Source organism: Vidua chalybeata, chromosome 4 (assembly GCF_026979565.1).
Source record: "Vidua chalybeata isolate OUT-0048 chromosome 4, bVidCha1 merged haplotype, whole genome shotgun sequence".
NCBI lineage: Eukaryota > Metazoa > Chordata > Aves > Passeriformes > Viduidae > Vidua > Vidua chalybeata.
This window is the reverse complement of record NC_071533.1, coordinates 36,803,031-36,863,978: the sequence shown is the minus strand read 5'-3', so window position 1 is coordinate 36,863,978 and position 60,948 is coordinate 36,803,031. Positions and strand designations below refer to the sequence as shown.

The 60,948-nt window shown below is 37.6% G+C and overlaps 2 protein-coding genes across 5 annotated transcripts in view; both read left to right on the top strand.

Moving 5' to 3' along the window:
• The first annotated feature begins 5,371 nt into the window (after window positions 1-5,371).
• On the top strand, window positions 5,372-24,720 carry FGL1 (fibrinogen like 1). Its single transcript, XM_053940088.1, has 8 exons — window positions 5,372-5,539; window positions 9,764-9,837; window positions 14,975-15,155; window positions 17,593-17,752; window positions 18,454-18,551; window positions 19,490-19,578; window positions 20,136-20,323; window positions 24,177-24,720. Exons 2-8 carry the CDS (start codon window positions 9,772-9,774, stop codon window positions 24,334-24,336), a joined length of 942 nt encoding a protein of 313 aa, XP_053796063.1. The 5' UTR covers window positions 5,372-5,539; window positions 9,764-9,771; the 3' UTR covers window positions 24,337-24,720.
• A 16,538-nt stretch (window positions 24,721-41,258) lies between these two features.
• MTUS1 (microtubule associated scaffold protein 1) overlaps window positions 41,259-60,948 on the top strand; it is a 117,083-nt gene continuing 97,393 nt past the window's right edge. Inside the window, exon 1 of one of the 4 annotated variants that reach the window (XM_053940082.1) lies at window positions 41,259-41,345. The gene's annotated coding sequence lies outside the window, so the exon portion shown is untranslated. Of the gene's footprint in view, window positions 41,346-41,783; window positions 41,901-58,152; window positions 58,230-60,948 lie in introns of those variants that run through there. The other 3 variants (XM_053940084.1, XM_053940081.1, XM_053940083.1) reach the window with 3 other exon arrangements.

Here is a 60,948-nt window from a genome sequence, read left to right as displayed (position 1 = left end):
ATGAAAGAGTGATGTACATTTGAATAACCAGATCAATCTTTGCCTTCTGAACTTGGAGTCATTTTTATTCCCGTCCCTGCCTCAACAGCAACACTGTCCTGGTTCCTTTCCTTTTCTGGTGGCAGAGATTTGGCGCTATGTGGTTCCAATTATACTGTTGATTAGGGCTGGTACAGATGGACAACAGCACTAAATTGATCAATACCAAGGAATAGGGATTAGTTGGTGCACCTTTCCAAAGACATTACATATGTTTCAAAAAGTAGAATATAGGAGAAGAATGTCTTTGAAGAGGGCAAAGGGAAAACTGAGGCCAGCAGGAAGCTTCCTGTGTAAAGAAGGAGGAGAAGGCAGGATATGTAAGCTGTTCTTCTAAATAAGGCAGAAGATTATGGGCCATGTTCTTTTCTTGGCACTCACACTAAGATCTTGAGCAGGTCACTTTGCCAGATACATTTCCTCACAACATAGTTGAGTCGTATTTGTTATTATTTTGAGGGTGATGAATAGAATACAAACACCAGCAATGGAACTTACTGTGATAATTTTTTTTTTAATTACTCTGGGCCTTCTCTGAGTCCACTGTTTTTCTGTATTCTGCAAAGATGTGTACAGACCTAGATGTTTGTTAAGTCTTCAACTCTGTGATGTGTTCCTATGTATCTACGCTAGTTACACTGCCTTTGCTACTGCCTATTGAAAAAGATTGGAGGGACTGTTTATTTTATATTTCTAATAAGAATTGAGGATTTTTTCCCATATTTGGTGTGTGATTAAATAATGTCTAAATATGTTGAATTTACTGGTCTTATTATTGATGATAATGATATGTTGCTGATTTCTGTATTATATATGTGAAATGACAGATTATGAAATTACTAAATTATGCACCTATTTCTTAGAGTACTGTACAAAAATGAGGTAGATTATTTAAAAACTGAGATTTATTTTTATATATTTTATCCATACATCAAAAAATAAGGTACCTTTATTCTGTTTCTTCAGACTGGGTAAGAAGTTCTTTTCTGCTTATCTCTTGGTCTCATTAGGGAATTGCATTTATTAATGTAACATTTAAAATTGATCATGTGATTATGTAACTTTTAGAGATCACATACTTTAGAGAACACATATACAGGTTGCAGTAATAGGCCCTGATCACTATGTGCAATATGCTTGGTGAATATATAAATATGGCAAAATCTTCGTAAGTTTATAGATGGATTGCTATATTTTTGGTGCAACTTATTTCTACCACTGCTTTTTATTAGGATTGTGACAAGCATTTTGAAGACAGCATGCTAAAAATGAAGAAATTTAAAATATTGTGAAGCTCTTTTTTTTTTTTTTTTCCTATTAAAACTATACACTTTTGGAAAGAAGACTGCCTTTAAAAACATTAACCTGCAGAGTTTTTTAGTCATAAAGCTGAGTTTGACTTTTATTTCACCTTTGTTCTGTTTCAGAAACAAAATACTGGTTTTGGAATACCCACATCATTACTATTTCATAATGTGCTGGTTTTGCAGAAAAAAACTCCCAAAATTAAGTTTACTCAGACATCATGATTTTGATAGAGCTGGTCAGGATGGGTTTTGGGGTTGTTTTGTTTGTTTGTTTACTTGCTTTTACCCCTCAGGGAAAAAAAAAAAAAACCAAAAAGCCTAGCATCTAAGTTATGAAACTAAGCATCGTATTCCATTTCACATTTTCAATTTATTATTGTAACAGTTTAGCATATGTGAAAGACCATTTCATGGTGGTGGATGTGCAGTGTTGGATGCACATTTTCAAATACATAATCTCAGCCAATCCTAGAATGGAATGCATTACATATTCTCTGTTTGGTCCTTAGCTTTACACAAATGAAAACAATGCAGTGAGGAGCATAAACAAATTAATTTATAACAGATAGAATAAAAGTACATTTTGACAAACGCAGTTACCATGTTGTGGCTGTACAATCTTTGACCCTTCCATATTTCTACAATGACAGCTGAAGGCGATTTAAAACTTTCCTGAATAAAAATCATACACATAATCTATAAAGGTGTACTTTTTTCTCATTTTTAACACCTGTGTAACAACTCAGAAGGGAAGAACATACAGTTCCTTGTATTATGAAAACTTACTGCATGCTTGCAATTCCTTTTGAGTCTGAATGATAAAGAATCATATTTTGAATGCATTATCTTGCATTTGCTGATTTTACAATCATGGAATCATAAAATGGTTTGACTTGGAAGGGGCCTTAAAGATCATCTAGTTTCAACCTCTCTCCCATAGGCAGGAACACGTTCCACCAGACCAGGTTGCTCAAAGCCACATCCAATCTGGTCTTGAACACTTCTAGGGATGAAGCATCCACAACTTCTTCGGGCAGCCTGCTGCAGTGTCTGACCACCCTTACAGTAATGAATTTCTTTCTAATATCTAATCTAAACCTGTTCTTTATTCAACTTAAAGCCCTTACTCCTCATCCTATTAGTACATGCGCTTGAGAAAAGTTTCTCTCCAACCTTTTTGTAAGCTCCCTTTAGGTACTGGAAGGCTGTAATGAAATCCCCCTGGTACCTCCTTTTCTCCAATCTGAACGACCCCATCTCTCTCATCCTGTCTTTGTAGAAGAGGTGCTCCAGCCCTCTGATCATCTTTGTGGCCTCCTTTGGGCTTGCTCCAACAGAGTCATGTCTTTCCTCTGCTGGGGGCCTATGAGCTGGATGCAGTACTCCAGATGGGGTCTTACTATGAGAGTGGAGTAGAGGGGCAGAATCACCTCCCTTGACCTTCCAGCTGTGTGTTTCTTGATGGGGTTATTAATGATCCTTGCAATGTTTTCCTTCACTTCTGTGCAAATTCTTCAAAGAACAGCAAATCTGAATTATCGGTGTGAACATCCAGTATTTACTGGCCACATTAAGGTCTCTGACATTATAGAGCCTCAGATCTCACTAAGTGAATTTCTTAAAAGGGATGAAGATTCTTTTATGTACCCTGAGTACAAACTTCAGAAAATTAGGGAACTTTGGCAAAAAGTTGAAAACATTCAATCAACATAAAGCATTTCACAAAGCAATAACTTAGCACACTCTAAGTCCATTCAGCCAAGCAAACGCCAACCCACCTGATTTTAAGTTACTCAAACTTTGAGAAGAGGGAGTTAGGCAAAGAACAGAGCAAAGGGGAGAAGAGATACAAATACAGCCACTATTCCTGGTTCCAGCAGTGTTTCAGCTGATCAAAACCCAAGGGAGGTAGAGTCAGACAATATGCGTGCCTTGTGCTCTGGCTTAGGTACATTTTGGCTTTCCTGGGCCCTTCCCCCAGGTGACTTCTGGTCTGGTAGCCAGTCAGGAGCTCGTTTAGGGTTTCCAGGGGCAGGGTGTAGAGCATGGCCTCTGGTGTGTCAGGGATTGGCAGTCCCTGTGGGGGCTGGGATACAGGCCCCAGGGATGGGGTGTGTGGAGCAGAGTGCTGCCTTGCCGGGGCAAGACCTGGTCTGCCCCTTTCCCCACACAGGAGCCTGAAATGTTTCAAGTCAGCCATCTCCTCCAGTCTCTCACAAACATTTGCCAGTTTTCAGTACTGAATGTATTCAACAGGTCTAAAAAGACATTTCTCTCTTCCTTTTGTGTCCTATGACATCCATTTGTATATTCTTTGAAAGTCTTGTATTTAGTGTGTTTATTTTTACAAAACCATTCTGATTATGGGTAGCATATAGATTTCTTGAATAACACAAATCTCTGACTTGACACTGTATATAATTCTTGTTTAACTGAACCATAGTCATGTATTTTAGCCATCTAGTCTTTGTTTAAAGCCCTCAAGTGATGGGTAGTCTACTTATAACCCTCAATAAATTGTTTATTTTATTTTGTTGATTTACTTTAATTTATTTGTTGCTAAAAAATCCAACTGTAAAATGCCATGCCTTTTTTCCACTTTCTAAATTCAGAGCCCACCCACTGAGTAACTCTTGGTTAGGAGTCAGGCTATGAACAGGTATGTCCCTCCTTGAAACAGTCATTAGTCATAGTAAGATTCTCAGTAAAAATTATTTGTTGAATGATTTTGAATTTTTGAATGATTCTTACTATAGCTTCCTCAGGAGTGATTTACTGTCATTAATAAAGATTTGAAATTCAGAATATGAATTTAATTAGTGAATGTAATGTAAGAGAGATACTGCCAGGTAACCAGATTCCAAATAGTGCACCAGAAATTATTCTGAGGAAGTTTGCAACAAGTACTAGTCTTCAATAGGAGGTACATGAAGGGCAATACAAGACCCTGGGATTAGCTCAGTTGGTCTGAATGTGGGTGCTGATAAAGCCATGGTTGCAGGTTTGATCCCTGTGTGGGCCATTCACTTAAGAGCTGGACTCAATGATCCTTGTGGGTCCCTTCCAAGTTAGAACATTCTGTGATTCTGAGAAAAGATAGAGAGAGACCACTTACAAGGGCATGTAGTGAAAGGACGAGGTCAAAGGACTTTAAACTGAGAGAGAGTAGGTTTAGATTAGATATTAAATTCTTTACTGTGAAGGTGGTAGAACAGAGAAATTGTAGATGCCCCATCTGTGCGAGTGTTTGAGGCCAGGCTGGAAGGGGCTTTGAGCAACCTGGTCTAGTGGAGGGTGTCCCTGCCCACAGCAGAGGGTTTTGAACTAGGTAACCTTTAAGGCCCCTTCCAACCCAGGGCATTCTATGATTATATTGTGAAATGTAAAACTCATTTTATTGCTATTCAATATTTCCTTAAGACTATTTTTTCCCCAGCACATTCCTTTAAGCATACTCATTGAACAACTTGGGAAGAGCCAGCACAGAAGAAGGGCAAACAGTAAAAACAGATTGTATTTTAAAACATTCTTTGATGTATTCATCTGGCTCTTAAAAGATTGTTTAGAAAATGAATTTGTCTGACAAAGTCACTGAGACACTGTGCTTCTCACTGCCTTGAATAAAAAACACATCAGACAAGATTTTTTTGGTACTTTTTTATTGTTTCCTTCAGCTTTATCTGTACTATGTTTGTTACTTTGGGTTAGGTTTTATTTAACATTTTTTTTTTTTGTTACACCTCTGACATGTAACTTCTAGTCTGAGTGATTATTGGATTTTTTTCTTAAATCCATTGAGTCTGTTACATTCTCTATGTACCTCTGAAGCCTAAGAGATTTAGTCTGTGACTATGAAAAGAACTGGAGTATAAAGCTGAGTATGATACAGAGAGCAATTTCTTGAACCACAACAGTGAAAGGGAATAGATGATCCTTTGTTGGTTTTGGTTTATTTTTGTTTCAGAAGTGTTGTGTTAGGCACAGAATTACCGTCATCTCCTTCTTATGTTGCAATTTAGTCTTGATAACTGCAGCTTCTCAGCAGCATTCCAGCCCGGTGACTCATAGCAGATGTAAGCCTCAACTCTGCAGCACTTAATAGCAAAAACAATCGCAGCTTGGGAAGGGCTCTGGAATTATTTGCATCAGCTTAAGAAGATTTAACAACTTTGAGTTCTGTCCAGAAGTTAAAGGTAAACATTTAGGGTACCTATGAGGGAAGAAGGAAGACATTTGGCTAATTTCTATAGTTATGGTTTAAAAGTAATTTGTTTTTGAAGGCCATATAACTGGTGCAGTATTGATAAAGATGTATGAATGTTTTACCACAATCTAGCTATTTTCCTGCATTTCTAGGTGGTTAATAAAACCACTATTTGAATCTGCAGTTTCTAAATTTGTATTACTGTACAAACAAGGCTGCTTTTAGAACCAAAAAGTAAGTCAAATCATGAATTATTTTTCAGATGAGGAAAACAGGGCAATTTTTGTAACACCACCAAATTTAAACAAAATCTGTGCATGAGTTTAATAATTTTAATTTTAAGAAAGCAAACAAAAAACTTTCCAATCATTTTCTATCCTTTTGGCAAATTCTCTCTATTATTGTATTTATTACCAATGCAAGTCTTATTGAACTGTGCCAACAGAAAGAAACAGGCATCTGTAATCCATCTAGTTTGCTGTCTCTTAAATTCAAAAAACATAAGAATATTCTAAATTTTCAAAATTTTCATAGCACAAAACTTCTTTAATGTCATCAAATCTATTCAGTAATTTGTTATTTAAAAACTTGGAAAAAACATCAGATTCAGGGGAAATTTGATTATAGGATTGACTGTGTGTGTATCCTTTAAAAAAAGCCTAGGCACAGAGAAGAAAAAAGATGCCTTTCTAGAATTTTGATTCCATAGCTTTGGGAAAAAATTCTGCCTAACTGTACAATGCATATTCCAGATGTAATCTTGGAATAGTAAATGAGTAACCCTGGGGATAAAATTTCAAGGTTTCACAAGACTTGCACTTAAACTTAATTTGTTTAAAACAGAAAGTGATTTTTTTTCAGTTAACCATTAGGGGCTTGTGTTTCAACTTGAAAATATAATACCAAGCTTTTTTCACTCTAGCATATGATGTGTGATAATTAATCTACATGTCTACTGTCTGAGATTAAGATTTTCCTGGAAAGGGATATCCCCTCTACAAATTTATGTTTTTTTTTTCTTTTTTGTTAGATCAACACAGGTATTATAAAACAAGTCTTGGAAGTCTCTCAACAATTGCTAACTCTTTGAGCTCATCTGTGACTGATTAAAATTTGTAATTTTTTGCAGGTTTTTTGAGTTAAAGATTTTATTCAATTGTGTACTGTCAGCAAATAGCAATATAACAAGGGTAATTATTTAAGGGTCTGAATAAATTTGTTTAAGAAACTGACTTTCAAAGGAATCTTCCTAGAGCAAGATGTTGAGCTTCCCTTGAACAGAATTTTAGGTTTTCCTGTTACTGAATACCATGGATGTGCACCTTCAGGGAATTGTTACTAACACAACCTCTACTGAAACTATTTTAGAAATGTGGGTAAAGTGGGTAAAGTAAGTAAAAAGTTACCCACATTAATTCCATGTCTGAACCTGATGATTTAATGTATCCAAGTGCTTTGAACGTGTAAGGGGCTTGACCCTATTTACCACTTTTCTTGTCACTGTAAAGTTGACCACTCAGTGACTCTCATGTCGCTGTGACTGTGAGATAGACAAACTACAGGAGTTTATGCCTGCTGAGAAACTTACTTAAAGGTGTGAGGTCCAGGACCAGCACTGCTGATTGTCCTCTGACCTGTCTGGGTCTACCTGCTGGACAGTGACAGAAGCAGAGAAATGCTTTTAAGTCACCCATTTCCTTTCAGAACTTGAGTTTTCAGGTCTCTTCCTAGACTTTTTTACCTTCTCCCTTTCTTTGGAGGAGAGCAGCATAAAGATTTTGGTTTCCCCTATCCTACTAGAGGTCCCTCTGTGGGTTTTTTTACCCTGTGTCCTCTCTGTTTCAGTCTTCCCTGTTTCTGACTGGTTGATCTGCCAAAGAGAAGCCTCAGTTTCTCCCTCTTTATAAACCTCTTGTCTTTCATTCATAGTGAGATTATATTGTGAGCAGCTGCAGGATCAATACTCCATCTTGAGTTTACTGTCCAGCTTGCTTTCTTAAAAATAAAACTCCAGGATTAAAATATCTTCACCAATTTATTTAAGACTATTATTATATTTTACTATGTCTTTTGAGCACGTTTTAGTTCAGCACTAAAGCTGAAATGCTAAATTGTCTCCCAAGTGCAGTCCTTAGGAAGCTTCCCACAAGAGGAACATTCTATAGAAAGAGGCATCCTTAAATAGAAAGGTGACTTCATCTAAAGATAACAAACTAAACCAACTGCACACACTCTACACTCCTCAGCTATTCATTCTTTTTGTGCAGATTGCTCATAGCAGCTCATACATGCTGTAAAGGACTTACCTGCCTTGATTGTACCTCGTAATGTTCTATATTTTTTTTACTAACATAAATTTCTCTGAACAGTATCCAAGATTTACTTGATAGTCTTTTTTTAAAAAATAAGAATACTGTTGTAAAGTTGTTCAATCCATTTAAGATTGGGGTGTTTTTTTAAGATTGATTGTGGTATTCAGGCATTCACAGTCAGTGAAATCATGATAGAACAGTTCAAATACTAAGAATAATGTGAGGGAAGATACTGTGGTTTCATAATTAAAATTACAGGAATGAAGTAGAGTACATGAAATATGAATCCTCCAGTGAAGAAAATAGTCCCTTCTCTCTTAGAAAACATATTTAACGTATGCAAGGATTTAGAACAGCAGTTAGCAGAGACAGATCATTTGCAGGCTGTCCAGATAGCTAATGTACTCTTTGGTCACTCCTGTCACAGACAGTGTCATCCCAACAGATGGCAACAGCTGCTTTCAAAACAGAAGGGACCGTAATAGCTATAACTACTAATGTAACTTTACTAGCTGTAATTTTACAAAGCATCATAAGTATTTTGTAGGTAAGTGTTGAAATCTGAGATTTGTCTGGGCTGTAATTTCTGGCCTTGCATGAAGTTTTCAGATATTGGTGAAAATACAGTTGGACTTGTCCAATTTTGCACAAACTTAAAAACATACTTTTCATAAGCACCTTGTTTATCTTTGTACTATAAAAAGCACAGTCTGCCAAAAAGTTCCACTCATGTTTTATATTTATTCCTGTAGAAACATGAGTGGAAATTTTCATGAAGTTGGTGTTTCAATAAACACATGCTGGTATTGAATCATTAATCTCTATTATTAAAGTTTTGCACTTTGACTAACCACAAATGCTTTAAACATGTCACCATCCTTGGAAGCATTCAAAAAATGGAGATGTGGTGCTTAGGGACAGGCTTTAGTGGTGGACCTGTCAGTATCAAGTTAATGGTTCAACTCGATGATCATGGAGATATTTTCCTTAATAACTCTAAGGTAGGAAAAGCAGAGTAGACACATATTCTGGTTTAATTAAGTGTTAACATATGCTAAATGAAAATATTCATAGGTAAATGAAAAAAAAATCCTCAGTTGATAGCTTGCAGAAGTTTAAGTAATTAATTCAGAATAGTTAATGTATAATCTTTGTAAATATTTTACTGATTGGAGGCCTGGGTTTCTCCTCTGTGAAAAGCATGTCTGTCTTACAAAACAATTTTGAAGTTCTATCAGCTAACATTTGCAAGGCAGTGAGATACAGTGGTGATTGGTTTGGCCTATAAAATAACTTTCATACAAAAAAATGGGGTTTAAAATGCTGTGGGTCATACAGTACAAAGTATCCATAGCTATCAGTTTAAAGATGCCATTCTTGTCACCATTAGAATAAAAGCTGATAACTATTTTGAATTTTTCCCCCAAATTACTTGATGACAGTAAAATTACCTTGATCCTCTCCTCGTGCACCAATCTTTAGATCAAGGACAACTAGCCCAACTCAGATTTTAATTACTTGTATGACAGGGATCTTTCTCACAAATTTAAAGGACCAACAAGGAATATTTCCCTGTTTTTCAGCTTGTTTAAAATGTTTTTGCTTTTGAAAATAAAATGTGTGCTTTTGAATCTTGGATAGCGGTCCTAAAATGCATGGAGAGCTCTAATACAAAGTGGCCTAAAAGGACAAATTCTCATTTTACTGGCTTTTGGAGTTGTATTTTATCAGACTATTTTAGACATTTGTCATGAATCCTGCATGCACATAATATTTACAATTTGCAAGAAAAGAATTAGAGGTTAAATAGACTCTTTTGAATAAGATTTAAGATATCAAGTGTAAATTTTATTTTTAATGCTTAAGTTAACTAGTGTTTCCATTGTTCCTCTACTTCACAGCTTCCAAAATGAAGATTTTGATAATGATTGATTTTGTCCTTGCAGCTAGCTTGATGGATGTCATTGGCAGCTCTGTAAGTTCTAGTAATTAAAATTTTCTATAGAGTTTCTTCTAAATACTGTATACCTTAACCTCCATAGTGCTCACAATGGACATCCCCTCCATAGTTCTCACACAGGATGGCAGAACTTTTGATGGGAAATACTAGAATTCATTTTAAAAATGAAAGAATGAGGAAATATCTTCAAATGGTGTGTAGTGGGGACAAGTTTCCAATAAGGGAAGAAGAAACAAATGCATAAATTTACAATGAAGATCCATCACTAGGTAATGTCACCGAAGAAAGAAATCCAGTCAGTTTGTGACTGGATCTGATATGAAAGAGGAGACAGTAAATCTTTCCTAAAACAGGTATCATGGTGCATGGAGGCACATTGTACAGAAGGGACATAAGATGGTTATACTACCATTCAGGTGTAATGCTAACTCAGAATAACTCCTGTAGTTTTGAGCAGCATACTTACAGAAAGGCAAAGCACAGGAACTCCTAAAGTAGTGGCTGCAGCAGTGCTGTTTCTGGGCACTGACACCTGGTATGCAGAATGTTTCTGTCCTTTTCCACCTTGTCCACTTGCCCTACAACTTTTTCTCAAACAAGATCCATAACTTCATATTCTTACTTTTTTCCATGTAACTACATTGTAATACACACCCAGAAACAATGATCAAAGCTCCTTCACTTCAAGCTCCCCAAACCCTCTCCTACACATTCTGTTTCTCCAACAAAAACCCTAATAAAATCACACTTACTCCACAGTTTAAAATACTTCTAGCCTCACCAACCCTGCACTGCATATCATGGGTGTCCTTACTAGTTTTATATCTAGGTCCTAAATAGGAGAGACCTAAAGGGATGGAATTCTTGATTCATAATTGCCTAGGTTGAAGTAGTTGCTGAATTTACAGCTATTGTTTGTGGCTTACATTACCTTATGGAAAACTTTTGTTCAGATAAGTAGGTTTATAGAGGCAGAATGGGAAACACCTGACTCTCTGATCACTTCTGCTCAGTGGAGAAAAATATTACTAATTTCTGCAGAGACCTACTGAGAAAAGAGGCATCACAGTTAAATGCATTTACTTACTTTTTAATTATTATTTTTCATTTAGAATATTTTGGACTTAGCTGACCTTCTGAGTAAAAAATGGTAATATTCAGAACTTCATCTCACCTTTTAATCTAATTAAAACACTAATCTCAATATAGAGTTATTTTGGAGCTAATTTATATTCTGCAAAGTATAGGAAATAGCACCACAGGTTAAAACCTTGTATTTTTATAGTTTTCATGAAGTATTCTGAGTCTAATTTGTAGCAATCATTTTAATGGAAGGTCACTGGCTGCTAAATAATTCACACAATAATGAAAGTGAATGCACATTAATTGCAGCAGCTGGTTAAATGTAGGGTTTTGTGCCCAAGAGCAGAGCTGTCAGCAGTTGTTAGATAATTGCTTCTCAATGTGTAGTGTAAACAGTTGCTTCTCTGAAACAGAACAGGTTGTGTTCAGTCTGGTTTCAGTCAGTGGGCACCACTGTCCACTAGAGATAGACACAGTAAAATCCACATTTTCTTGAGTATTTCAACATTGTAATGGTTTAACTTTGGTCCATATCTAACAAATGGAATAGCAGTATGTTAGAACCCTATTTTACATTTTGCTTCTTTATTACTCCAGCTGTGCACTGGTTTAACTTCAATGTTTTTAAAGGATTATCCTGTGAAAAAAGTGTAGCAGCACATTGAAAGGACAGTCTGGTAAATTGAAGATCTAAAAGCCACATTGATCCAATTGAAGTTACACTTAACTTGTGATTGTCTCATGATAAAAATAGACATGGAATTCCAAATATGAGAACTGTGGTTTTGCTGTTCAGCAGCAAAAGTCTAATGGGATTTGTCTGGAGTTGACAGGGAGAGACATCAATGAGAAGGCTGAAGTCAGGGAGAGAAGAGAAAGTCTCAGATACCAGTACTTTTCATACATAGGTTACTTTCAAAACTGTGTCTGCTCAAGCATTTTTTTTCTTATGCTGTAATTATTCAGTACGGCTAGTCATGTCTTGATTGTCACTTCTAATTTACTATCACTTCCTAAGCATTAAGAGCTTAAAACCTTTTAAATAAGGAAATTGTAATGTGTAGTGTAGATATATAAACTCTTCACCCCATCATGAGTGTATTGTCTGTAAACCAGATGAGAATCAGCTCATAGTTAGTTTTTCATTTTTATGAATTAATTCATAAATTTTAAGTACACAATAGCAAAAGATGGTTTTTAAATGCAAGTTTAAGAATAATATTTAGAGACACAGCCTGTTGCAGACTTGTATTTAATTTGGTTCAAAGGAAAGGACCTTTTATTATGGTATATGAAGTAGTGTCATACTGAATTTAGATACCAAGTTTTTCTAAGGTAAGGTAATATTTTTTCAGAAGTTCTATACTTGTACTATATAATTTAATCACAGCAGGAGAATGGCTTTTAGCAGTATGAAAGGGGAACTGATAGAGGCATTTCTTTCACCTGAAAGAAACACAGGTAGCTGCCTGTAGCTGCCTCTCCTTGAATGCCCTGTCCCTTGCTCTTTCCAAAATGGAAGGTAGCTCTTTGTGGCTCACATCTTGCTACGTGTCACAGAGGTTACCCACCTGAAGTCTTGTCTATGAAATTGCAAGGGCCTGGCAATGGGGGTCACCATTTCCAGGTCTCTCCTATTGCATGTTACTATGTTCTCCAAGGTTGTGAGGACTGAGTTAAGACTGATACAGGCTAACTTTCTCAGTAAAACTGGTAACTGTGGCATGGTGGCTTCTTTATCACTCTTGACTTAGTATGATTAGAATAAATATTTGGTCTGACTGGGAACATGGGATTTTTTGGACAGCTTTTATTTTATAGTTAGCATTAGCTCATCAGGGTGGGCCTGGAAATATTTTTTAAATACTTTTAAAATTTATTCACTCTTTCTCAATCGACCTGTGCGTCTCTTTCTCTTTCTCTAAAGCTCCGCAGTCCTCTGTAATTTTCTGTATTCACACAGGACTAGACAGACAATTTGCAGACACCTGTCAAGAAAGCCTCTTCTGAATCTCCCATTGAATTCATTCCCACTGAATAGAAAATTCAGCTTTTGTGAAGGGTTTGTATGAAACTGCAGATACAACTGAGACAACCACCGTGGAAAGGCTGCACAATAAATAGTGCATCTTTTTTTTTGTAATATGCAACATGTCCCACATTAACCAGTGCATACAGTCAAGTAACATCCCTCTAAGCCACTGTAGCAACTTTGTCTCTGTATGTCCATATATTTTAACTATTTTTTTCTCTTGTTTCCTGCTAGAAGAACAGGATGATATGCTAGGCATCTCGCATAGCTATCAACAACAGAACAAAGATTTTCAAGCGAAGGTTCTTAAATAAGATAGACCTTTTGGGCTCTTACAGGGTCGTTGGCCGCTGTGTCCCTCTGAAAGAGGTGTTTGGGAATTGTGCCTCTGGCCCTACAGCGTCCCCTTGTGGGCAAGCACCGCCACGGTGCCCGGGCAGCTCCTGGGCCGGCCAGGGCTCAGCGCTGGGCGCACAGCGGGCCGAGCAGCCCGACGTGGACAGCCCAAACACAGGCTGCTGAACCTTTCCCTCTCGAACAGGTCGCTGACAAATTGCCTAGTTATGCCACATTTGTGTATATATATTTTTTCCCATTCTTTTATTTCACCGTGTGTTTTAGATTGCAGTTAAGTATGAATTAAAGCAAGTCTCTGACACACTTCAGTAATGCTTAAGGCAGAAGTCTGTCTTCAAGATTGTTCTGCACAGTCTTATGATCAAATTTTTCAGTGTAACGAAATATTTCAAATGGAACAATTTGTTGGAAGTGTTCAAGGACAATGGATGAAGCCTGAGCTTGATGCAAACAAAGTATGCAGACACCACTGAGGTGTACCTCTCTATGCACAGCAGTATGCTATTGCAGATATTTCTACAGTTTAGTGTGATAGGGAAAAGTTCTGAGATATCAGTTCTTCCATATGAATGGCAAATATTGCAGGTCTACATGTAAATAATGCTTCCTATGTATAAGGTAGCACCAATTTAGAACTACAGCAAATTTGATCTTACCTGTCAGATTTCCGGAAAGTCACCCTTTGATTTTGCTTTTACAGTGCTAGTTATGCTCTTTTACAAGCTACTAAACTCTGCTTATATAAAATTTCAGTGTTATTGATGCAAAACTTGTGTCATGTTTCCAAAGGCTTTTCTCCCTCACACTGAAACCAAGTTTATTTAACATATATTTTAAACCATACAGACTGTTTTAATTTAAGTTCTCCAGATCAGGTTCTGTTCACTTTGGCTATTTTACCATAGTCTTTAATCTAAAACCAATTACTCATTGCTCAGCATGCATTCAGCATGTCAGAATTTGGAACATCTATTCTTGAGGGTCAAGTGAGTGCTAGGTTCAGAATTACATTTCCCACCCACTCTGCATGGCGAAATTAGGTGCAAAAGTTGCAGCACAACATTAATTTTTGTTTTAAGTTTTATTTTTCGTGTATATTCAGGGCTTCTTAGAGACTATTTTAGCATGCCAAAAATGAGCTTAAACTTTAACAATATTTATGTTGGCAATGTTAGGATTCTTATCATAAGAAGTGTGTAACTTAAAAGCATTCAAAAAATGCACTATGATGTTGAAAACATATCCATGTGGATTGCATTTCTTTAAATCTCTTTAGAACCTTCACAATGTTAGTAGCAGGCTTCTCTGGACAGAAAAAATCTATGCATGGAAGATGATAGAAATAGGGCCTCCTTATGATAGGGCCTGTATTATAGTGTTTTTCTCCAAAGTCCTTGCTGCATGTTTGCAGTTAGAGCTGGTAGCACTAAAGAGAAGGTCTCTTTGCAAAGCATTCATAATATGTGTGTTTTATATATTACATGCAGTAACTTATGAAATAATTTTAAACAAAGCAGCAACAGAGATGGAAGTCAACATAGTGTCTGTGGGATATTGTGACCAAAATATTTTATTCAAGTTTAATTTTATTTATGGTTTGATTGCTTGACTCTTTGTGTCAGATGTTAAATATCACATAAAATTTGTTGATTTTATAATAAGATGTGTTTTCCTCTCTAGGATTTACAGAAATGTTTTCAAGAGCAGATACAACTTCAGGGCCAGGTGAGGCTTCTGGAACATCGTGTGAAACAGCAGCAGTTAAAAATTATACAGCTCTTAAAGAAGAAAGAGATTCAGTACAGTGACAGAGAAGATGAAAACAGTGTCATTGACTTGGGAGGAAAAAGACAGTATTCAGGTTAGAAATGAAGCTATTCTTTTCAGTTCCATTCATTGTAATGATACCCAGAAGCTTTAGCACAATTTGGCCTATTGAGTTATTGTTTTAAAAACTCATTGTAGAATGCTTAAAACACAGTGCTCAGCTTTTACCTGGACCTGTTGTGCAGGGAAAAATTGCTAATGTCAGATGGTAGAAAGCAAATCAGAATTTAAGAAGTTTACTGATTTATTAGTAGTGGATCATTTAAAAACAATCAGGGGACAATAAATGAAGCATAAATATCAGCAATACTGCAGATAAAATCCAATAATAGACATTTACAAAATGTTAATCAGGAGTTACAGATTTCTAAACACCATTCTTTGACTAATGTCAGAAGTTCTAACAATTTCAAAAACAACTAACAGGGTTAGTTCACATTCATACATTCAAATGGTTGCCTGGTTACAAGCAACTGACTGTGTTCCAATCGGTAAAGTCCCTGAGACATCCATATTTACATACATAAGCCTGGCATAATGGCATCTGCATCTCACTTTAATAACATTTTCACTGAGTTGGATTCAGCTCATGACATCACAGCTCTTAAAATCCTGGTTTAAAGTTGTTTTTCTAATTTCACCAGCACTCTGGTGGTGATCCATTCCTTATACAGTGGAAGGCTTATAATAAATACAGTGGAAGTAGAGAATAAAACATCATCCAAACTCTTGATATAATAAAACACCATCCAAAACAATAGTTGGATTGAAAATACAATTTAGGAGACTGACTTCTAGATGGTGTTTGTTTCTAGCTGTCCAGTGCTAGAAAGTCTTAACTACTATTATTTTTAATAGCCTTGTTTGAATATGCTTGTAGTGCTTATGTTGCTGGAAGAAATACCAATATATATATATATATATAACATTTGATCCAAAGGCATCAAATATAATAAAACACCATTAAAATGAAATTAAAAGCAGTTGTAAATCTGACTTAAAAATTTTAGCTGTGTATTTATGTACTGAGCATCCTGGAACACTTTATTTTTATTATTAGGGCTGACTCATTTGTTACTGGAAAAGATTATTAAAGCAACATTTCTCTGAAAGGTATTTGCCTTTCTTAGCATAAGCCTCGAATTATTCTTTTACAATGTTATTCTAAAAAACAGATCTAACTTGTTCCTGTTTCTGCTTTTTTTCCCCCATTATTTTTTCACATTCTTTACAGCTTGGAAAATGCTTTTCCCTGTTCATACTGCATGATTTTCTCAAACTGCTGTAGCATTTTATTATAAACAGATCTGACTAATTTGAGTTAGATAGTGAGGGGGAAACTCCACACTATATACACCTGCTAAAAATTAAGATATGCTTGTGTTTTGCTGACCTACTAAGAAATTAATGGACAAGAAAAGCTATTTTCTCTAAGCCAATCACACATTCTTTATAAAGACAACTTAGCTGTTATTTAAATCATGTTTTCTATTAGAGTTTATTCAAATTCTGGCATAATATAAAGTGTTTATTTTCTATGTCTAATCTTCATTGACACTTTCACTGAAAAAAAATGTAATAGTTCATAAAGTTCCAACCAGACCTGGAAGTTCAGCCAATTCAGAGAATTCATTAAAGCTAATCAGCTCTACCTTAGCCAGGAAAAACAGAAATGCTAAAAATTATATATCTTTTCTGTATGACTGCCTGATGATAGATTACATATAAACAAAGAATTCCTTTCATATCTTAATTCCTAGAGGAAAGTATGTAAGATTATACAATTACATTGCTCTGAATTTTTCAGAGTTCCACAAGCTCTGAATTTTGTTACTGTTGTAAATTATATTCATCAACAGCAATGTAGACCAGATTGTGAATGGTACCAAGCCAAAGTGGTATCATTTTACACATACACTGCACTTTTTGGGCATAGTCTTCTGTATATTTTTGCACCTATTTGGTAGAAGGGACAGGAGAATCAGGCCTTGCAATTGTTTCTGTTTTTAACACTGGAGATTCCATACTTTTGTTTCTGGCACTTCTGCAAACTTTCTGGACATAGACATGTTTGTTTTTAAAGGTTACTGTATGTTACATGTAATTTTAAGGTTGTAACAAGATTCTAATGTGGATGATACCACTGCAAATTAAAAGTGACACCACTTAAAACAGAGGAATTATTTTGCTATTCAAGTAGAAACAAAAATAGTAATATTTCACAGTGTGAAGATATTATTTCAAAGATATATCAAAATAATTACAGCCCAGCAAAGCTTTAAAGCAACACAACTACAAAAAAAATACCCAAAAGTCAAAGAAATGTGTTTGCAGAGACATTTCATTTTATTAGTGTGGTTCATATGTGACTTCTACATAACATGACTTGATTACTGTTACTGACTTGATTTCTGATTTTGCAGTAAGTACAGGACTAAAAATACTGTGTCCAATTAATGTTATGTGAACAGATTGTGCAGAAATCTACAATGAAGGCCATAAGCAAAATGGATTTTATAAAATAAAACCAATCCAGAGTCCTAGAGAATTCTTTGTGTTCTGTGACATGTCTGAAGGAGGTGGTTGGACTGTGTTTCAGAGACGTTCTGATGGCAGCCAGAATTTTGATAGGTAGGTACGAGATTTGGTAATTAAAACTGGAAACAAAGTGAAGAAACATTAAACCAGATGCAGCTAAGTTAAATCTGAACTTTATGAGGTATAGGAGTAAGTTGTTATCCCAGATAAAAGGGAGGAATGGTTATTCTGTGGGACAGCCTCCAGATGAGATACCACTTCTGGTTCTAGCTGTCTTCCGTGAGACATCTGTTCTAGTCTTTTTCTGACAACTTGTGCTTTTGACACAAGGACACTTCAATGTCAAATGCGTTAACAATTGTTGGAGCAAGGACTCTTAATGATAAGGAAAGGATGAGATTGCTTTCTGCAATTAGTAAAAATCCAAAAAAAAAGAAAAATATAAGTGATCTGAGGGCCCTTGGAGTAAAAATGTTCTTTACAAATGTGTCTAGTGGGAGGATGAGAAATTACCTAAGTTGAAACAAGAGAGGTTCAGACTGGATATAAGGAGAAACTTTTTCGCCATGAAAAGAATCAGCAGGTACCCCAAAGAGAATGTGCAGTCTCCATCCTTGGAAGTTTTCAAGATCTGAACGGACAAGCCCTGAACAACCTGGTCTGATCTCATGGCTGATTCTGCCTTAAGATTGAGGTTCCTTCCAGTTTTAGTTATTCTGTGATCTAAAATTGTATTATAAAACATCCAAACAAACTTGCTTTTTTGAGAAATTAGTAATTTATACCCATTTCAGACTCTGGGCTGACTATGAAGAAGGCTTTGGAAATTTTGTTTTGAAAAATGGTGAATTTTGGCTTGGAAACAAAAATCTTCATTATTTGACTAATCAAGGTAAGATTTGTATTGTAACAATAGTCTTATTGTTTCTGTTTCTTTGCTCTTTCCAGGCCATTTTTTTGTTTCCTCTTTTTGTTATCATAAATCCTGAGTTCTGTTGTTAGTCTCCATAGACTTCTCTAAGTTTCAGAAAAAAACACATTTGAATATATGTTTTCTAACAAAAGGTTCAAAACTGTCCTTAGGCCACTGGCATACTGAGAGCCCCTGTGAAACAGGGAACAGGAGACAGGAGTCTACCTTAAAAGAATTGTCTCTATCCATTTTCTATCAGCATCACTAACAGTCCAGAGACGGGTATATACTGTACCAAGACACTTATTCAGGGCTTTCTAGGTGGGTGGGCTATTACATGGAAGTAGTTCTAGTCCAGTCCTGTTGATTAGGACAGTAGTAGAAAGTTATTTCCATCTTTCTAATAGTCATTCAATGTAAGCTAACTTCTGCTCTGTTGTAGAATGCTGCCCACTGGCTTAGCTATCTAAATCATATGGAAATCAGTGCCATCAGGATGTGATCCTAGTATATTTTTTTTATTTTTAGAGTATAAAAATATAATTTTCATAGGTGAACATTTATTGATCAATTTTCACTATGCTTTCATTACCACCTCAAATATCATACTAAAATGTAAAACCTGTAAGGCCATCTTTTTTTACAATTTTTTTCCTACATTTGAAAATTTGTATTAGAATAATTCTAAAATTTTCTAAGCTGAATAGAATTCACTCAGGTGAATAAAGGCAAAGAATAGCAATATATGCTTTAGTATGTATAAAGAAAGAAGATAAATCCCCATATGATATGCTGAGGTGATAGAGATTCATAATAAAGACATTTTCTTTTAATCTTTTAATGTAATGTCCAGTTCTGAAAAGTAGTGAGATAGGCTAGTTTAACTAAAATATTTTGGTTGTTTTTTTTTTTTTAAGGGAATTATACATTAAGAATTGATCTAACTGATTTTGAAGGAGAGCGACGTTTTGCACAGTATGCAAGATTCAGAGTTGCAGGAGAAGAGGTAATAAAATATTAAATGACTAAAGGTTTTAATGAAAATGTGGATTCTGTAGACAAACAATAAACACAAAAAATCCATAAAGATTTGTGTAGAACCTTAATACCATATTTTGTTTCTTACACATGCTTATAATTTTCAAATACCTAATAAAAGTGGTTTACTCTGATATATTAATTTCACACTTTCTGTAAGAGATATGAATAATTTGGTTTAGCAGACATGGATAAAAGCATCTTTTCTATGTTTGTTGATATTACCAACAATAATGGTAGAAGATATGCTGATTTGCTAATGTATACTGCAAACTAGCCCTAATGTTGTTTTTTTTTGTCATTGATACATATAGTTAATGACAAATTTTATCCCTGTTAAGCATCTCTACAGCCTTTCAGTATTAAGTACATCGTGTTTAAGTGGCAGGACATTTCTTAGCATAAAAATAGCAGCAAATAGAACAGGCTAGGTTCTTCTTCGTGGTTTTACTCTCTGACATGCTAAGGGCTAAAGACATACAGGAATGTAATTTTTTTTTTTTATTTCTTCACATATTTTATTAGCATTCTTATGAGATGAATTGTGGTGAATACTCTGGTACAGCTGGTGATTCCCTTACTGGTGGATTTCATCCTGAAGTAAAATGGTGGGCTGATCATCGAGGAATGAAATTCAGTACTAGAGACAGGGATAATGACAACTATGAAGGGAACTGTGCTGAAGAGGAAAAGGCTGGCTGGTGGTTTAACAGGTATTTTGATTTCATATGGGTACTGTCAACTATTCTGCTCCATGTGTATTCATAAAATAATAACATATGATAGAAGATAGATTGGCATTGTTCATTTATTTGCAATGTGCCCTTGTCCCCTAGCAGAGATCTCAGTGCTGGTGAGACTGAGGCTCACCTTAGAAGGGACAGCACCTAATGTGCAGCTCAAGCTGGTCTGTGATTGATAATGGCATTTGCCACAGGTCATCTTTGTTATCAGACAGTGAGGAGGAGATAATTCTGTCCCTCTGAGGTAACTAGTTTTTACACAAGTAGGTCATGTAGAGTTTGCTGATACATCCCTGCTGTACTTCACTCTCACATTTCTCTTGTGTTGCACTAGACCAGATGTGGCAGCACTGCAAATATCTGACAAGTTAAACTAGTGCCAGGTTATCAAGACTCATTTTTTTCCACCTCACTTCACAGTATCTCACTCTTGTTAATCTTTCCAAATGGAGATGGCATTCTGTCAGTGTGCATGTCTGAACTGAGTGAAAGATTTTTAAAAATAGGGCTCAATAAGAGAATTTAAAAATTCTGCTAACATGCAATATACCAACTCAAAAAGAAAGGATAAAAATGGTAGCCTTAGCTTGTACAGATCAGCTATGTTCTTTTCTGTAATTACTTAAATAAATATAGCCATGAAGATAAACTCTGCAATCTAGCTGTGTAAGAGAGAGGCTTAAAATACAGCTCAGGGAGGCACACTACTCTCTCACTGTGATCTCAGTTCACTTGGCAAGAGGTGCCAGGCTGGATCAACTCCATTGTTTCTGTTGTGTCATCCTTTGTTGCTCTTTTTAACTCCTCATTTGCCAAATTCTGTTTTCATAAGTAGTCTGTGACCACCTTAACTGATATGATGTAGCTATTAACTCAGTGTTTCACAATTTACTACTTATTTTAATACACTTTAATATATTTGCATAGATAGCCAGTCAGCAGAATGTTTGAGACTTGGAAAAAGTCACATGTAAACAATGGTTTTTTACATTTCTCAGAAAAGTTAAGATGTAAAAGGGAAAGGCAACTATGTTGGAGCTTCTTTTCCCATTAAATCAGAGCTTTTGTAAATTTAAAGGAGTATCTGGACCTGAAATCATATAAAACTGATATCATGCCATGGATTTCATTAAGACTGAATTAACAATCACTTTTAGACCACTGAATATTTTTTTTTTTTTTGCCTTTTAAAAGCATCTTTTTAATATTGGATTGATCTGGACAAAAGAATGACCACTTTGCAAAAGTAGCTGCACAGCAGAACTTGACAGCTATTTATACCTTGTAGTTGGTGCTACATAACTTCTAAAGATAGCTAACTCCTACTAGGCTACTTCTTATTATGGTCGTGTAGTTCAATCTCTTAAAGTGACGGTCTGGCTTGATAATGAAAATTAGTTACTAATAGTGTCATTTCACTGTTTTATTATTGAATTTTTAATGTTAAGCCTAACATAAAACTGAACATTGCAAAATACTAGAAAATGTCAGTATCATTAAGTCCTACTCAAAAGGACAGTACTGGCAGAGAAAGGAAAGCACTCAGAAACACATATTTGTCATGCACAGATTAGCAAATATAGAAGGAATTAGTGCTCTTGGCTGGTTTGCATAAGAGCTCCCAGCTATGAAGGAATTGTTTATAGCCAGCTCTATGCTATCAGGACTAATGAAATACAGAAAAGCCCAGATAATATGAAAACCAAGGGATGTGACACAAGCGAGGCCACATGGAAGTAGCTCAAAGGTAGTTTAAAGCCACCAGTCTCACTCCAGCTCAGCATTTGTTGTCCTGGACTTCTGCAGAAAAATGGCCCCTTTTGTAAGAAAAGCTCTAGCAGAGATTTTTATCTTGAATGCAAGGCCACAGAACTGGGTTCACTCTGGTACTACCTGCAGTCATAAGCTTTCCAGTACCCAGGGCATTGCAAAGCTCATAAGTAGTTCATAAGTAGTGAGATAAAGTTCATAAAGGTTTTTAAGTAGTGAGAGTGAACAATTCCAGTTGGACATCAGCTTATTCTCTCCCAGCACTCCCATTTTGTTATGCCATGTATAAATGGTAAGAGGGATCTATTGCCCCAAGGCAACAACCTGGGGCCAGATATCACTAACTCAAGCTTCCTGCCTTACCAATCATCCCAAAGACTGCATAACATTCATGTAGGGTCAGTGGAGTCAATAAATGCAGACAAAATTCAAAGGGTTCTTCAGGGTACCAACTCCCATCTCTCCATATCTGTCACACAGTTAATACATAATTCAGATAAAATATCCACGGACAGTTGAGAGTTGGGTGTACTTTTGAAACTATTGCAGTGTACTTTTTAACTTTATATTAGCCTATTGAAAAGATAGGAGGAACACAGGCTAACATTAAGGTATTTATTGACTTGTGAATAATGAATGTTTTTTCACAATATCTTATCACATGCCAGTTGTTAACTTAGTATGTACAGTTACTTCGGACAGCATCTAGTTGGATACTGAATACTCTAATTTTCACTATTCATGCTTCCCAGCACTAATTAAGACTTTTTACTGGCTCATATTGCTGTTGGCAAAATTATGGTGTGCCTTTTTGTGATTCTTTTAATGAAATCTGTGTTTTGATTCAAAGTAGGCAGAGTGCCTGCTCATTGCAGAACTTGTATGATTAGAAAGATTATGTCAGCTCCGATAAAAGTTCATCATTCTCAAAAACAAATTCACTTTTGATGTCCACAATTTATAAGCTTTCAATTAACACATTATCAAAATTGACTTTAAAAATTGTAAGCAATAAATAAGGATATATAGATGAGAATTTTCCTATGGAGTTTTTCTCATAGTTTTTATCTCAGTTCTCAAAAACTTTGAAAATGAAGTATAAGCAAAGTCAAAAAGACTAAAAATTGCCAGTAACAAAAATCATAAGGTTTATTTGGAATATTTTCTGTGTGCATATTTTCTAAAGTCTGCTTTTGAAATCCATCATGGTGTTCAACAGCTAGATATTAACAGCATTTATAATGAAATACTGAATTGGCAGATAAACCAAGCTGATTCATCACAATGTGCTGTAAAAGGAACAGCCAGTTTGCTCTCCACATAAAGATCTAAGCTTGTTTCTCATAGAAACCAGGCATGTATCAAGGTTGTGCTGTTTCCTTTTCAAGCCTTTTGGGTTTTGCTAGGGTTTTTTGTTTGTTTCAATTTAATAAACTATAACTGCATTTATGCCTGAGTCTCTTAAAAAACAACAAAACCCCCTCAACATTGTGTAGTTAAATAAAATGCCAGCTCCAGTGATCCAGTGAATTGGTACACGCATGTAATTAGCTCTCAGAATTCATCTTTGTAAATAGAAGTCCACAGGTGGGTAGGCAAACTGATGGTGGTATTCAGGTTTTGTCATACAAAATACCATGTGGTGTAACTGGAAAATTTAAGGGGGGCTACTCTGGAACAACAGAAAAACACAACAGTATTTCTTTCCCAGAGTGTGATGTATGCCCTGCTGTCTTCCATCCTGAATAACGCTGGAAAAATTTCCCACTGAAATAAATTAGCAGGAAAAACTCCAAGAGCTAGTAATGACAGAAAACATGGAAAGAAAAAGCAGCACTTTTGATTAAAAGAAGCAAAAAACATTTGCAGTTCTTCCCTAATTAAAGCACTATTATTTATGCACACAGAATCCACAAATGCAAATTTATGCAGTTGTCAAACTAGGCTGGCATCTATATGGCATTTTTTTTTGACTTGCAGAGAAATACATAACAAATGCGTGGAACTTTTCAGCAGGAGGCCTTATTGCTGTTTCCCTTTACTTTCCCACCAGGTGTCACTCTGCCAACCTGAATGGTTTGTACTACAGCGGTCCCTACACTGCCAAGACAGACAACGGGATTGTTTGGTACACCTGGCATGGGTGGTGGTATTCCCTAAAATCTGTTGTCATGAAGGTCAGACCTGCAGACTTCGAATGTAATATTGTTTAAATATTCTATTAACATGATTCACCCGATTAATCTTTTAGGAAATTCATTCCAATCTAAACCGGATAGATTTTACTTCTCAATCTATGCATATATAAATTTGGCATAATTCCTCTGCAACCAGTAGTTTTGTGAGATGTAAGTAAGAAGATAAGCTAGCCTATGAACCTTTAGATACAAATATTAATGCTAATGGATCCAGGTATTTTTTAAAAAAGGCAAGTGTTCACCTAGGAATAAGGACATCTTCATTAAGATGGCGAATTTTTGGCTTTCAAGTAACTCCAAATCCTTTCACCCTTAAAACCAACAGTATTGTTACTGTGCTGTCTCAAAAACGAAAATTAATTGTACTCACACAATAAAAAAAGCCCTACTCAAATAGAAGCATATTTACTCAGTGGATGGAACATACCTGCTTTGGAAAGGTTCAAGACTTTACAAATGAGTTTCCTGTAAATCCCTCTGATGTAATGGTTGCATGTGTTGTGTACATAGTATACATAAAAGGTTTAAAGAATGAGGCAGGGAACTGAAGAAAGATAAGGGGTGCTACCAGGGTACAATCAATTGAATCCAGCATAGAGAAGTGGATTGTCTGTTGTTTGCTGAGGCATTTCTAGGGCTGGTCACAACATTTCAATAATTTTCAAATGTTTCAAAACGTTTTTAGATGGTCAGTAATTATGCTTTTCTCCTTCTTCATAACCATAATGCTTTTTCTTTTTCGGATTTACAACTCTCTAATTTTGAATTTCATGTTCAGTCACTTCCTCTCCTCTCCCTATATACTTGTCTAAGCTCTCTGGGCTTTTCTCCATCTCATATTGCATATCCATATTTTTCTTGTACAAGAATAATGGCAAGAGAGACTTTGCCTACCCCTGGATTTTGTACCTGGCACTACAATAGACTCTAATAGCCAGGAATAACAAGAGTTGCTGATTAGTGCTTGCTGCCATGGAGAAGATAGGAATACTCTCTAGAAAGCTATCCAATGAAGTGTAGTCCATTTCTGCTGGGCAGATGCAAATTAAGAACTCAAAGAAAATATAGACCTAAGCTTGCTTTCCTAAAATAATTTTGCTTTTGTGGTTGAACAGCCACTCTCTCTCCCCCTCTCCAAATACAGTTTTGAACATGGCAGCCACTTTCAATCATGCTTAAAATAATTGAAACTAAGTTTTGGTAAAGGTCAGTTTATAACTACATTACTATGAATACAGGACAGATGAATTGTAACTCTCCATGGCAATTTTTCCTTCCATTTTCATCCTCCTGAAACAAAAGTTTGTAAAGAATCCTTGAGAATTTCATGGAATAAGGGAGGGAGGATGTTTGTAACAATGGAGGGGAAGAAAGAGAGTTCTTATGAAACAATCTCACTCAATAAGATAAATCATGCTATACCTAAGCAAAAAAAAAAAAACAAAACAAGCAAACAAAAAAGTGTGGAGAAAAAAACAGGGTTCGGGCAGCTAAAATCATGTTATAATGTAAAAATTGTGCCAATGAAAATCTGCAGTAGAGGTTTTAAGGTCTCTTTTTTTGTGGTAAGAGCAAAGATTCTAGATAATCCAGTCTTTTTCTTGATGTATCAACTGCACTGGAGATTTCTAGCCTTTAGCACATCCCGTACCTGTGCATGAGAGGAGAAATGAACAGTTATTCAACTGCTTCTTTTGAACTTTGTTTAATTAGTTACACCAAATTACATTCAGTGTCTGAGAGGAAGGCCCATCATGTGTGTGTGTAAGGGGTAAGGGGGGTAAGGGGGAGGAAGGGAAATAAAGAGAGAGAGAGAGAGGCAGAGATAGTAAGAGAAATTCAACATTAAAACAGAAAATCTGATAAAGTATTTTAATTCAATTTTATTACATAACTTAAATTGGGTTCCTATGTAACTATGCATATGTCTGTAGGTATGGGTTATTAATAAGGTGATGGAAGTTTTGGAGTAGTTGAAAAAATGTTGTAAGTACAGTATTTCCCATAATGATTTTCAAATTATTTTTCCACTCTAAGAGGAGAAAGCTTTAATTATTTGGGAAAAATAAAAAACAAAAAAACAAAAAACCAGAATGCCATTATGTAGAAATTGTAAAAACATCTTTAGTTTTTCACAGGAAAATGGAAAGATTAACTCATGAATTTGGAGAGTATCAAGGCAGATCATATTCCACCAAAATAAAAGACAAGGAGGATTTATGCATAGGAAAGATGGATTTTTAGTACACAAAAAAAAAAAGACTTTCAAAATGTACAGATTGTGCTCATAAAATCTATGATTTTTTTAAAAATATACTGCAACATAAATCCATCCTCTTTTTTTATAAGAACCCATATGAAATCTTTTGGCTGAGTTAAGGTATTTTGACATATTCTAATATAAAATTTAACTCCTTTTCTATACTGTAAATCTTAAAATGAAGAATCAAATCTGTCTTTGTACATTTTTAATGCACTTATATGTTTATTTGGACTGAATCCTCGTCAGAATGAGGAAGCATGTAGCATATTGTCAGCAATATGCAAATATTGTATTTAATTTCCACCACTTTTCCACGGCCTTTCTTTGTGCAATAAATCTTTCTGGCCACATGAAAAGCATGTGAAAGTGTTGTAATTCAAAATGGTCATATAATTGTTCTTAAATAAACAAACCATTTATTTTCAAAAGGGAAGTTTTAATAGCTACCAGGCAAGACACAAGGTTGGAAGAGAATTCTTTCCTCTGTTAGGCTTGCCTGTTCACATGAATTTATTTCCTCAACAGGTACAAACATGTTCTAAATAGTCTTTATTATTACAAGATAGCAGAACACAGTTTATTTTTCTGCTGTTAGAACATTGTTCCCAAACAGCTGAAAATGAATACATTCTATTTCATAGAAGTCATATAACTCAAAAGAAGAAGAATAAGAATTGAGGAAATAACAATGAAAATGTTTTGTCAGTCATGTTAATAAAGAACATAATGATATCTAGAGCAATGTGGAATCAAAAATATATCTTTTTGCAATATCTGTTCAAGGGAAACACTCTTGTATTTTATTTCTGTGTCTGTGTTCTTGCATTTGCTCAACGTATTGGGAGAGTAAAAGAATGGAAACCACAATCCCAGATGAATTAAATGAGCAGTAACAGAGCCTTTTATGTTACAGTATTTGTTTTCCCTAGAATATGTAGAATGCATTGATAGAGCTGAGGTACTGCAGTCTGACCTATGGCTTTCCACTGGAGATTCTTCTCTTCAGCTCTACTGCCCTGCTACAGTCCACCTCTCCTCACCGTTCCCAAAACTGGTACTCCTCACACCAATTCCCGAACGCCTTTTGTAAGTAAAACATTTTGTTCTGTCAGAGCTACTTCTTGCTCTTGAAATGGCACACCCAGAAAGGGGATTTGAACCACAGGTTGCCAGGTCTGTGAACATTCCTATCATGTTCCTTTAGTTCACTCCTCATTATCTCAAAAGAACAAGCTAATTTTTTTTTTTCATTTTCCTTCAGCAGTAGGTTCTTTTTGGCAGTTGTAACAGAGGTAGAAAGAGCAGAAGTATCCAGGGAAGTATCCTCTATGTAAATGATGAAAAATTTGAAAAATTTGCACTTATTTGTGCATTGGTTTTTGTTGTTGTTGTTGTTGTTGTTGTTGTTTATTAAGTGGTCAACTTGGAAAGCAAAAATTGAGCTTTCAAAACCAGGAAGTACTTTGAAATGAGTACAGTTATGCTTGATGTTTTCTCAGAGCAGGTCTGAGAACTGGGAATTTGGTAAGGCTTCAAACATTTCAGCTAAAATCCATATGCTCAGAGAGAGGTTCAAATTTTTGTTGAAGTGCTTCTTCAAAGAGAGTATAAAACTTTACAGCAATAGTGGCCTTTTTTTATGCTTAATTAAGCTTTTTTTGTTGAATACATAGTGTTCATCAAATTTTTTTCTTTTGCAAGTACCTGAGGGCCCTCTTAATCTTTGTTTCGTGCAGGATGAAATCCAGCTTGTCATTGCTGCATCTTCAGTTAACTAAGACAGTTCCTCTTAGTCCCACCCTAATGGTAAATAGGTTGAATCAGAAACATAATACTGATACACAAACACCGAATAAACAGTCTTGGGGCCAAAATCATGTTTGTTTGTTTGCAGAAGCAGCAAAATATGGCCTTTGCATAAAAACCACAAGTAAACCATCTTGTAGCTCACTTTTCTGTCCTTCCTCAGCAAGCCATAAACACCTGTGTATAAGTTCCTTTTACCTTTCTCTTGTACACAATTAATCTGCTTTTTTTTTCCTTCCTGTCTTAATGACAGTCAGATTAAAGACCTGTTAGTTGTTCTTTGCATACCTTTGACTGTCTGTCTTAAAGGACCTGGGTAGCTCTGAGGTTCTGCAGAACCTGAGCAAAGGCTCCAAGCAGCTAAAGGACGTTCTTCAGGCACTTAAAGTGGCAGTTGTGAGAACAGACTGGACTGAATTATTTAATGAATATGTCACCCAACACTACTGGAAGGAAGATAAACAGATCCCTCTTATAGGTAAATGGTTCTCACAAATGATTACCTGAATTTCAGTGCATTCAGTTTTCTTGTCCTTGCAAAAGGTCACAATTTTCAATCCATGGTTTGTCATATAATTGCAGAATTATATTGCCATGGGAGCCCCTGGTCTAGCATTTTATGCAACATGATAGTTCATATTAAATGAACTTAGAACATTAGTTGAACACAGGCAAGTGGCATATGAGCCAAAATGCTTTTATGTTAGTGATATCCCTCACTAGATGGTGCTCTGTATGTGGGTTTTCCTAGGCAATACTACATTTGTAAACTAGTACAACATTTCTCCTAATTAAGTTAATTATTAAATGATAAAAAATAAGGGAAAAATATCTAGGTGAACTTTGTCCTTAACTAATTTTTGAAATAATACATGAGTACCTGAAGTTAACTAAATGGTAGAAGTTCATAGCATCTAATTCATTTGAGGTACAGCTCATTTAGGTAGTTAAATTGTGTTCTTTTTTTTTTTTTTTTTTCCAAGTCTTGCATTACAACAGTAGTTTGTGTCTTCTAATGAAGCAGAAACAAAACTGTGCAAGTTCCAAACACTATTTGAACTAACTTATCTGTACTACTGCATTCCTGCTGTGATCCCTCTACCACTCTTCCCTGCTGGGATATCTTCTATTTTTCACATCTCAACTACTAGGAAATTCAAGGCAACTTCACTGTAGTGGGGCCATCTTTTTATCATAACACAAATAATACAGCATTTGAATGTTTCTTGTGATCAAGAAACTGAGATTATGTGAATATTTGTGGCACAAGCAGGATGAAGTAAGTGCTTGGGCCATACTGAATTCAATGCAGGGAGAACAGGAATCCATCTCCTGCCAAAATGCCATACACCCATCTGGGAAAAGCTTCCTTACAGAAATCAGTGGTTACTCATGTGGTACTCAGCAAATATAAAATTCATGCTGCACATCACTGCTAGATGTCTCGCAAGTCTTACTCTGTAGTGTAGTATTTAAGCTTGAATTGTTAAAGCTTGCAAGATGTGCACTTTGCCTTGTGATAAAAGGGTTTTAATGATTGCAACGTATCTCTTTAAAAAAAAACAATTCTAGCAACTCTGAGTATTTAATTTTAAATATCTCATTGAAGATTTTGAAATAAGGCTATCTCAAATTTTTCCAGTCCTCTGTCACTGAATCCTACCTCTGTTACACAGCATGCTTAATGAAAGACCTCAGCACAGTTCTCATCTATTTCTCTGAGTGATTTTTCCTAACAAGGGGTTAAATACCTTATGAATTGGTTTCACTAACCCTCTGACTCAATATAGGAGAAAAAGAAAACAGAAAAATCATATCCATCTGGAAGAACACAAGCCTCTCAAGCTAAAATTTCTAAGCAAAAAGCTCTCGGATACTGAAGGAAGGGAAGGGCTTCCTTCTTATGTTTACACAACCTGAATAAAACAAGTCATTAATAATACAACTTGGAAAAAATAGTCATTAAATATTTGCAATCCACGATAATAACTTTAAATTCTACTTTCTATTTCCCTTTAACATTCCCAACTTCCCAAAGCACTTGAGCTACTAAATCTGACATAAAAGTTTCATACATAAGAAAATAACTGGACACCTTTCCTGCTATGTAATTCTCAACTTTTCTTCTCTCCCCAAAAGAATTAAGAAAATTAATTTCATGCAAATCAATGGAGTCCAGTAAAGTTACACTGGGGATTAATTACGTATGTCATCTGCTTCTCAAGCAGCTCATTTATATTGTATCTCAAAGAAAACACAGCTTTAACATCAGACCTTTTCTGTTATTCTACTTTCTCATTAAAAAGATATCAACTACATTCATTATTTAATATTCTATAGTGAGTGTAGCCCTGTTAGTCTGTATGTGCTCTGTAATTCAGCATCTACTAATGATCAACCACCTTCTCTCATGTTACCAGAACAACAAAAATATCTGTGTATGTCCAGCAAGAGCTGGGAAGAGCTCCAGCCAAGAAGACAAGGGAGAAATGGCCCAAAACATCTCAGATGCACTTGCTGATGTGTGTGATAAGAGGCTATATATTTTCTAGAGAGGTCACATGGTGTCTTTGTCATTTGTACACTAATTAACCCTCAACCCCAAAATTCAAGTGAAATTAAGACATCCTGCAGCTTTTCAAAGAACACCATCAGTAAAAATGAGCGATGAGGCTGTCCAGTATAGGAAGAATTCCTGACAGAAACAAGAAAGAGTGTTATGAAATTCACTGTTGAGCTATCTGGTGCATCAGACAGTGACTGTAGGGAAATAGTACAGACTTCCTTAGAAAACAGCACCACCATAATGATTTCAGAAGGTGAAATATAATTTAAATGAATATTTCATTTATTTAGTTTAGGTTCTTACTTGATGGGCAACCTCTTTGTATAAAACAGCTTTAAAGAAAATACTCAGCTCTGTATCCTAGACTTCTCTCATGAAAGCTCTTACCAGAAAATTAAAAAGACTGTCTGTTTCACAAGGACAGGTATGGTTCTGTATAATATCAGTGAGGATACTGATATTTTTGAAGTACATAGTGGAAGCTGATGTCTGGCAGCTGCCTTGTCTCTGTTGTCTCTGTTATTCACCTCCATTTTTTTATCAGGATCTCCTTTCAGTTGAATAGCGTAGGAACCCAAAACGTAAAATGAGACTTGAGAGAAGTCAGCTGCTAATAAAAGGTTCCACTGTCCTTTCTTGCTGACCCAATAATTTAAATGCAAGCAAGTCTCATGTGATATCAGAGAAAGCCTTAATTGAGGTGTACTTATGCTTACTCATTAAAAACAAGTAAGTTTCAGCAGACTGCCTCTTGGAAATGCTGTGATATACATCCTCGGATACAAATGTGTTTCTTACATAATTTTAAGCAAAGCCTGTATTCTTCTCTGAAAGAAAAAAGTACTGCAGTAATGTTTATTTCACTGCCTATTTTACCATTTAATCATTGTGTTAAGAAAACAAGTGACCAAAATGAAAATCCTTTCTTTGGGATACAGCTTTTGAAAGCAATGAGAATCTGGAACTTTCTGACTCATGGATCTCATTTTTTAAATATAAAGAATGAGCCCCAAATATATATTTTTTCAGCTTAAGAAGTGAAACCTAGAATTTGAAGATGTAAAAGTGAACATTAACATTTTTCCCCATGACTTTTTATATTCTCTGAATCATGTAGCAAGTAATTGAATGTTTTCATACTACCTTCATTTATGGGAAATATAACTTAAACATTTTACAGAGCATACTGAAACCTCTTTAGGAAACTTGCAATTCAAGAATTATATTTTATTCTATTACTAGCCTAGGCTGATAGTTCTGTCTGATCTTCATTTATAAGCAAAAATCTTCAGTTTTTTCACTAGAATAAAACCTTATTAACAGCAGCTCCTAAAATATACCCAAGAAAAGAAGAGAGGTTAAGGCTTTTGTGTCCCCTTTGCATACAGGTTTAGGGTAGGAGAACAGTTCCTTTTCAGAAGCATTTTACACAACAATTAATTCAGTCCCTGGGAGGGAGGTACTGCAAAAGTGTTCCAGGGTACATTTAAAATGCCCACCATTCTCCCTGAAAGATTATCTTTGCTAGCTTGCATCCAAGCTGTGTGTGTAAAAGAAAGAAGTGCTGACTACACCAAAAGGCTCCACTATACTTAGCCTTTATTGTCTTCAGTTTCTGGGCTGGCAGGATTAATTAAGGAATTCTGCAGTTTTGACTTCCACGGAGAGAGCAGCGCTGAGGAGGAAGAAGTAATCAGCTCTAGTTGGCACCACCATCCATTATACTAATATTCACAGAGACAGGATCAGTAACTCCTTATGAAGAGCAGTGTCTGTTATGCCCATTGTAAACACTGCAAGCTGCTCATTGTAAATGGCAAATGAAACCCAGAAGTACAAATTAATGTGCATAGTCTGATATTTCAGTGAATTTTCTATGATACATACAAAGTAGGGGGAAAAAACCCAAGCATACAGGGATTCCTTGGGGAATTCTAGCCATTCTAGGCTTAAAAAATGCTATCTTGTTACCACAGTTTCCATTTCAGACCATGGAAAATTATAAAAACTGAAAAGTGCCTATGAAGAGGAGATTCAGCAAGAAATTGTGGTTAAGGAGGGTGCCATGTGGGATAGCACAGATGAATATTCTTCTGCTGCACATTCCAGCTCTGACTCAGAAGTTCATCACAACAGAAAACATGTTTTTTTTATAATTCCTTGTGCAAATTAACTGACATCTGCCTTCAAAACACTCCAACATTGCATCTTGGTGGCTTATTTGTGTGCTAGCCCTAATTTCAGCTATAAGAAAGCAAGGAGCTAGTTACAAAAAAATAAATATGTTTGTTCCTATACCAATTTAACTTTTCTTCCTACTGTCTAGGACTACTGACCTATCAGAAAAAGGAACTGAAGTTAAATCACCAAAAGAAATAAATTGCCCAGACACTGTTAATGCTAATAATTTTTTTGTATGCTTGGCTTTCCCTTTTTTCTTACAATTCATTATACTCCCAATTAACACTTTAGACTGCACAATAGCCAAAATAACACACCTAAAATATTAATTCAACATTTATCTGTTTTATTAATAACTATATTAACATTGTCATTACAGTATGAAATACCAACTACACATAATTTCATAGATAAATCATACTGAATCCCACATGAAGAGTGCTGTAGACACATAATACATGCCTGATCTGTCTCATTCACCTGCAATTTTCCAATAAAATAATGCTGTTCTTATTTCAGATATACCTGATTCAACAGTAATCTTGCCCAGTTTTGTAAAGTGGCTTGAACCCTAGACAAGGCTAAATTTTCCTATGTAAGGTCAGTCCAACCATTAATACTATGCCAAGAACAACAGACTTAGGATTTTTTCCCTAGCAAAGCTTCCTTGATCAGTTACAAGTATTAAGGGAAAGAAAATTAATACATCAGGCCTGTTTTAAGGAAAATAAGGACTGGCTCGGAAATGAGTCCACATTAAGATCTCTGAAGTGAGCTAGGCTGCTACAGAAAACATGGGCTAAAACAGATCAGGTGCAAATAAGAAGCTTTTTTCCCCCCATGGGATTATTTTTACTCTAAATTCCATCTGTATTTCCTTACCTTCCTCCTTGTGGCATGGTTTACCACCCAGAAAAAAAAATACTACATTAATTTTCATTTTCTAGCTCCCAGTGGATTAATAACATTTCTTTAAAATGGCAGGGAGAAAAGACTTGTGTTTTCTTATTTTTCCCTGACGTCCCTGTCCATTCAGTAATCTTTCATGCACAGAGAACACAATTCAATTTCAATCACCAAATCAAAAACACATGCTATCCTTGCATTAATGTTTGAATTCATCTTTCTGTGTTAGAGGGGATGGGAAAGAGAAGAGGAAAGGGTTTAATTCCCGTTATCTGACAGTGCTAACTCCTGTCATATACTGCTGCAGCATAGCTTTCCCACAGCACTTCGTCCTATCCCGTCTCAGTATGGCTCAGGAGGGGACACTTTGTTGCCTCAGAGAACTGGTTTCAAGCTTTCCCCCTCTATTTTGTTGATGCAAGCTTCTGTTTAGCACTCCTTTATAACAATTACTCCCATTTTTCTATTGTTTCTGTCCTGTTACATTCACCATAGTTAGTTCTAATTAGGACTAGTCCAGCCACTGTGAACAATGGCATAACTTGCAATATTAAGGTACTGTGTGTCTAATGAAATACAGATTCACATACATAGAGATGTGATACCCATAGAAGCCATTACTGATAGAACAGGATCTGAGCAAAAGTAGTGTGGTACACAACATTACATCGTCTTGTGATCTTAAGAGCACCATCAAGTTAGCACTTATTAACAACTTACTGTGCATCAACTGGTCTGCAGAAATTGTCAGCATGTATTACTTTGCATTTGCTGTTGGAAAATCCTGTGCAAGTTTGCTCAGCCTCCTCTCCTGTCAGAAGAAGTCACATCACCATGTATTTGCTGCTGGCTAAGAGCCTATTCATCCCCATGTCCACATTTACCATGGTGCAAATGATACTTGCTAAACCCTGCTAACTTAATCTCACATCCAAGTTTCACACTGGGAAGATGCTGCAATAGCAATATTATTTATGTGTTCTGAAATCATAGAAAAGTGACAAAAGCAAGTAATATTCAGCACTATTTAAGGAGCTGACCTGCTACGGATAACAATGAAATTACTTTGACTTCAGCAAAATTTTATTTTTTTAAGATATTACGTCTGTAGTGAGCTAGTGATGAAAGCACTGAGAAATAGGAAAAGAAACTGCCCATATGATTTTTCCTTCTATTAATTTCCCTTAGGTGTATCTTAGTGCTAATCATTCTTCTGCAGCTCCCAGTTAACCACTGTTATATAGCTGAAGGCTTGGAGCTGTTGCACAGACACAGCTCCTGAAGGCTCAGAATCACTTGTTTTCCAGCAAGACACTTTCAGATAGGTCTGTGCAAATAGTCACTTGGAATTACATCTTCACTTTCATTTCTCTGCCACAGATGGTTCCTTTAACAGAAAGATCTTCAGGAGAACTTTTATTAAAAAAGGTGTCCTTTAAATAAACAAAAAAAAAAAAAACAAAAACAAAACAAAAAAAAACAAAAAAAACCCACAAAAAACCCCAAAAAACAAAAAAAAAAACCCAAACAAACAAACAAACAAAAAAAACCCCACCAAAAAACAAACAAACAAAAACAAAATCAACCAAAAAACAACACCAACCAAAAATCAATCCAAACCTGAAAAAAAGGTAAGAATGTGTTGTGTTGTCTCTAACAGCTAGATTATCTCCCATTTCTCCAGCTTTCTAACTCATCTGCCAGCATCTTGCTTGAAGAAACCCTCTACTGTCGCCTCTTATTTATTATCAGGTGCCACAGAAATTTATTGTCAACCATTGTCTCTTTATCACATCAAATCACCCCATCAGGTAGCATCTCTTGGCACTTTTTTTACAGGTCTGTTCCTCTCTCTCCTTTGACCAAATCACTCATCACATTAGTGTTCTTTTGGTTATTTAAGTATCAGCTCCGGTTCAGCATGACTGAAAACCAGGATTCTAAATGTTCTGCCTGGTCAGTCATTTCTGCTTTCTTAGGAAGTGGGCAGGTTTGACTGGAAATATTGACATTGTGGCAATATATGACTCTCTCAAACATCTTCCCATGACCTGTGATTAAATCTTTCCTAGCAGCCATCCTCCCTGCCAGTATACTTCTGCAAGGTTTACCCATCTTCCTTGCTGTAACATCCCTTCCCCGTGGACTTGACAAAGGCAATGAAATTCTCGACTGAAGCTACTGTGTTACGGATAACTCTGCTGATTCCCCTTTCCTCTGAGAATAACAAATAGCCATATTTGGGATTTTTTTTAAATAAATCTGCTTCTGTGAAAGTGTGTTTGCTTAGGAAACTGTATGTGGAAAATGTGAAGGTGTTACAATTGGCACAGAACAGTACAGTTGTCATTCTGCATATGGCTATGTAAACTCATTGAAATGACATTAAAGAAGGGGGGGAAAATTAACCCATTTTTTATCTAACTACAAAAAAAGTAATTAAAATCCTCTAGATGAATATCACACATATTTTCAATCACTAATATCAGAAAGAAAAAAACCTATATTGATTTCTTAACACATTAATAGGAATAAAACAGTAAAGAAGTATTTTAACTCCACAGAAGATGAAAATTGTATTATTTGCATAAGAAAATGCTTCCTAAAATTATTGAATAGATTTTTTTCTTGTGAATTGTGCTAGAAACCATGAGCTGATTCTTAAATGTCCCTTTAAGAATAATGGAAGGAATAAATAATGAATAACACATACAATGTAGAGGTTTATCCCACAAATAATGGCCTGTGAAGGAAAGAGTTTATTACATTAGGGATTCAAGTAAACTACAATTAGTCTAATTGTTAAATCATTCAGAGTATTTTCTAGTTCTTCACCAGAGCTGCCTTTAAGTAGGCCTGAATCTTGCTTTACTAGAAAGCATATGGAAGAAAAATGACACATGTAACTAATTTAGCCAAGAGATCTGTGATCTGTTCACCAGTATTTTTTGTGAGGATATACACAGTGTATCTGATTGTTTTCTAAACTGTGGAGGAAAAATACCAAGGATTCTTAGAATTATGTTGCTTTTAGCTATTACAGGGAAAATCATCAGCAAAATTTTAAGATCAAACCCAAATTACTATCCAAAGACATTTTCTACATTTTCAGCAGCACCACTATATGATTTTCTCTGGCATACCTCACCAATATGTTGTCAAGGCAGTAAGTATACAGTTTAATTCAAATAAGTCATATGAATGTGAAGTTTGTGGTAAAAAAAAAAAATTAAGAATATGCATTAGTAATTGAGACTCAGAAGATAATGAAGACTTTCAACTGTGGTGATATACTTTTCTTAAACCAAAATTGGCACTGGCCAGCAGAAAGGTTTGTTTTGTATTAATGCAGTACTTTAAATGTAGTCTGCATAAGCAAAGGGGAACAGTACTTATCACTTGCCAAAGAATTTGAATGCAGTTATTAACAGCCATTACTGGCCCTCTCTCCACCTCAAAAAAAAAAAAAAAACCCAAAAAAAACCCAAAAAAAACCCCCAAAAAATCCCAACAAGAAAAACCCAACCCAAACCAAAAAAACCCATCACAACAGAGTGCTTTAACCTTCAGCCTGAAGGAATTTCATCTGACAGAAGTCAGCCTCCTGATGCCAGAGAATCACCCATGAACACTCTCCTGTGTAACATAAACAAATCCACAACATGGTGTTTTCCCAAATATAGCCAGAATAAGACTTATCACAGACTATAAACCCACCACAGCCAAGCTGTTTTGAGTGTTGAGAGCTGCAGCCCCCATGTTCTGGTACCAGTTTGCTACCCAGAAGCCAGAGCTCTGGGCCATCTGCCCCACATTCCCCACCACACCAGAAGCAGCAGTACCTTGGACCAGAATCTCCAAAAAGTAGTGTGAGAAGCACTCGAGTTGTCAATTACTGACATTCCAACTACAGCCTTCTTGGCATCTAAAGCATTTAATTCTTGTGTTAGGCTTCAGTGGGGTCTGCACTTAGATTTCGGCATTTTTCAAAAACATGACAGGACGAAGGAGAGGTTCTCTCAGCAGCTAAACGGGAAGATGGGTGACCCTGGAGGGTCATGAGGACAGTGAAGTCCTATGTGACAATTCCCAGGAAATTCCCTTCATGACCAGGCCAGAGGCTAGATGAGAGGAATGTCTTTCATTGTGCCTGCTGAAAGTCTGTTATTCTGAACAAACTAATCCACATTCATTGGTCCAGGGAAGCAAGGCATCACTTTGCAATGCAACAATTAAGGTCCCTAGCTGGGAGTAGGGAAATTTAAATCTCAATCCCTATTACAACACTGCTTTTCTAGGCAATTACCATATAATATTAAAGTACACAAGCAACCATTAAGAGTCAGGAACAGAAACTGAGTTCCCTAATAACCTATTCAAAACCATCCATTACCCTGGATATCAGCAGGACCCAGACTGGGCCATCCTGTGCTGCTGCATTTTTACTGTTATTGATACTCAAGTTACCTGGTACTATTGCAAATTATTTATACCTGCTGCAATCATATCTATTATTAAAGACAGACATACATTAATCTTGGAGTATGAATGCATCTGAAAGTATCTTCCAGAGCCATTTGTGGAGCCTGCTCCTGACTACTCCTACTGACACAAAACAGGGAAAGAATATAAAAAAGATCTGTTACCTCATTTATTCCCTTTCCCATCTATTGTGATATTCACCTCTTGCTTTGGTGTCTCCAATTCTTTCCCATGCTTTATTCTACTTTGGGGTCCAGGCTACTTTCACCCTCGTCATCCTTTGTCTTTCATTTATCTTCCTTATTTAAGTGATTTTGTCTTCCCTCTTTTTTTCCTCATTTCCTTCCCTTAAATTTCAACATTCAGTATTCCTCCTATATTCATAAAACTTAAAAATGCATGGACCAGAAGAGGTAAGGAAGAAAAAAAAAGGCAGAGAAGCAAAAGTCATTATCTCTAAAAAAAAATCTAAGTATCTGGTTTTCAGTTTGATTTTTCTCTTTGATTACTGCTGTATGAAAGGCCTAGACAAACAACAAAACCAGGAAAAATTAAAGAGCCATCAGAGTTGGAATGGTTGCAGCAAACGCTGAATGAACTGTGATCTTTGGCAGGATAAAGATCAACACCACAAGCTTTCAGCTGTAGCGATCAGTCGATATTTTCCAGACCATCCCCACGGTGACAAAGACGGAGGCATTTTTAAGTTGTAATTGAGATTAGCCTTGATACATACAGTTGGAGCCATGCCTGTGAACTTTGCTAAAAGGCTGGCTATGTAAACTATCTATCTCTCAGTTTCACATGAGCAGTAACCTAATGACACCACAAAAATCTCACTATGTGCCTTGCTCCACACGTTCAGCCACAGCAGTAGATTCATGCTAGGGTGCTTCAGCTGTGCTGCTGAAGTGTTTGGCTCCCAAGGTCTGAAGCACCATACAGACTATTCTGGGGTGCTCAAGTTTTGTACAATGCTCAGCATTGTAGCCCAAAAGCACTCTTGCTCTGATCCAGCTTACTAGATTTGCAGTCACGTGCTAACTGAAAACCCATACATAATAGTACTGAGTCCAGAATGCTTTGGATGAAGCCCATAAAGACACACTAGATTGCTTTTCATGGATGGGAATAAAATATTTTGTTTGTTACTATTAAGCCAACCACAATAAATAGTTCTCTTTCATGTGGTGATGAAACAAAGCAATCATGCTGTATTCCTTTTCTAATTATTAGGTTGAAAGAAGCAGTGTCTTCCTGGCATGTTTAATTCTGAATCATATTCATCACATATATAAATAGCCAGCAACTGTATACAGTAGAGGAGGGCAGAGAGGAAGGTCAGCGAACTAGCTTGATGTCAAGAAAGCATTTCCTGTGGAGTCACCAAATCTGTCCTGGATACAGACTCCTACGTTGGCATACAGGGAGCCTGAGGGCAGCTGTGCCCTCATGCACCAGACATGCCAGGTAAGCGTCTCCAACCTTGCTGGCATTTGGAAGCTTCTCTTCCCTAGAAATCACATGGGCATAATTTACTTCTTAGAGCTTTGCAATGATGAGTAAAAGATTTTTCCTCTCTGCTTCACATTACGGGTAGTGCCACCACTGTGAAGACATAACTTTAGTGCCAAATCTCCAGCAGCTACTCCACTGGGTCGGGGAGACTACCACAATATGAACTTTCTCCACTGAAATCCAAGTAGACAGATCCTGGAGGGAACTGCTGGCTTACTACCACTGAAATCCAAGATGCTGAGCCCTAAGAAGTGGCAGCAAATAATACCACGAACAGAATGCTAAAAGGAGTTATGACAGAGTCTAATGTTGTGGCCAGTCACTAAACTCACACACTTTCTATCTGGTTTATGTTTATAAACCACTCTGCATAAACACAAACTTAGTCCTAGACTGTCATTGCACATCTTAGGCCATCAAGAAAATTATGCCTGAACCTCCTGAGGCTTCTTGTTGTAACCTAGACATTGCCTTAGTTTTGCTACACACTGTTTCGCTAAGGTAGCTCTCAGCTGACTTCACAGAATCCTCGAGGTTGGAAAAGACCTTTAAGATCATCAAGTCAAGCTGTCAACCCAGCACTGCCATTGTAACCAGTAAACCCGATCACCAGGCACCGGATCAAGGCGCCTCTTAAGCATCTCCAGGAGCGACGACTCCACCACGACTCTCTCCCTGGGCATCGCAATAGGTTGCAGGAACTTCGCAGGAACAAACTTCTTTTCCACGCTCGCTCATTCGGGCCGGCAGCAGTGGGCACGCGAGCGAGGCAGCCGCCTGCCGCAGCAGCCCGGGGCGGCAGGGATGGCAGCCCGGCACGGCGGGGGCAGGGCCCTGCCGGGGGAATGCGGCCCGGCCGGCCCAGGCGCTGCCCCGGGCGGGTGATTTAGCCCGGCTCTCCAGCACCGGGGCATCCCGCGGCTTCTCACCCCGCGCGCCGGCCGTGAAGCCACACGCGGTTTAGGAACTGAAACGAGACCAGGCAGGTTTTGTCGCTGTCGGTTGCGAGTTTGAAACAGCGCACTTTGCCCGGCTGGAGCAAGGTCACTGCCTGCCCCGGCTCGGCCAGGGCCCACCATCCACCGAGACCCGCGCTCCCCCGGTCCTGACAGCCTTCAGGAGGAGCGGCCGCCTCCCCGGCTGCGGCGGCCGGATCCTCCTCCATCCCGTGCGGTATTTTTAGCCGCTGACCCAGTTCCCCCGCTCGGCTACCTGCGCTTCTCTCTCCGCTCTGCCGGCCCCCCCCGCCGATAAACGCATCGCCCAGGGCCGGCCTGGCCCCGCCGCCCTGGCCAGCGCCAGGTGAGGGGGGGCGGCTGCGGGGCAGGTGCGCCCGGGACACGGCGGCGGCGCCTCGCACTGGACGGCCCGGAGAAGGCGCGGGGCTGCTGAAGGGGCGCAGCCCGGGGCGGGACAGCCGCGAACGCCAAGCCGGCGGCGCTGGCGAGGAGCGGGCGGGCTGGTGCGGGCGCGGCGCTGCCGGGGCCTCCGCGGGGGCGGAGGGGGGGCGGTGCCGGCGGCGAGAGCGGCCGCGGTGCAGTTTTCTGCAGCGGCGCCGATCTACAAGTGAGGGGTAGTGTGTGCGTGCTGCTGTAAGTACTGACTTACTGTCTTTTACAGAAGTGTGAGTGCTCCCCTTTCTTCCCCTCCTTTTCTTTCTCTCCTCGCTCTCTCAGCGAGGACTTCCCAGGGTGGCCGGATAACGGGGCACGGGAGCGGAGCGCGGCTGGGGCTGCCCGGGTGCCGAGGTGCCGGCGGGGGAAGCGGGTCACTCCGCCGCTCCGTCCTGCTCCAGCTTACTTTCCTTCTGTTCTCTGTGGCGATTGCCGCCCGTCGCGTTTCCGCGGCCCCGGAGAGGTGAGGCTGAGCCGCGGCCTCGGGGCGCAGCGCAGGTGCGGCTGCAGCGGGGCCCGGCCCGAGGGGCCTTTCCCCTGGACTGAGGGGTCACAGCTTCGGCGGGCCCGAGTTGTGTGTTTGGAGTTTTCGATATTGAGAGATACGGAAATTGTATATGGCTGTCGCAGCTTTTTATTTTCTTTTTTTCTATCTAGATGAACACTGACACTGTGTTTGATATGTGTAAAATGTGCTACAGCTTGCTCTTGTGCACCCGGAGTGCTTTGGTCCTGCACTACAAGCATGAAAACTCCTGAGATTTTTAAAAGAGTATTTTTAATGCTTGCTCCTCTGCTGCTATTTATACCGTACAAGGTTGGCAAGGAGAGGAGAACCAGACTTTGAAAAGGACACTGAGCTTTAACTTGATACCATTGTTCCAAAGCGAGAGGGTGCAGATATTTAAAATAAAACAAAACAAAGAAATGCCCAGAAAACAACCCCGTGAAAACACCCTACCACTCTGTTTTTCTAGTGCATGATCCAAGCAGAGAACTGAGCATCCCCTTCTGGTTAGGATATGTAGGTGATGTTCTGCCGTGGGGTTTAAGCCTGTACTTCGGTTTTATTATTTGTTTGCTTTATATTTGTGATATGATGGACAGTCCAGCTGGTTAAACCTCACAGTGGGGGATTATCTGAAAAGTGAAGTCTCACACTGGCAGATGCATGACTTTCACTTAGGTAAAAGAAATCATTACTGGTCATTGCCTATGCATTGTAAGGTCTTAGAGTAACTATAATGTAAAATATTGTTAGCACTAAGTCTGACAAATTGGATGATACCTGCGCTGTTGAATATATATTAATGGGTAATCAATTTCTTTCTTCTTTTTCTGAATTAATTCAGTACACAGTAGCACCTCTCTCTAAAGTCAGGAAAGCTAGATGCTTTTCATTTAGTGAAACTTTAATTTTGGGAATAGAAAAGCTTTAACCTTCATCACTTATGTCACTAAGATTTTCAGAGTGGATGGTGATAACTAATATGATGGATCTCCCTCTCTGGATTGCTAAGTAAGATTGGTATTAAAAATTGTTTATTCCTCGTGACATGCACCATGGTCTGGTGGAACTGCAGAGCAGCATTGTAGCGGCTGGCTCGCGTGACAGCACACCAGCCACTGGGGTTAACTTAGTTCTCTTAGTGCTAATTATCGTGGGTGAGCAATAGATTGCATTTGAGTTCCGTTTTTATGGAGTAATTGTACATGTGGTTAGCAAGGCTCTGCTAAAAATTCGTATAGTCACTTTTAAAATATTGCAAAGCTTTGACTTCTGGCTGAGATCAGTCTGCTTCAGAGCTGTGGCTGAAACAGTGATCATAATCTGGTAAATCTGATGCTAAAACTTTACCTAACATGATTTTCCATTCAGAGTAAGCATGATTCTGTATGTAATGATTCCATAAGTTGAAAATATTTGAACAAATGTTAAATTTCTGGTAGCTAACCCTTTAATTGTGTTTCATGATATTTTTGAGCAGTTGTGATTCAGTACTTACTGCCGGATGCATAATTGTTCTTTATTCTCATGTGTTTTACTTACAGCTGAAATCAATATCTGAGAATTGACTAGCTGCAGAAGTGCAGTGTCAAGGCCTTGAAAAAGTCAAGATTTGACAGAGTAATGACACTCTAAATGCATTTGGAACTTCTGTTTCTAACTCTTGTATTTTGTGGTTTCAAACTTTTGTCTGCAACCACATATGTTAGAAGTGGGTTTCTTTTGTAGGCAGAGCCAAAATTCTTGTACAAAAATGTCAACTCTAAGGAGGCTTTTTTTTTTTTTTTCTTTTAAATCTTGTAGGATTTACTATTGAGCTGAGATTTAACATGTCGGGTAACTAATGGTCTCAACAATCTAGCAAATAATTGCTAAGATTAGCAGTTATAGTAATAGGAACTGTGGAATGCAGATTAGCCAGCTGATAGTGTGGGAGTTATTTTTTTTAACTACAAAAATAAAAACACACTTATGTTTTTATACATATATATATATAAATGTATATGTAAATTGTATAAATGTATATGTTTTGTATAGAAATGTGGCATATTACATAGTCATATAAGATGTGAAAATGTATCACTGCTGTATTTTGATTGTTTGATGATGAGAGATCAGATTATGTGGTCAGAGGTGCCACGTGTGGTATGTATGATTCAACAGAAGCTGCTGAAGTGATTGCCTGCCCTAAGTCCCTGTTTCTGTTCCAGTCACTTTGTTCTATTAATTCAGTTTCATGAAGTATCCTGATTTACTGTTTAATTGGGAAAATCAAGCATTTTTAGTTGCCTTTATCCCTTTAATTTAGAGGATTACCTGGTGAGTTTGTGAAATGCTCATTCTATGGAGTAGTTTGGAGTTAAGGCTGGAAAAGTTAATGCTCTTTATTCTGCTTTACTTGATTGCAAGAATTAGTGCTTCTTCAGTGTTTGTGCTGTGGAACTGGCTGTTGTACTATGTTTGCTCTATGCAAACATTAACGTGAGAATGATAACAGCCTACTTCTTTTTAAGGGAATGCTTGCACTGTGGAGTTTTTTGCTTTTCCTGATTTACGTACAAAGATGTTTTTAGTCTCAGTAGTTGCTCTGATGGAGGCATGGGAAGAATTGTTTTTGGCTTTCCTATTTTCTCTGTTGTTGTGGAGATGATTCCACAGAGTATGCTATGCATAGATATGCTTTATTATCTAACAAAAAAGTCAGTGCTAGTTGATAATTTTGTGTCCTCCAACTAAAAAAAAATATATTAATTATGAGTTGTAGTTTTCTACATGAGTGGGCTTTTTCAGTGCCAAAAAGTTATGTCAGTGGGAAATTTCTTTTTTCCCCATCCCTAGCACCTATATTGACTTCAGTTTTATTTCATGGACTTCTCCTTCCCTTGAATGAATTGCATTAATCCTTTTAAGTTAACTCAAACTGCTTTAGTTACTACTCTATTTAGTTTTTGCATCAGGAAAAACTGAAGCTGCTCTTAGTGGATGACTTTGATGTGATGTGTGAATTGCCCCCTTGTATTGACTCCCCAGTCTCTGTTGTCATTCCTTTTTAGATGGTTCCCTTAGTGTCTGTCATTTTGTTTGGCTTCACCATAGAATTTATTTGAGCCCTTCCAACTTGGCTAAGTTGCCAATGTGCTCTCAGCAATCTTCAAACACACATTTCATATTTCTTTTTCTTTTGCAATCTTAGATAACTATTTTAAAAAGTGAAAAGTAGCTCATTTTTGCATTTAAAATAACTATGGATTTAAAGATTGCAATATGATAATTGTGGAGAGAAATGAAACTAGTGCACTCAAGGCACTGGGAGTTGGGATATTGTAGCCTACACTAGTTCTAGTGCAGACCCCTGTGAGTGTGCATACAGAGGTTGTCTGTGTGCTCAATGACAGTGGTCATCAGCTGTACATCTGTCCCTGAGGTGGAGTAAAACTGTTGGAACGTGTGTGGTGTAGCACTTCATTCTACTAATATCTTTCACTCTGTACTCTCTATACTGTGTCTAACAGGAAGAAACAGGAAAAGCTTTCTTCCTGAATCAGTTTCCCTGCTTCATTCACGTCAGTGAAGAAATGGACAAGCCTTCTTCAAGCAAAACCATAGTATTGAAGGAGGAATTGTCATTACTATAAAAAATATGGTTGTAGATACATTATATGGGTTTTTTTCCCTGATTTCCTGTCAGTGTATGAGGTCCATATACTGTGTTCTTGGGCTTGTTAGTTCAGTTTGATAGCATTAGCTGACACCAGTGAGGTCTGGATGGAGTGATTTTTGAACTGGTGCTCCTTTTTTCTTTCTGAGATCAGCTGTAAACCTATGCAACTGGCCAAAAAAGAAATTATTAACATCACTGGGCTCCTAAAAGAGTGTGATTGTGCTCTTGGATGAGTGTGAGTAGTTGGTGCTGCAAGTGTTAGAGACTGTGTTTTGCCTCTGTTCATCCCCTGTTGGAGTTGTAGCTGAGGCTGCTGCCTTGTCATGCCTCTAGTGTTGAATTGCAGCAGACTGAATAATCTGGACTGAATAATTTAAAAAATATGAGGATTTTGCTGCACCATCATTTCAGGAGGGTTTGGGAACTAAGGATCAGTATGCCATTGGGCAGTCTGAGAGCATTGTGGTAAAGACTATGGGCTGATGAATAAACTGTTGTTAAACAAAGAAGACTATGACTTGTCCATTAGCTATGGTTTGTGTGCCCATTCTCACAATTAATGTGGATCTGCCTTTCTTATTTTACTTGGTGCTTTACCTGTGTGCTTCTAGTGCATCAAATATGATTACTCTTACCTGAGGATTCTAAAGGTAAGATTGTTGGACTATTTCAAGACCATGGTGTGAGACCATTTTTAAATTGGAGGTATAAATGGAAGATGCTGCTGTGCTGGCTTATACATGGTGCACATCCTCTTAATGCATAGTCTACAAGAATCATCAGTTCTTGGACAGAGTCTGAGTTGCTTGCTCTTAATATCTTATTCAAATGTTTTAGTGGCAGTGATTTTTTTTTTTTTGCTATAATTATTAGAGGTATTTGAAATACCAGTGATGTGACTTTAACAGGGAAGTCAGGAAGTACTTTCATAATATTTTCCTCAGGTTTGTATTTTTCTTTAAAAAGTGTTCTAATTTACAGAATTACAGTTTGCCTGGGAAGTACCTTTTTCCAACCTCCAAACTGAAGTAGGACTACAGCCTGTGCTAGATCAGCTCAGACATGGCAGGGTACAGCTGACTCTTGCAAATCTGTAGCTGGAGGTTCTGTAACCTATTTTGGGTAATCTAGCAAATAACTTCATTTAAAGAAATAAATAACTTGAACTGGGATGGTTGGTGAGCCATTTACAGGATTATAGGCAAGTGTTGTTATAGAAGTTAGTTGGCAATTGTACCTGGTTTTGGTACAGAACTCTTTCAGATGAAACACTGAGATCTTCAAGGAAATTGATCTAAAGTGAGCTGTTGGTGGCCCTTGCCTCTAAAATGAGTCTGATCAGGTGATTAATTCTGTCCCTGAGCAGGTCCATAACTCTTTGTTGCAGCTGTGAGTTGCAAGAAGAATATAGTTCTGCAGTTTTCTGAATGCTGCCTCTTGCTCTAAGATATTCTCATATGCTCCCGTGAGCCTGTAATTTCATCCAGCTGTATGAAGTTCTGATGCGTCAGATGTCCTTAGCATTGCTTTTAGTTTCAGGGGGGAAAATCTCCAAGTTTGCTGGGTGAAATTAGCATGAAATTTGACTGTTTTTAGTGGTATATTGGTAAATGGTGAAAAACTGGAAGATTGCTTAGTGGATAGAAGTAATAGCTTGATTAAAAATTATTCTCTAGAAAAGTGGCATATATGCAGTATATAAAACTGGAAGTCTGTCTTTGCAAGCTTTATTTAAAAATTTTGGAGTTCTGGTAACGTGCTCTGCAGTGGTCAGTACAACTTCTACTCTATGGAGCAAAAGCAACAATACACAGATGTTATTTTTAAACTGGGTTTCCAGTTTTAGAGACTGATAAAGGGTTGTTTGATTGGAAATTGTCAAAATTGAATCTATTTTTCACTCTGAGTTGCTTTGGTTATTTTCTTCTGCTTATTTTATTACTTTTTGGTGTCTTGAATTCTGTGTTATTTAATGTCACTTCTCTGTAGTGGCAGTATTTCATACAGGTAGTTTTCCTGTGTCTATCTTGGCCTTAAAGTTGCTCAATTAAAAAGACAGCTCATGGCAAAGACATTCACCATGAACATTTGGAAATAACCTGGGTAGGCGTTCATTTTGGGAGATAATGGTTGGTACAGAAAACAAATATGCAGCATGCATCCCAATATTAGGATTATTTATATCAATATTAATTCACCATTTAACTTACAAAGCAGCATAAAACTTTAATGGTGTCAGGATGCTGTCCTCTTGAATCTTTGTGATGTTCTTTTGGGAAAAACTGAAGAATAATTTGACATTTAGTTTGAAAGGCTTTCAACACTCCTCTCTGCCGCAGGCTGTGCTTTTTGGACTGTCATGTCATCTGCAATGATGTCGCTTGGAGATTAAACTCTTCTGGTATTCTATTGATGGAGTTTTTACCTGTTGCAAAGCATGAACTTCTCTAATGTCTTCATTACTAGGCTGTATTTAAACATTTGTTAAGCCTTCTGTGGATTTACGTTGGTTTTGTTCATACTTAAATTGTGCTCTTTGAGGTTAGCAAACTTAAACATCACAGTTTTCAGAAAATACAGTCCCATCATTAAATCAGTGTATAACTTTCCCAGAAACTGGAGAACTAAATGTAATAAAAAGTGAACTGTTGCATCTTGATTTACTGCCCACATTTGTCTGAAAGCTGATGTTTGTTGGTGAAGGAGCTGACAGCTAAACACTTTAAAGCTTAAATAATCCCAAAACCCACTAGGGTGAAAGGATGGATTGTTTGAAGAACTAATTCTTGCAGCAAGGTGTATGCAGTATTAGGGTTGTCACTTTGTGGAATGTAAAAAATAACTTATATTAGTGATCATCTATCTTAACTCCTGGGAGTATGCATTATGCTGAACATTTTGGACTGAAGGAGTAGCTTGTTTAGCTCTTCTCTGAAATTAGCACTGAAACTGTCTTCTCATACTGTTTTTTGGCACATCTTCAGACATCTAACCTGGCTTTTAAGAAAATTTTCTGTGGATATTGGACAACTTGAGAAAGTTGCTTGAGAAAGCCTCCTCTGTTTTCTTTGATGATGTATTCAGGTTATCCATGTAAGGCTCAGTGCAGTTTGCTACAGGTGATCCTGTCCTGCTTTTTTGTTGTTTTGGTTTGAGTTTTTTTCTGTAAAAGCATTGGTTGAAACTAGACGGTGCTTTGTCCATCGTTGCATGTGGACTTCATGATTTCCTCTAAGAGGATTGACATCTTTTAGTTTTGCAAATGTGCTGATGTTCAAACCATTACTGAATTATTGTGTGTCTCTTTTTGTCTCCCCACTTCTTTCTGGTTATTCCTTTGAGAAGGAGAAAAGAGAAGAAAAGGAATGCTTGTGTTGAAATGTTCCTTTCCACCTTCTGGACATTAATCTTTCAGTTCTGCTGTGTATGTGATTATTTCTGACTCCTGGCTGAAGCTCTTAATGGTCATGTGGCTTCTTTGTTGATGCTGTCTGAGCGTGTGAAGCACTGATGCTGCCTCCACTGTGTCCATGTTGAGTTGCAGGGCAGCTCACCTTGGATGCTGCTGGTTGATGGCTTTGTGATGCACACCATTTCTGGATGTACTGGCCTAGCAGTTCTTGGCAGTGTAAGGAGGCTCTCTGTCTGTTGCAGTGCGCTCTCATCTGATGTGTGCACTGGTTATTGCTTTTCTCCCATTAGTCATCAAGGGTCTTAAAGCCATTGCTCTGCGACTGCTATCTAATCTTGGGAAGCCTATTGATGGCTGTTCCACTGTTGCAATCTTACCTAATTGCATGGCTTGTCTGCCAGTTTCACCTCTGCAAGACACCGTCCATGCTGACTTGACCATTTTATTACATTGTAGATATCTAGAAGGTATTTACAAAAATTTGCAGAAATTTGGTGTTTGTTTGTGTTACTTCTATCTGAACAACTCCCTGTTTCAGGTGTGCTCTCTACCAGATACTTTTAAGTGGGCAGCCTATATGGTGCTGTATCATCTCAGTAATACTTCAGGTGTAAGTTTGCAGGAGCTGAAGTCTACTGCAGATTTCCACCAAAGAGAATGTTATTTTATATGCTTTATTTGCTCCTCATTTAACATTACAAGCCAAATTTATGGAACTTATTCATACTCCTTTATGTTTCAAGAAGTGTGGAAGGAACATGAACTGTTTTTGTTGTCTGTGAAATTTCATCCGTTTCAGGTCTCTGTTAGCAGCAGCTGCCATCAACAGCATGAAGGGGCTGAAATAAAATCTGTTGATATGATTTGTTGTTCATATGTATTATAACATGTGACTCGATTTAATGAATTTGTTGTCAGAATTGTCTGAGAATTATTTTCATATCACATAGTAGATTACTTACTTACTGTGTACTTTTTAATGCTTTTTTTATTTTGTAAGAGTAATTTTATTTGTTGCTGCAGGTGGATTTATTTGTATCTGCAGGTGGATTGCTGGAGTTGTTCCTTTGCAAGCTTTCCCTAAATGAAAGGAATTCCTTGGATATTTTGCTCTGTTTGCATCCTTACTTCTGTCTCAGTATAGAAGCATCTCAAAACTACAGATGTTCCTTGTAGTGCATCTGTGTTTCCTCTGCTTTGTTTCATTGTCATAAACAATTCATATGACCTGTTGAGGAATTGTTAAAGTTGAATATTATGAAACTGAACTGTCTGGGTGTTGTCTCCTGACACATTATTATAATCAGCCAGAACCTTGATGCTAGGAGATAATAAAGGCTGGTTCTGTAATCAGCATAGGTTGGTGGCCTTGGGCAGTTAGATGCCTGTAGGTGTTTGCACTCTCAGTATCTGCCTGGAAGGACAACTGTAATGTACTCAAAGGCAGAGGCTTGTCAAGCAGCTGGGAAGGTCACCTACTTTAGTGTGCTTGAATGTGTAGTAACAGAATGAATGTTCTTGCTCTTCTCTCGTGTAATGAATAGCTTCTGATTTGGAGTTGTGCAGACAACTGCTTCACCTAAGGATTCTTTGTGCTCTGTAGATCCTTGATATTCTAATAACAGATAATACAAACTTTGTGAGCTTGGCAGTTTTCTCAGGAGATTGGACATGCTTTTGGACAACCACTTCATTATGTATACTGGTTATGGTAAAAGCTTGCTTCTGCTCTATTGCACAAGCACACAGATCAAGATATCTGAGCAGTTTCTGTATGTGGTTAGGACTCATCTTTACCTTTCTTTCCTTGCCTTGAAATTGTTTGGGTTTGTCTGCCATAGATTTTGTGTAATAAAGTGTCCTACTGCTCAGCAAGTAGGCTCCAAAGTCAAATACCATAAAGCTAGTCTTCTGTGTTATATGTTTCATAATAGTCATATTGGGTATAACTAGTATTTAGTTATGCTTCTCTGCTTTAATCAAGCTGTATCTCAACACTGAAGAAGTTAGCAAGTCTGGCTCCAAATTTCAGTCAGCTTGAGCTGGTAGTTCATTTAATACCTTAATTGCAAGGTGATAATTGAATAGGAGTTATCTTCAGTTTCCTACATGCAGAGGCTATATCATTAGACCTTCTGAAGTCTTACTAAAAGCTGCCTCTGCTGAAAGATATATTGCAGCTTTAGCTATTACTTCAACAAGAAAAGTATTGAGCATGTTTTTTGTTGTTGTTGTATTGGACTAGTTTCCCTGCTTGCCCAGATGACTGTTGGCCCAGTGCTTCAAGCATGAGGTTTTGGTGCATGTCATGTTAGTTGGGATCTCTGAATGGTTTTAAGCATTCGGCTTTTTCCACCTGTCCCAGCCTAGTGGCAATCAGGACTGTAATTCTTCCCCTTGGTGCCCAGCTAACTGTATTGCAGTAAGTTGAACTGCTGCCCTCACACAGGTCACAGCACTGTTGTGCAGGTGTGTAAGCCTTACACTACAGCAACGTGTAGTCACAAACACACATTTGTGAAAAATGCACTTTTTAGACAAAATGAGCGCTGTGGAACTTTGAAAGTAACAACTGTAATGTACTCAAAACTGAGAAGAGTAAAGGTAAGAAACTGCAGTGGTTAGAGCAGCTCTCCCAGCAGAACATATGACACTTCAGTGGTGTAGCTTGGCATGTGGGCATGCCTCCAGCCTTTACTCTCCTAGGGGTTACCCTGTTGGTAAGGTGTCACCTAAATATAGTAAGCCTGTGTGATGGGGGTGTTTTTTCCTCTGCAATGGGCTATTTTCAGCGTAAAATAAGCAGAAGAGCTTTGTGTTCTACAAGGTCACTCCTTCATAGGCTTTCAGATGTTTCCAGTTGTTCAGCTTTCTTGTTGAAGGCCATGTAGAAACTGTGGCAAACCTTGAGATCAATATTTCTGTTCTCTAATCTGTAGTGGGGTTCATATCATTGATAAAAGATGTCTGGTTCTGTAGAGGTCATTCCACAGTATCTAGGCAAGTTATATTTAGTGCATGTTTTTTTCTGATTGGTGTCAGAATAAAGCTGCTGTTACAAACTGCTTACTTATTTATAAACACAGAGAATGCAAGCTTCCAGTAGAGGGGCAGCCTAGAATTTTGTTCTTAAAAAAAATCTGGGGGAAGAGGTTTCTAGGAAAAAAAAATAAATCAGTTGCAGTGTGTACTTGATGGCTAGTTGGTGGTATTTTGTTTTGCTAACCAGTGGCTTCATATAAAGGTACGTTTGTGGTTGTCAAATGTGAATACAGTTAGATGCTATAGAGAATTAAGTTTTTCAATCTCCAGGACTAATCATGGTCTGCAGGTAGCAGAAGATGGCTTACAACATAGTTGCAAAGTGGTGGGCTGGCTCCTTCCCTGAACTTCCTGTGATGATCGTCTTCCCCCTGCCCCCCGACCCCCCACCAAAAAAACCCACAAAAAAAAACCCCAAACCATTTAAAAATGCAGTATTCATGTCCGTCCCATATCTGTTTACTTATGCGTGAACACTTGGAACAGTGTACAAATGGGCAGATCCTTGAATCTCTTAACAGTTAATAGTCTTTCAGTGTATATATTTTGTTTTCTGTTTTTGTTGAAGAGAAGTCTTAGATGGCAAATTCATCTTACTTTGTGCCTCAAAGTAACATTGAATAACTGGATAACCATACAATATAAAACTATTAAGAGTAACTGTAGCAACCCTGTATTTTTTCATTCAGCAAAAGAGTAGCATTTTTAAACACATAAGGTGAGTCTGTAGTGTTGAAAAGGGAAAATGTCAAATAACGTGTGTCTGTCCGCTCTTTCAAAGAAGTCTGTCATTGAAGTGATTATGAGTGCTGTAGTATCTTTTCTATGCTCTTCAGCTCTTCCAGAAATCGCTTGCAGAAGGAGGCAGAATGGCCTTTGTACTCAATGATACTGCCTAGAGAAAAATTTAATCCCTCTGGACTAACGGCTGGCTTCCTACAAACCAGTGACTTTGAGGTTAATGTTTAAATATTTAAATGGATTTGGCAAGTTGCCATTTAAATGGAACAGAATGTGCTTAACCTGAAACTCAAACAGTTCCCTCGGTAGCAAAAAAAAAAAAATAAATTACTCAATAGTGCAGTGATCTGGTAAATTGAAAGATTATAGTTTAACCCTAATCCTGAACAGCGTTATCCTAAAGGAGGAATATCTGACTGCTTTTTTTCTATTTAGTTGAGGGCAATTTTTACAGTTGTTATTGGAACTTTTTACAGAAGTTCTTAGGCTAAGTGGTAGCACTCATCTGTGGATCAAAGTCCAGTATAAACAAGTTCTACTGTAGGGTAGTTCTGCATAAAGTAATTTTAAACTTGTTGAAAATCGGGTAACTTGCTAAATTTGGATTATTTTATTTTTAGTTATTTTTCTTTGGGTTCCAACGTAAGGGTTAAACAAAGGTTTGATATGTGTAAAGCTTAGTTTGGGAGTCTTGATACTTTCGACTTGAAATAGAAGAAGTTAAAGAAGAAAGGCAAGAGCAAGTGCACCTGGCATTCTTCACATCTCTAGGGCTCTCTCCCTTAATCCAGAGGACTGGGTTACCAGTGCCTGGAAGAGAGGTGTGAGCTTTGGTCTTGAGACTGCATCTCTAATCCAGTCAGATTCTGACATCAAGTTTACTAAGAAGTTTGCTAAAAGCATCCCACTCAGGGGAGTGTTTCCTGCCTCTCGTGCCAAATGATGCAAACCCAGGTTTTCTGCCAAGTATCACAAGGATTTTCTCATTTTCTTCACATTCTGCACTGGTGACTGCATGCTGTCTGTAGCTGAGAGAACGAAGCAGTGTTCAAGGCATGCTAAGGTAAGCTGGGCTGGACAGGGGAGACATTTTCTTTCCTCATTGTGCTTTCTTTTACAAATCTCATGTTCAAGTTAAACAAATATGTGAATTGTTCAACATGTATAGATGTAAAACGTCACACTTTAGAACTCTTAATGAAAATAATTATAAATTCCATAACTCCAAGCCTATGGAAGAAGGATTTGAAGTTGCAACAACTTCACAGACAAGCTAGTATTTTGCTAAACTCTGATTGTGTGGTATTTGTACTACAGCACAGAAGTGAAATTGTCTGGGCCAGTATTAGATATTTGCTTGAGCACATGTTTGCATCATTGAGGAAGGAATGATACTGCAAATGTCCAGCACAGAATTCATACATCACATACTATGATGTAATTTATGTGAACCAAAAGGGGGGTCCCCTGGTAAATGATTAGGAAATCTGCACAGTACCAAAAAGCATCCTCCACATGAGCGCTACAACTCTAAAACTGGTATGAACTACTTACTCTTCTACATCGTCTGTGTCAGTAGTTGGAGACAATTTTATCACAGTTTAATGTATTTGGTTATTTCCTTATAAATGAAAAAGAAATTTCTACTTAAGTAACTGTTTCACAGGCCATTTCAAGAAGGGAGAACAGACAGACTGCTTTTCATAGACCAGCCTTTTTCTGCTGGTGGTTCAGAGGTAAAGGGAAGATCAAGACAAAAGTTTTACTTTTGAGTGCTTTATAGAAGGGTATAAAAAGGACAATCTGTGTTTCATTCAAGAAATAACACACTAAATACCTCAGTTAGAAAACTTGCAGTAGAAGCTTTTAATATGAATTTTTCAAATCTTATTTCTGAAGAAAAAGGCTCTTTTTTACCCCTTATGTATTAAATTAGATGAAGGAGAACAATATGTCCAAACTATCAGCTTAACTCTCAGAAGATTACAGTGATCTGTTCCTCAGCTTGCTCCTGCAGTACTCTTTAACATCTTTAGTGTAGGAAAACTTTTTCTTAGGGAAAAGAATCTAGTGGTCAAAAGTGGTAGGCAAGAAATTAGAAAAACCTATTCAGGAAATCACGCAGATTGCAGATTTGATCAGTTTACAAAATATTAATGGATAGGTCAAAGAGAAGATAAATTTGGATCTGTTCTGAAGGAGAGGAAAAGGAGAGCAGATGGTTGGTGATCGCTTTTTTTACAGGGCAATATTTGTGATGTATTTAAATAGAGAGAAAGTATGTTAATCTCCGTGAGAGAGACTGTTATGGGCAAAGTGGGGAGTAATGAAGTAGAAACATCAGTCCAGAGCTCAGTATTGACTAACCTTAAAGAGTAGCTTTTAAGAAATCCTTGAAGTCATAATCAAGCCATAACAAGTTCAGCTAGGGACCAAGGAAAGTCAGATGATGAGGCAGGCTTGGCACAGCAGGGGAAGAAGGGCCTGTGTGTGCAAGCTTCCGCTGGTGTTGCTTTAATTTTGGGGGTGGTGTTAGCACGTGGCTGTTAGATGGCTATGGTTAACATACCCTGCCTTGTCCTTTGCTCCAGCTGAGCAGCAGCAGGATTCACCACCCAGTGATTCTGAATGCAGAATGCTTGTGGTGCTGAGAGTAAGGTGCTTCAGCCTGAGTATCCTCTCAGTCAATAGCTATATACTTAGTGCTTTAGTTCCTTCTGATTTCTGCGTCTTTGCGTGTTGTTTTTGTTTTTCTCTCAGAGATCACAGAATCATGGTATGGCCTGGGTTGGAAGGGGCCTTAAAGGTCATCCAGTTCTAACCCCCCTGGCATGAGCAGGGATATGTTCGATTAGATCTCTCATTAGGTTTCTCAAAGCCTCACCTCAACCTGGCCTTAAACACTTCCAGGGATGAGGCATCCACAACATCTCTGTTCAACCTGTTCCAGTGCATCACCACCCTCACAGTAAATAATTTCTTCCTAATGTGTAATCTAACTTACTGTCTTTCAGTTTGTAACCATTCCCCCTTGGCCTGTCACTACATGCTCTTGTAAATAGTTTCCATATTTCTGGTAGGCTCCCTTCAGGTAGTGGAAAGCTGCAATTAGGTCACCCTGAAGTCTCTTTTCCAGGCTGAATAATCCCAGTTCTCTCAGCCTTGATGATTATAGCCTGGAGACAGCTTTTCCTATTCTGCAGATGGTCAACTCTCTACTTTTCTATTAAATTTCTGACATAGTGTTTTTCTGATGGTAAATACAATGAACTGGTAGTCAGTATTTGAGGCTGTGAGATGGGATCTCAATGACAAACTGTGTAGTGCCTAAGTCTTGGCTCTTCCAGTATCAGATTCTTCCACTGGTAACTCTATGGAGCTGTAGTATGCTGTCTGTTAAATGGAGTTCAAAGCCTATTGCCATCCACTTAAGTTTTGCAAGGCAGAAAGAAACTTGGATTTGCCAAATTAGTTTGACACCTTGAAGAACTTAAATGCTAAAAAGCTTATTGGTATAGAGAGGTTGTCATCCAAGAACATGGGATAGCTGAAAGAGTTGTTTCCTCTTCAAAGAGCAATCATTTTATTCATTTAGCCTCTATTGCTAAAAGGATGTCTTAGTAATGTAACAGCTGTCACCTATTTCTCTATAGGCAGAAGAGTGAGTTGGTGCTCTGTGCCTTCTTCCATAATGATGCATTATCAATTCTCACTTTAAAGATAACTGCATCATTTCTTGTAATACTTCTGTATCACTAACTGGATGCACATTATCCACTGGATACCTTAGATTCATAACTTTGTTTCTGAAATATTGGAGGTTGTTGCTTTAGAAAAAAGGTGTTTAATTTTGTGATCTTTTAAAAGATTTCAGTTGGCTTCATTCCTTATAGCTTGAAAACCCAGATGTTGAACTGAATAAATTAAATGAATGTGGAGAAAGTTCTCACTGAAAAAGAGAAATTACTCTGAAATGTTTAACTCTTCAGCTCTAAATCTGTGTACCCAAAAGTAGTGGTTTGTCTGTGTTTAAAAGTGTCGGTGAGCACATAGCACTCAAATGGCTTAATTTAAATTATGAATATGTTACTGTGAAGTTTAATATAACTATGATAATTTCACATTTAAATTGACTTTGTTAAAATGTACTTGTTTGTATTTATTGCAACTCTTTTATACCCTAAGGAAAGAAATACTTTCAGAGAGTGAAACTAACTTTAACACTGTTTCATATAACTAATGTTTTCTAGTTTTCTTTTTTTATCTCTTCCCACTTTTCCTGCAATGCTGAATTAATTTAGAAAGCTAGAGTAAATAGGTTTAGCAGCAAGTTATACACTTCCAGATTAATTCTGTGATGTGATTAAATTAATTTAGTAAAGGAAAGTCTTCACTTTTTTGGAAGCACCATTTTCACCTTTACTTGCCTGTAGCAGACAGGAGTTAAGAGACTGTAGTTTATGCCACTTAAAAAAGGTGAGGGAGAACTGTTAGTTCCATAAGGCAAAATGAAAATTGTTTGATGTGTTGCAATATGACTTTTCCAAACAACAGTTATTTTCTCAGGCTGTCTGAAGGTAGGCTAAGATTACATTTATCCAAGCTGCTCTGCAGACTTTTCAGTATAAAATTCTCTTCCAGGGAACTGTATGTTGTAATTTTTTATGCACAGGAGAAGGACAGTGACCGTGGGGGGAAACACCTGCTTGTGTGTGTATATTTCTCTGTGACCTGGCGCAATGGGTCAATGTTTTGCCATGGCCCCACCTGTATGCTCTCAGCACCCAACACCTTGTGGAGCCTTCTGCCGACAGCACTAATGGCACTAGGCTGCAGGAACTCCTGGCGCAGCAATTGCTCTGAAGTAACTTTGTAGCCTCACTGTATTTGAGTTGTGGTAGCCCACAGCTTTACAAAAACAGCTTTTGTGGTTTTAAAGTCTTCTGAGTTCCTCAGTTGCAAAAAAAAAGTGAGTTGAGTAAGTCCGTCCTCCTCTGACTTCAGCCCTGGCCAGGCAAAGGTGTGCTTATTTTGTTAGCTAGAGGTTTTGTCCCTCGGTGTGAACATGATCTGAAGTGTTACAGAAAAGACTTCTCTACAAATAGCATTTGTCAAACTTGTGAAGTCCTTGTCAAACCTGTTGAATGTGTTGGCAGCATGCAGGGAATTTTTGATGCAGTGCTGGCAGAGCGTCTAAGGAAAATTCCTAAGCCTGAGTCTTTTATTGCTGCGTGGCTGAGCTGATCTTTGAAAGTTGAAATATCATGAGAGGACTCTCTCTAATCTGGCTTCTATGGTTTTGTTTTGTTTTAGTTCTTCTTCCCTTACTCCCACTGATTGCTGTACTCTGCTGTATGCCACTGTGGAGAGCTTTTGATGACTCATCTAACTCAGACTCAACTTGTCTCTTTTGAAAGGCTTGTGCTTTGTAAGTAGTGCTTGTGCTAAGTAAGTAGTTTGTGGGGTATATTTCTTTCTACTATGCCCTAGTGTAAGTTGTTGTATACACCAAATAACTTCCCAGATTTATTACTTGAAGTTGTCTGTTCCATAAACATAGAAACATGCTTTTAAATGTGACGCTTGCAGTTTATTCTTTACTTTAGAGGTTGAAAAGATTATTAGCATTTTCTCAAGCTTTTTGCTTAAAAGTAGTTCAAAGTAAATCCTTTAGTTGTAAAAATTACATAGAAGGTAGTAGCACTTGTGAGTGAGGTTTGGTGGCTTGTATTGAATGATAAACATGTACTGTCATTGATTTCATGTTCCCTGTGTTTTAAATTTTACAGCTAAAACAGAAGTGTTAGTGGCTTCCACAGTTAAGGCTAAACACATACCAGGCTGAGAGACAAATGCCAAAAAACCTCCTTCACGTAGTTTCCATATGTTGCTGACACACTATTTCCTGGAAGGCTGATTGATGTGTTGGCAAAACTAGTATAAAATGCCATTTTCTATTAGAAGTTTAGAAAGGACTGTCAAGCTCCAGTTCTTAAAGTGAAGGATGGGAGATGATAAAGGGCCTCTATTTAGTGGGTCTTTTTGCTATTCTCAGTATTTGAAGTGGTCTTTGATCATTGATCTTTGCATGCTAAGGTATTGCTTTTCTGTGTCTGATCTTTTCTGATCCTGCTATCTTTAGCTAAGCTAAAATACTGAAACAGGATCTGCCAGTATTTGATTTCTAAATTAGAAGGAAATGATTATAAATCAAACCTTTAAAGGTGGTAAAGGAAATGTAATTTGTTTCTCTTTATGGAAGGGGGGAAGACCTAAAACTAGAATGAGAAAAAAAAAAAAGAGGAAATTACTATTGCAAAATGTATTCAAGCCAACACAGTTACTGACTTGAATGTATTATTGAATTGTAATAAATACTCTGTAGGCAGGACTAACTTGGCTTAGAAACAAGCACAATCCTGTGCTCAAACAGAGTTCAACACCAGGGGCAAACGACTGGAGCAAGTGACTGTGTAAAAATTCATAGTTTGAGTGATAGTGGGCTGACTCTTGCTGCCTCAATCTTTTGGTGATTCAGGGGTTTTTCCAAACAAGGAAGTAGCCACAGCTTCACCTTAACTTTTAGCTCCATTGTGATCGTTTCAGGAAAAAAGGTAAAGTACCCCAAACTCTGCAGGAGGAAATGCTGGATGCAGCAGTCTGCATATGGGTCTCTGTTAGATAAAAGTAGTAATTATTTCTAAAGAAATCCTGGAAGTAGCTTTTGAAGGATTGTACTGCAGTGACAATATCTTAAATTTATGATTCTCATTTTTAGGTTATTTAACAACCTTTTAAGAATAGTATCCATTTTCAGCATTCTCCCATTCTAACATTCTAACCCTGAAATATTAGAGGAGGAATTAGTTTGTGCCTGCATTTCTATAACTCACATCTTCACCTATGGCTTTCTGTTGTCATTGAGTAGGACTGGTAGCAATGTTTTTTTTCCAAAAAGCTCAAGATTTTTCTTAATAAAATGTTTTTGTCTTATTGATGCTGAAAGGTGAAGAGCGCATGCAAGTGAGTGTGTGCATGCGAGGAATAGCATCTTAAACACTTACACACTCAAAGTGGAAGCTGGTGCTTGATATCAAGGTGTCTTTCACAGCCAGGCAGATTTTGCCTGTAGCACAGTGGGCTAACATGTCCAGCCAAAAGGTCTGGAAAAGTGCATTAAGTAGAATCTGCTTAAATGTTTAACAAAACCACTGTGGACTCTGACCTGTACCTCATTCTGTGTAATATATCTGTAAGCACAGATACATTTTTCAAACTGAGAAAGGGGAACCATTGTCACAGTTCACTAATATGCTGCTTTTCATTTCTCTCCAAAACTTGATAATTTCCTCAGCAGATGGAGTGAAAGGGAGTGCAGGCTGTGGAGACAGTGGTGGGCTCCACAAACTTTGTTTCCCTTACTATGATCTGAGGGAGTGTGGGATCTGAGGTTATTGCACAGTACCAATTGTTGGCCAGAATTGTATGATTCTTGTACATCTTGTCCTGTTCCTGGTCACTCTGCCGTGCATAAGGCTGTCAACGACCATTCATGTGCTTGTAAATAGATGTGTCTGCCTGTCTTGCAAGTGAAGCCTCCTGGCTTCCAGCTTTCCCCTTGACTCTGATTTCCCCATGAGGCTTTAGTTAGCGAAAGTAGATGATTTGTATTGGTGTAAGTATAGTGGCTGAGTTTGTTCCAAGAAATACACTGTTGCCATTAAAGCACTTAACCAACACCTGAAAGTCTGCAAGTACATTCTGTCAGAAGCAGCTGCTGACTGGTATTTTTCTGTATATATTCTTTCTAAGTGAGCGTGACAGTACTGGCATCTTGTTTCTTTCTGAATATGGTAGGTTATTATGCAAAATGTATTCTTGTGACTCTGATTTACCTCTAACTCTTCCACTCCCCAAGTCAGTGGTCTGAAAGCCAGCTTTGCCATTCTGGTCTGAGTGGAGACTTTTATTCAGACACCCTTTTCCAAAAGGGGCCTTTACTTTTCTTCCTACTTTGACTAGATATTTTGTTTTTTTCCCAAGCACCTGGAGTGTGTGAACTTGTTAGGGTTTATTCTAATTGTGAGGAAGATGCAGCAGCCTACAGTCAGGAGAGTCTGGTCTTCGGGTCATCATCATCATCCTGC

Excerpts from the sequence above, each read along its gene's own strand:
- FGL1 (XM_053940088.1), top strand. The coding sequence starts at position 9,772 with ATGAAGATTTTGATAATGATTGATTTTGTCCTTGCAGCTAGCTTGATG. Across the intron at positions 9,838-14,974 it reads TGGATGTCATTGGCAGCTCT|GATTTACAGAAATGTTTTCA; the intron begins GTAAGTTCTAGT and ends TTTCCTCTCTAG. Across the intron at positions 18,552-19,489 it reads TCATTATTTGACTAATCAAG|GGAATTATACATTAAGAATT; the intron begins GTAAGATTTGTA and ends TTTTTTTTTAAG.